Below are 72,089 nucleotides of genomic sequence, written 5' to 3' on the forward strand. Positions count from 1 at the left end.
GAAGGGGGTGGAGGCAGTTGAGTAGGTATAGTGCCAGGGCTATGATTGGTCATTTAGAACATGTGACCCGATAGGACATTGTTGGTGGTATCCCAGGTCGACACAGCCCAAGAAATGCAAAGAAAATGTAATTTGATGAACCTGTTGTGAGCTGCAGTCCCCAAGTTAAGTGTAGAGTCTCCAAGATCTGCGCTAGTAGCTACTACAAGATATTGCTGTTTCCTTAGTCTCCTTGAGAGATCCAAGTAGGAAAAGAATCTCTTTTAATTATAACAGAATATCAAGGCCTTCTTTGCTATGCTGTCAACATAGTTTTTCCTGAAGGGATATTTTCAGTAAGCAGATGCCTATCAGTGAGTAAAAGTGTGTGTGTGTGTGAGTGTGTATGTGTATCACAAGCCCACATTTGCTGTTGCAGGAGTGGCTCGAAAAGGAAATAAACCAGGGCTCAGTGAATACACTGACCCCACAAAACTTAAAAACAAAAATCACAGAGCCTGATTATGGAAACTAGAAAGAGTATCTCAACTCTCTAGTGAAGATTCACATGCCGTGACTCCCTGGGTTTTGAGAATTCAGCATTAGAATGGTGTGTATTCCCTTCTCCTCCCTGCCCAGATCTCTTCATTTTCCTCTGCCTCCGCATGCACTTTCCCTTCCTCTCCTCGAGTTTCAGAAAAGGTGCCCCTGGGCTGTGCAAGGAGGTGTGCTCTCCAGCTCGGTTTTCGCACCCCCATCAAGGCCTGACCCTGTGCTTTTACTGTTTCCTTTCACCTGTATTTTCAACCTCTCTCTCTCTCTTTTTTAATATGTTTTTATTGATTTCAGAGAGAGAAAGGGAGAGGGAGAGAGAGATAGAAACATCAATGATGAGAGAGTCATTGATCGGCTGCCTCCTGCACACCCCCGACTGGGAATCAAGCCTGAAACCCAGGCTTGTGCCCTGACCCGGATTCGAACCCCTATCTCCTGGATCACAGATTGATGCTCAATCTCTCTTGATTTTCTGACCTTGACATTATAACTTGTATACATGCTTAAGCATCTCATAAATATATATTTTAAAATTTCCTGTGTTATTTTTTACCTACTTACCTTCTCTTCACCACTAAATTCATCCCAAAATCATGTGCTTATCTCTATGCCATTCACTTTTTATTTATTTATTTTAATCCTCACCTGAAAATTTGTTTTTATTGATTTTTAGAGAGAGAGGAAGGGAAGGAGAGAGAAACATCGATCAGTTGCACCCCAACTGGGGATCGAACCCATGACCTAGGTATGTGCCCTGACCGGAAATCGAACCTGTCACCTTTTGGTGTACGGGATGTTCCAACCAACTGAGACACCCGGCCAGGGCTGTCATTCACGTTTTAAAAATTTAGTTTACATTTTTAACAAAATGTAAATTTGATAAAAATTTCAGTTTAAAGAGTTAGCTAGTTCTCTAAGGCTTTGCCATTCTTGCAACCCAGGGGTAATAGACTTTTATTTTGCCTTTGTATTCTTCGTATCTCTGCGTAACATACTACTGCTTGGTTTTCCCGTTGAGGCAATATCTACCAACCACGTCTTTGAAAGAGGAGGATTTCTCTCTTACTAACAGCGTTCTTCACACATCTACTTCCGAGAACTCCCTTCCTGTTATAGTTATATATTAATTGTGGTGTGACATGACACCAAACAGTTTCATCATCATTCACAGGTGACTCATATGATTATATTTTCTTTCCTGCACACCTTTTTGTATTTCCTGGAGTGAAAAAAATTTTCTTTTCCTCATTGGCTTAGTTTTTTCAATGTACTTGTTTAACCCCTCCTCAGGTGTCTAAATCTGCCCTCATTGTGTTCAAATGCACCAGGGATTCTCTCAGTTTCACCTTTTGCAGGCTTCTTTCCTGGAGCCTCTAAACAGTTCCAGTTCGGGCTGGTTGCTATCCACACCTGGCACACAGCTGTCCTGGGATCTCTCTTCATCACTCAGGATTTCCTCTGCCTCACCCTTGAGGTGGATTTCCTGTTTCTGCACCCTCATTTTGGTAGAATACTCTCAGTAATTTCCGGAGGAAGAGTGCATGGGGGATGTGGATAAATATTTTGTGTTCTTGGATGTCTAAAAATGTGTGCAGTCTATCATCACACTTAATTGGTAGTGTAGCTGTATTTTGAGTCTAGAATTCTGAGTCGGAAATCACATACCCTTAGAATTTTAAAGCCATTCTGCTGTTGTTCCTGTGCTGTTAAGCAATGCAAAGCCATTCTAATTCCTGATCTTTTGTAGGTGACCTAATTTTGCTTATATTTTCATTTTATTTTGTATTTCTCTCTAGTCGCTTTCTAGGAACATATATTTGTTCACAGTGTTCTGAAATTCCCCAAGGTGAGTCTCGATATGGATATATTTTTATCTGTTGTATTTTTGGGGGCACTCTATGGATGCTTTCAATGTAGGGAATATTCTTCAATTTGTTATTTGATAATTTCCTTTCCTCTATTTTCTCTATTCATTTTTTCTGAAACTTCTATTATTTGAATGTTGGACTTCTTTGATCAACCCTCCAATTTTCTTTTCTTTATTATCTATTTCTTTATATTTGATCTGCGTTATAGATTTCCTGAATATCTCTAGTCCCTTTTCTAAGTTTTTCATTTCTGCAAACATTTTTATTTTTACAAGAGCTCTTTCTTATCTTTTTATTTTTCCCTTTATTTACATATTCTGTTCATATTTAATAAAGTTTGTCTCTCCGACTATATAAATGGTAGTTTTTTGACATTTTCACCTCTTTGCATGGTTGATTATTTGCTGCTTTTTTGGTTTTCTGTCTTTCATGTTAGAGGATTTCTTTAGTTGTCTGGGAGCCTTGACTATAACTCGTGTGTAAGGTGGTAGTATTACAAAGCTGAAGGGAGGTTCTGAAAGGGCTGAGTACGTTCTACATTATGGACAGTGGACTTGATGGTGGAGAACAGGTTGGGCAGTTTCTCTGGGGAACCCCTGATGTCAGTATTTTATAGTTTTTTCCCTTAGGCTGGTCAGAGTCTCTGGAGAAGACTCTTTTACTGTCCTGCCTGGAAGGTATAACCCTGCCCCCCAGTCTTCCAGAGGCAGAGTTAGGGAAGAGGGCTGAAGGTTGCAATACTGGTGTGAAATCTCCCTTTACCCTCTTGAATTCAGCATGGCGCACCTCCAGTGACTGTATTGGTGTCTTCTAGAGCAAGAACTTTTTATTTCCACTCTGCAGACTAAATTTCCAGTATTCCATAAAGCAATGAGGCCTCTTGGCTGGAGATTGGAGCCCATCTTGGAGTCTGCCTGCTTTTCTATAGGAACAATCCTTTTCTTTGTAAACCTGCCTTCACTCAAACTTCCAGCTGCATCAGAATCTGAGGCCACTACTTCCAGAATATTTGAGTGGAGGATGTGGGGTGTGAATTGGTTGGCTCCTTAGCTTTCCTCACTGTTGGTTTAGGATTCCTTTTTCTTGACTTTGTTAAATCCACTCATCCACCAACTTCCAAAATTTTTCTGTTATCTCCTTGACTATTTGCTTTGTCTTTCCTGGTTTTAATGGCTTTAAAAATCTCTTTACAGTTATCTTGGTGGATTCAGAAGAGAGCCAGGGTCAACGAATCTTTCCAATCTGCTACCTTTATCCAGGTCTCTACTCAGTTTTCAAGCGACTTTTCCAACCACACTTCCACGTTACTGAAACTGCAAGGGAACTGATGCATCTGGCCTCAGCAGGACTGGTCTTATCTGGGGCATTTGAAATTAACCATTTCTATTGTCCTTAAAACCATCCCCCTCTCTAGGATTTGCAACTCTCTTATTCTTGAAACCCTACCCTTCTTCCTTCCTGTTCCCTTCATGGGCTCTTCTTTTTCGTCCACATTTTTATTGCTGTTTTGCCTCAACTTTCTGTCTTCTGTCTTTACTATTTTGACCTTTCTACCTATCCAGGGTCACTTCGTTCTGTTTCATGGTTTTAACTACTTCCTTGCTATGAGAAATTCATGAATTTCTATCACTGTTTAGAGTTTTCTCTTGAGCTCTAGTCCTTGGTATCCAATTTTCTTCTAGATGTTTTGACCTCAACTTCAACATGCCCATAACTAAGCTCACCTTTCCTCCAAATCTGTTTCTTCTTACTTTTTTTCTACCTCAGTGAACGATATCACACCTCCCAGTAAACTTAAAATAATAACTTTGTTACAAATCACATTAAAATAAGTAATATTAAAATCACTGGACTATGGCAGCTCTATATCTGAGTTCTGTCTACTTTCCTCACATTGTGTGTGTGTGTGGTTGTGTGTGTGCGTGTGCACGTGTGTATAAGAGCTCCCTATTCCTGTAGTTTTTTAATGATTACCCCAGTCTCTAATCCATCCTTTATATTACCATCAGAAAAGTAACAACATAGTCCTTTCTAAAAAGCAAAATAGGTCATGACTTTCCCCAGCTTTAAACTCTGTCAGTTATGTGTTTACCATAGATAAATGTAAACATTTTAGTCGGGACTAAGAGGCTCTTTGTGATCTGATATTTTCTTAGCAATACAGGTCTTGGTGCATTGGCTCATTTGTTTCTCTTTCTTTTTGGGAAGCCCATATCCCAACCTGTAGATGCACTTTGTCATCTTTCAAAATTCAGCTCATTTGTCTCCTTACCCAAAGTAAAATTAAATGTTCTACCCTTTGTGAAATGTATAGTATAGAGATTGGAGTATGGGCTCTGGAGTTAAACTTAGGTCTATATTTTGGCTTTACCACTTATGACCTGTGAGGTCTTAGATATCTTTCTTTGATTCCTCTGTGCCTCGGTTTCCTCATCTCTAAAACGGGGTTAGAATTGTACCTACCACATAGGACTATGAGTTTTAAAGAAAAGTCATGTAAAGGCATTTAGAACAATTCCAGGCATATAAACATTTACTGAAGGTTACTTATTGTTTCTGTCCCCATTGTGTTCGAAATAAACCTTTATTAGAATCCCTTTGGCACTTTTTGTACTCATTTGCTTGTGCAAATTTCTCTCCCTGTGATATTTTGAGCTTTTTGATGACAGGGACTATGTATGATTCACTTCTGGGTCCCCAGAGAATAGCATTCTGTCTAACATACCAGAAAATATTTCAGTATACATTTGTGGCTGAATGAATATGGGAATAAGAGTGGAAAGCATATGCGTCATTTGTACTGTAGGGAAAAATTTGTGCTTCAATGGGAAACTCTGCTTTGGATAAAGCATTCCATTCTGGGTTATCCAATTCTGATTTTATGAAGGTGCTGAGCCTTTTACTGCCTTTGAGCTCTTTTCTAATTCTGTAAATTGTAGATAATTGATGACAATAAATAGTAATTTTTGTTTTTGAAATGCAAATAAATTAACATTGTGGAGATTCTGTTGATTCCTTTCCCTCACTATGAAAGTAGCTAATGTTGCCTCCATTTGCACATTTGTTTCAATAATTTTGACCTACAAATTGTCATTGGGTCTTCTTTAAAGCTCTTGTAACTTTCTATCAACTCCTTCATTAATGACGAGTTAAATAAAATCTTTAACGCATGTTCATTTGATATCTATATGAGCATGATGACTTTATATCTTTTTGAAAAATTCTTTAATTGTGACCAAAACTTGTCTAATGATGATCTTGTATATTTAAAAATATTTCATGAGATGGTCTGAATAAGACACACTTCAGAGATGACCTGAAACCATCCTTCCTTTGGGATATCAAGATTATCATTCAAGATTATTAAAATGCATTAGTCATTCAGGGCCAACTTTGAAGCCTTTTGTCTAATGGGAGGCCTGACTTGAGGATCTCTGTGCTGCTAAAACTTGCACAACTCTTCTAACAACTCATCTCCTCCTCCCATGAGGCGGAGAACAAAGACAATTTTTTTAAAGTATGTAGAGAATCATATGGGGCCCTTATGGGGCTCTGGGCATATGGAATCAGAGATGTGGGAATAGTCTTGAGGATTATAGAAAGAAAGATTTGGCAGAATAATAAAGGAAGGAAAATTACACCTTGAACACCCTTTCAATCTTTATCAAATTATAACTATTATAAAGATCATTTAACCATAAAAGAGTCCACCTTAATTGGATCCACTAACTTCTGGAAAATGACAAAACAGAAATTATGAAAAAGTTACTAAAGGAAAGCAGGTCAGGTTAGGATTGGCCAAACAGAAAACTCTGACTTTGACTAACTGAAGAAAAGAACCAGTCTGAGTTAGTGGCATACCTTTTTTATGGCAAACTTTGACAAGAAATGGAAGTTTACAAAGGTCAAGTGTTACAGAGTAAGATCTTAGCTTGCTTTAATGAGAAAATTGAAGTCATTTGTAATCAACACATTAATTGTATGCAAATGTATGTGGTTAAATCTGCTCAGAAACAACAATTTTCCTTAATTAAATTAAGCCTTCTGCCTCCTTACATTTTGATTACATTATTCATTTGCTTCACAGAACAAATGTAAAATCTTTAATTATCAGCATATGAATTAGTGAGGTTTTGTCATAATACAGAAACGCAGATGAAGGACTAATCAAGGAAAGGGGAGTAAAAGGATGCTGAACTTCTCACGAGACTTTCTCTGTGTTTTGTAACAGTTTCTATTTCCCTCTTGTTTAAAGATGTAACTATTGATGCTTGTTATTTGAATGTCTGCTAGGTTTAAAAGATTGTTCAGCGATCAGTAGGCTTATATAGGTTGGGCTACCAATGTGTAAGGTCAACAGCCATAGCAATAGCAAGAATGATCACTTGTTAAGAATTTACAAAGGGCCGGTCCTGTGCTAAGCACTTTATATGTAAACTCTCACAAGAACACTCTTCTTGCAAATGAAATATAACACCTTTTCTCTCCCTTACACTCTTATGGCTGGCTTTTTATTTTTCATGTCAACTAAAACATCTCCCAAGAAGTACCTTCAAAGAAGGTTCTTACCATTACTGACATTCTTGACATCTGCCCCCTCCCTCTGTGGCCCTCGTGATTTGTAAGTACAAGCTGACATGCTGCAGTGTTTGCTTTGTGTTTATATCCTGCTAGACTGTAAACTCTGCTAGGGTGCTCACTGTACTTGATCTATTGACTATCATATACCCAGAATCTAGCACTTTATAGGCACCGAAAAATATTTGTTGAGTATACAAAAGAACAAAGTTCTCTAAACCAGAAAAAAGCAGATTCTTGCTGTCAGACTCAGGACTCTGTGAAGACAAAGCCCATGCTTTTGCCAAGAGCACTTGGCTGGCGCCTCCCCCTCTGCGGAGAGCTCATCATCTCTCTTTTTGCCCTTTTACCTCACAGTCTCTCTGATGGAGCCTCTTGTCTTCCCTACAAGCTGAGCTGCTTTGTACGTTACTGTTTCTGGAAAAAAGTTGTGAAACTTTCGTTCTTGAAAACATTGTTATTCTGATGTCAATGGACAGTGTTTCCAGCCTGCTGTCTGTTAGCATAATTGGAACCTGCCCTCCTCTTGGGAGGGCCGGGTTGTGCAAGGTGACTTTGTGATGGGCAATGCTAACATGAAAGCACTCAGAGGATGTCAAATAGTTAGGAAAGTTGGAGAAGGATTTTAGTTAAGAGATAAAAGAGATAAAAGGAAGGATGCTGACAAGTCAGAATGCAGTTTTTGGTTTTGCTACTTTCACATTAGGTTAAAATATTGCCGCAGGTTTAATAAAAGGAAGCATTGGGTTTTGTGCCAAAACAACCAGAAAGTCTAAAAAAAATCTCTAATTATGGTTATGATGAGAAAAAGTTGATGAGTTGGGGAACAGTTGTTTCATTGAGAAAATATATTGTTTTTCAAAATCATATCCTCTCTTCTCTCTAGAAAATCCTTACAAAAAAAAAGTAATCACAACATTTATTTACTCCTCCATTCATTCAATATTTGCTAGGTACAGTTTATGGTATGAGAGACATAAGTTGAAGAAATATAGACTTTGTTTAAGTGCATGCTATTGGAGGGAAAATATGAATAACTGCAATAGAAAATGCTTAAATTGAGTTATGGAACAAACAGTGTTATAAGAGATGAAGAGAAGAAAAAAATCTATTTAAAAAATATTTCATGTGTTGGCAACGATGTGGAGCAAAAGGAACCCTCGTGCACTGTTGGTGGGATTGCAGACTGGTGCCTCCACTGTGGAAAATAGTAAGGAGTTACCTCAAAAAATTTAAACATGGAACTGCCTTATGACCCAGCGATTTCACTTCTGGGAATATATCCAAAGAAAACCAAAACACTAATTAGAAAGAATATATGCACCCCTATGTTCATTGCGGTATTATTTACAATAGCCAAGATTTGGAAGCAGCCCAAGTGCCCATCAGTAGATGAGTGGATAAAAAAGCTATGGTACATTTACACAATGTACTCGGCTGCAAAAAAAAGGAAATCTTACCTTTTGTGACAGGATGGATGGACCTGGAGGGTATAATGCTAAGTGAAATAAGCCAGTCAGAGAAAGACAAGTGCCATATGATTTCCCTGATATGTGGAATCTAATGAACAAAATAAACTAACAGACAAAATAGAAACAGACTCATAAATACAGAGAACAGACTGACGCTGTCAGAGGAGAGAAGTGTTGAGGGCTGGGTGAAAAAGGTGAAGGGATTAAGCAAAAACAAAACAAAACACCTCACAGGCACAGACAACATTATGGTGATTGTCAGAGGGAAGTGGGGATGGAGGGAGGAAGAAGAGGGTTAACGGGATAAATGGTGATGGAAGGAGAAGTGGCTTGGGGTGGTGAACACACAATATAACATACAGATGATGTATTATAGAATCGTATACCTGAAACCTATAACATTTTGTTAACCAATGTCACCCCAATAGATTTAATAATTTTTTATTTTTTTAAAAAAAGAGCCAGAAATTCAAAGGCAAAAAGTGAAGGGAAATTCAACCAGGCAAGTAGTTTTGTAAAAATTACTTTTTAAAAACAATAAACCATTTCTGTGCTCAATTATTCTAAATAAATAAACAAAGAAACAATATCTCATAGGAGAGGTATCATTTGAGTTAAGAATCAAACATCTGATTGTATCAACGATGTTACTGCTGTGGGGAGAACAGCTGAGATATGGACAGAAGGAATAAGAGAACAGCTGGTAAAACCAGGAAAAAGGCAAAAACTCCGTATTGGTTGCCATGATGGCACTAGTTGGGAAATCTTAGGAATGAAGGTTAGAAAGGGACTTTAGGAGACTGGTGTTGAAGGGCCTTGAATGCTCTGCTAAGGAGTTTATATTTTGTTTAGGAAACAGGAATAATTGATTAAATCATTGGCCATTGATGATTAACTCAATCTGTAGCCCCGGTTTCCTCCCAGAGGTCTAGGGGTGGAGCTGAAAGTTGCAGTCAAGCCTCCGTTTTTCTGGCAACCAGCCACCACCCAGAAGCCGTTTAGGGCCCCTGCCCCCACCACCCGTCATCACGTTAGCATACAGAAGACACTCGTTAACCCTCTGGAAACTATAAGGGTTTTAGGAACTGTCTGCCAGAAACTGGGGACAAAGACCAAATGTATATTTCTTACTGTGCCACAGGTACATTCTCTGTGACTCCAACTCTATGGAATTTTGAAAAAGACGAAACTATATGGAGACAATATAAAGATGAGTGGCTGCCAAGAGTTGGAGGGGGAGAAGGAGAGAGGGATGAGCTGGTGGAGCTCGGGAGATCTCAGGCAATGAAACTCTTCTGTACGGTGCCGGGATGGTGGGTAACGTGTCATTATACATTTGTCAATACCCACAGAAAGTACAACACTAAGAGTGAACTCTAATGTAAACTATGGTCTTTAGGTATTAATATTAACACATCAGTTGTAACAAATGTACCATAGTAAAGCAAGATGCTAATACCAGGGGAACGTGTGGCAGGGTCAGGGCCGGGGGTATATGGGAACTGTACTTTCTGCTCAGTTTTTCTATAAACCTACAACTGCTCTAAAAACGAAGTCCATTAAAAATTTAACTTTCTGAATAGCTAATACATTTGTATCACTCAAAGATCAAAAGGAAATAAAAAAATATAGCATAAGAAGTATTGCTGCCACCCTGTCCCCGTCCATTCTTTAACCTTTAATTTCCCTGTTTACTTATGTTTTTGCAATTATGTGTACATTTTTGTAAGCTGCCTAAGATCCTTTCTGGAGCATGGCATGATAAAGCTATTAAAATTTCCACCATAGGTTTTCCTTATTTCCCCATCTAATACTTTTAATATTTGGGTGGGTTTATTAATGCAATAAGGCAAGCATTTTAAAAGCGAGAGTCAAAGGGATGAGTTGCTAGGGAAACATTTATTTTTTGATTGGTGGGGGCAACTGGGCTTTCAAGGGTCTCCTGACTCAGTGGTCAGCAAGTGAGGTTGTGAGATGAGAACAGTGGGCAGTTTCAGTTGCCTCATGGTCAGCAGATAGAATCAGGGAATGTATAATGTTTCTTATTAATATCTGTTGTGTAAGGTACAATTCTTAGTTACTGAAGCATTTGATTGAGATTTACCTAAGAGCCTATAGGAAGTTATTATCCAAGAAACCCTTAAGGATTCTAATATCATAATTTTGTGACAGACTATCTAGATCCTTCTGGAATTTGGTGTCTGACCCAGCTTGATGTGACTAGGCCATTTTGCAATTTAAACTCTGACTCTGTCTCCCTGATGAACTGCATTCCCTGCATTGTCCATTTCACCGCAAAACTTGTCTTACTAGTTTATTTTGCAGACTCCAAGGGAAACGGAGGCATTGGTCCCTGCCTTCCTAACTCTCTTCCCTTGCTGACCACGTCTTATGACTGCAACTGTTGGCTGTATCCCCTGACTCTATCTGCAGATGAAGTCACCTGAAACTACCGCTTTTCTCATCTCATCACCTCATTTGCCGACCACTAAGTCAGAAGACCCTTGAAAGTCCACTCGCCCCCCCAATGAAAAACTAAATGCTGTAAGTTTCCCTAGCAACTCATCCCTTTGACCCTCGCTTTTGAAACACTTGCCTTATTCTTCCCATCTGAGAGCATGTCCTGGGTTCATGCGGAAGGCTATGTTCTTTGATTTGCAGATCAGATCAGAATAAAATTATCTTTAATTCCTCAGAAGAGTTCTGCAGAACTTCCATTCACACCCTACATTTCTTTTTTTTCTTTTTTTCTGTTTTAAATTACAACGTTCTAAACTATAATCTGCATTTATAGTTTCCTACAGGTTTTCATAGAATCAATGAAGAGTTTAATTCTAGATGATATAACCTCATAATCCTAACTGTACATATGGTCAGAAATCCTCCCATTTAACTAATATGAGATCAAATTTTCAGATCCTTCTGAAATGTCCAGTAGAACTAAATAAGCCTAAGCTATCTCAGCTGCCATAAGCTGAGTGCTTCCCTTTCCAGCAATACTTAAAATAATTGTCTAAAGTAAATTATTTCACTTTCGTATTTCTCATTTCTTCTTCGACACTTTCCATTTGGACTCTGTTCTCACCATATGACTAAGACGGGTCTCTCATTGACAGCAGTAATCTCCCTACTGCCAAAACCAGTGCTGACTGAGAGTTCTCATCTCACTCGACCTCTCAACAGCACTTGGTAGCTGCCCCACTCTCTCCTTAAGACACATTTTTTTTCTTGATTCCTGGACACTACTTTGCTAGTTTTCCTCTTACTTCACTTTTAATAGCTTTTTAGTCCTATATACTTACTGCATTGTTAAACCTTAAATATTGATGTGCTGCAGGAATTGGGTCAGGGTTCTGATGTTAACTATCCGTGCCTTCTCTTTAGGTAATCTTATCCAGTACTTTGGCTTTAAATATCTTCTATGTAGCAAGGGTGCCCAGATTTATATCTCCATCTCTGACTTTCCCCTTGAATTCCAGATTCATATACTTAACTGTTCACCTAACATCTCCACTTGGGTATCTAATAGGTAATCTCAAATCTAAGATGTTCAAACAGAACTTCTCCTTCCCTGGTCTCCTGCACCTTGGTAGCATCACTATTGCCCAAGTTTTTCCTGCTGCAGGCTGGGTGGCCTCCATGTTCCTCTATTTCTCTCACCTGTAATGTTGATTTCATTTCTAAAGCTATCTTTAATCCAGTCACTTTTCTTCTTCTACACGACTCTCACCTTAGGCCAGCTAGTGTCATCTGCCTAAATGACTGCATCATGCCACTTTAATTGCTTAAAACCTGTTGTATTAGTTTGTTAGGGTTGTCACTAAAGTACCACAGACTAGGTGACTTAAACAACAGAAATTAGTCTTAAAATCTGGAGGTTAGAAGTTTGAGATCAAGTTGTCAGCAGGCCTCTAACTGGCTTGTAGGTGGCTGTCTGCTTTCTATGTCTTTGTATGGTCTTTCCTCTGTGTGTCTGTGTCCTAGTTTCCTCTTCTTAGGAGGACATTAATCTTACTGGATTAGGATGCACATCAATGACCTCATTTTACCTCTTTAAAGACCCTATGTCCAAATATAGACACATTTTATTTATTTATCTATTATTTAATTATGGTAAGGACACAACATGAATTCTATTCTCTTAACAAATTTCAAGTGTACAATAATACATTATTATTGAATATAGGTAGAATATTGTAAAACAGATCTCTAGAGCTTATTTATCTTACTTAACTGAAACTCTGTACTTGTTGATAAGTAGCTCCCTATTTCCTCCCCTCTCCAGATCCTGGCAACCAACCTGGTCTTTGATTTTATGAATTTGACTGTTTTTGATACCTCAGCTAAGTTGAATAACGCAGTACTTGTCTTTCTGTGTCTACCTTATTTCATTTAGCATAACGTCCTCAAAGTTTATCCAGATGGTGACATATTGCACAATTTCCTTTTTAAAGACAGAATAGTATTTCATTTTATATATATATACTACAATTTCTTTCTTTATTCATCTGCTGATCAAAATGTAGGTGGTTTCTACATCCCAGCTATTATGAATAATGCTTCAATGAACATGGGAGTGTAGGTATCTTAATGAGATACTAATTTCAATTGTTTTAGATATATATATACGCAGAAGTGGGGTTGTTGGATAATACGGTAGTTATATTTTTAACTTTTTGAAGAACCCTACTATGGTTTTCCATAGTGGCTGCACCATGTGCATTCATACTGACAATGTACAAGGGTTCTAATTTCTCCGCATTCTCATCAACACTTTTAAAAATAATAGCTATCCTGACATGTATAAGGTGATATCTTTTTGTGGTTTTGATTTGCATTTACCTTATGATTAGTGACAATAAGCATTTTTTTTCATATGTCTGTTGGCCATTTGCATGTCTTCCTTGGAAAAATGTTTAGTCAAGTCCTTTTTAAATTGGGTATTGGTTTTTTGTTGAGTTGTATGAATTCCTTATATGTTTTGAATATTAATTCCTTATCAGCTGTATGGTTTACAAATATTTTTTCTCACTCTGTAGATTATCTTTTTACTCTGTTGACTGTTTTCTTTGCTGTGCAGGAGGTTTTTAGTTTGATATAAACTCACTACTTTTGTTTGTTTTTGTTGCCTGTGCTTTTGGGGTAACATCCATGAAATAATTGCCAAGACAATGTCATAAAGCTTTTTCTCTGTTTTCTTCTAGGGGTTTTACAGTTTCAAGCATTGCATTTACATTTTTACTCAGTTTTGAGTTGATTTTTGCGTATAGTGTAAGATAAGGGTCCAATTTCATTCTTTTACATGTGGATATCTAGTTTTTCAAATACCGTTTGTTGAAGAGACAATCCTTTCCTCATTCTGTATTGTTGGTACCCATGTTGAAGATCAATTGACCATGTATGTATGACTTTATTTCTGGGCTCTCTATTCTGTTTCATCAGTCTATCTGTCCGTCTTTATGCCAGTACCATACTGTTTTGATTTCTGTGGCTTCAAAATATATTTTGAAATCAGCAAGTGTGATGCTTCTAGTTTTGTTCTTCTTTGTCAGGACTGATTTGGCTGTTCATGGTTTTGTGTGGTTCCATATAAATTGGAGAACTGTCTTTTCTATTTCTGTAAAAAATGTCTTTGGAACTTTTACTGAGATTGTGTTGAATATGTAGATCTCCTTACTTAGTATGAACATTTAAACAAGATTAAGTTTTCCAATTCATAAACAAGAGATGTTTTTCTATTTATTTGGTGTCTTGTTTAATTTCTTACATCAATGTTTTATAGTTTTCAGTATATAAATCTTTCACCTCTTTAGTTAACTTTATTCCTAAGTATTTATTCTTTTTGATGCTGTTGTTAATGTGATTGCTATTCTAGGTGTCTTTTCCCCCAGGTAGTTCATTGTTAGTGTATGGAAATGCAACTGATTTTTGTATATTGATTTCATATCCTGCAATTTTACTGAATTTGTGTATCAGTTCTAACAGTTTTTTTAATGAAGACTTTTTATCATTGCAAGTCTTGTGAGGTTTATTTATTTTTTCAGTGTATTAATTTTTAACAATGGATATCACTTGAGAGCTTACTTTGCATGAGGCACTATGCTAAACACTTATATGCCCTATTTGATAGAAACAACATGCAGAATGGTTGAAGATATGTAGTTTGGAGCTAGACTGCCTGAGTTCACATTCAGGCTTTATCACATACTTTGAGACCTTGGGAAAGTTATTTAAGTAAGTTTTTCTGTGCCTCAATTTTCCCCCCACTAGTGGCCATTTATTTTTATTTCAAACAATCTCAAAACTACAGAAAAGTTACAGGAAGGATATAAATAATCAGCATATATCCTTGTTTGGAGCCCCCATTTATGTTCATTAATTTGGCCAGTAACATCTTTTAGATCAAGTTTCTGGTGTAGGATCATGCATTTCACCAAGTTGCTGTGTCTCTCTCTAGCTCTTTGAGTATGGAATGATTCCTAGTCTTTCCTTAACATTCATGACCTTGATGTTTTAAATGATTTAGGCCAGTTATTTTGTAGAATGCACTCAATTTAGGTTTGTTAAGTGTTTCCGTATGGTTTGACCCAGGTGCTGGACTTAGTTTAAGTGTTACCTTCTCAGAGTTTCATTTAATGTGAAATAGTTCCCTCAGTTACTTTGTAGACAGGATCCTACCTTTTTTCCCCCTTTCTTTTTTCTTCTTGCATATTTGTTTGTGTATCTGCTTGTGTGCTGTCTCAAGTTGGTGGACTATAAGGTCCATAAAATCAGCTTGGACTTTATTTTTCTTCTGCAGTGCTATATTCTAGCACATGTGGTGATTATAATCTGCCAGTCACTGGGGTAGGCAGTAGCAATATAATGGTGAACACAAGCAGGATGCTTTTTGTTATTATTTATAAAATGTATTAGATGATGTATTCAGATAACTTGCTATTTATTCATTCATTCATTCAATAAATATTTATTGAACGCCTACTCTATTCTGAGCTCTGGGGATTTAGCAGTGAACAACACAGAAAACGTTCCTGATCTCTGAAGTTTACATTCCAGAAAGGAGGCAGATAATAAAACAAATAAATCAATATATAATACAATGAGTGGAGATGATGAACCATGTAGCTCTACAGATGAAGAGAATTCTAAGAGAGGGAAGAGGAAATGGGAAGACCCTGAGTTGGGAATACATTTGGCAGCTCCAAGGACCAACAAGGAGTCCACTGTGGCTGGAGCAGCTCCAATGAGGGAGAAAGTGGGAGGAAATGAGGCCAGTGAGGCAGCCAAGGGCCCATCTCGTGTGGCTTTGGATTTCATTCTAATTGTGATGGGAATCCATTAGAGGGTTCAAAGCCTGGGAGTGACATAATCTTTTACTGCACAGAGAATTGCTTTGTGAACTAGTTCCTTCTCAGAAAGCTCCTTAGTGGATTGTCTGAGAATCAGTGATTCTCGAGAAACTTGACATTTCTGGCTGATATTTCTTATACATTGAGCCCTGAACTGGTAGCTGGAAATCCTGGAATGTGTTCCCAGATTTTCACATTCCTTTTTGAGGGGCCTTGGCTAGGCCGTTTTTTTCTGGCTTAACAATACCTCTTCCTACTCATGTATTCAAGAAAGTATGAAGAGTGAAGAGAAAAGAGCAGAGCACTTACGGGAATTCTCTGGCTCTCTGAAACCTCAAGTATGAACATGGTATAAATAAATTAGTATGCATAAAGGGTCTGGGCCTTTTCCAAAATAATAAGAAAAAATCAGTAAGTTCTCCTTTGGAATTTTTTCTGAAGGTTTAATGATTAGTGTAGGCAAAATTAGAGGTCAGCGTGACTGCGTAAAGCAAAACAACCCCTCGGCTTTGTTTTACCCACAGGCACTTCAGTGACCCCAGAAGTAGCTTATTTAAAACATTTTTGATTTCCTCACACTGCTGGCCTATGGATGAAGCATTTTCAGAATCAATCAGGGTGTTAATAAGTAAGAGAATTACTGGGAAGTTCAGAGAAGGACAGTTTTGTGGCTGAGTGTCAATGAAGAAAGGAACTAGAAGAGAATTCTAGGAGAAGTGGTGTATTCTATGCCCAGTTTTTGAAACGACTGCATGTGGATATGGTATTTTTAAAGACAATTACTTTTATTTGCTATGGATTGAGATTGGGCGGGTCTGTTCATATGGGATGACAGTGAAGAAAATGTAGCCAGGCCCTCTTGTTTCCAGAACTATGGTTGAGGTGTTAAGCCACAGGTTTCCTGGAATATTTCGGTTTCTTTTGCCTTCTTACATTAAAAGAGAATCAGGTCTTCCAAGTACTCAAGGAAATCTAAATAGTACTCTCAGTGGTTTAAAAAATAATTCAAACCAGAGTCTGACTTATTTTCTCCTTTCCCTGAGCTTATTTGGGGTACATTTTGATGCTTCTTACAAAGGTGTGACGAGCAAGTGTGGTATTTCGTGATCAATGGCCTTTCACAGTGACTTCCTGTTATTTTATTTCCCCCTGGCAACTGGCACAGCCATGCAATACATTCCCATGGTGTGAGGACGGAAAAACCTTTCCAATTAGAATTAGTCACCTGTGAGATCCTAATTAACATTAGGAGTAAAATATCTATGTTTATTTCGGACCAGTCATGGGATAAGCCTGCGTTAAATTTATTGTAACACAGTGTTGACTCCTGCAATTTGAGAAGCTGGTGTCTGATAGAGCATTAACATCCCCACCTTATTCTATTTTTCTGTATTTTTAAAAATTTAAAAAAAAATTCTGGGTTGGTGGCCCAGTCACTTCCCTGCCCTTTAATTCCTGTTACCTCAGAGCCCAGCCACTCCTGGCGGCTCCTGTGTACCTTGGGAAGTGACCAAACAAAGGACTGATTCAGAGAGAACTCAAAGAAAAGCAGGTTGGCACTTAAACTTTAAACTTAAAAAGCAAACAACCAGGCAAATACTCGGCACAGAAATGGAGTGTGGATAGCGATCCTCGGCTGGTGATTACAAAGCTCTGTTTTGTATTCTTTTTTCCTCCGGTTAAGTATTGTAGTCTGTGCGTGGAGCACCCCCGATTTAGAGAGAAGGAAAATAAGATGGACCTCCGGGAAATCCACTAGTAACAATTACAGGAATGCACCAAGAGAGCAGTTACGTTTAAGTGAAGCATTTCAGAAATATCTAAAATGCCATTAAAATGTGATCTTGGAAGCAGGCCTGAATTGTAACTGCGGTCTGATAAACAGATGCCCCAGTCCATTGTCATGCCTCCTTGTCTTGCCTGGGGACAGGCTGTGATGGCAGAGGGGACGGGGACTGAACAGAGTTCAGAGAAGGTAACCAGCAAGAGAAAGAATTCGGCCGTGTGTTAGTGATACCCAGGGAGAGGATGCTGCCCCCACTGAGAGTGTCGTTTGGAAGGTTTGGCTTTTGGCCCCCTGAGGTGGTTCTAGACTTAGCCTATCAAATCTTGGCAACGCAGTCACTGACTCCTTTTCTGAATTTATCCCCCAAGAAACCATCTGTGCGTGCTCTGGCTTCTGTGCAGCTTTCTTACAGGGAGAGGCTTTTCCGATCAGCCACTATCTTATGCTAGATGGTTTGATGGGTGCATTGCTCATGATAAACTAAGAAGTTGACATTTTGGCTTCTGTGAGATCACTTAAGGTCAATCAGTCCTAAGAAGCAGATCACTTCAGTAAGGGCTGGCAAAGCTGTTCCAGGGGCTGCCGAGCCAGGGACCCGATCCTGGACGCCGCCCAGAAGCTGGCTTCTTTCTCATCTTGCTGTAACTGCTAAAATATAAAAGGACTACGGGCACTGCAGGGAAGCCTAATAGGAATTCAGGGCATGCTTAATCCATCAAGGTTAGACTCTGCATTTGAAATCATCATGCATTGCCCTCAGTCTTTACTTATAAACTCTGAACAATAGATTTTAGTGATCTAAAGCCTACTTTTTTTCTCATACACATTTTCATATTTTTCCTTATGTGACCTATATGGTAACTTTATGTCCAGGTGCAAATGATGAACATTTTAGAATAAAAATATCTGTAAAAGAGGAAGACCGTTGGAAATCCATTCTTCACGGACATCGTGTGGCTGCTTCACGACCATTCCAAACCACACTTTATTTTTGAGCTGGAATTAATACTACAAGTAGATATTGTTGTTTCAAAATATCCTGTAAAGGAAGGCGAGGGATCATTCTCATACCAGATGCTTCTCTTCCCAGTGGGAATATGCAAAAGGCTTTTATGAGCCAGGTTCCATAAGCACACGGGGTAAGAAGCGTAGACCATGTGTTCAAATGAAAGCATAAGAAGAATGTTGGTCTCGGGAATGCTGGAATTGAACTAGAGGACAAGAGCCAAGGCTCTGCCCCTGTAAAAAGGGTCATAAAACCTGTAAGTGAGCAACCTCATTTTTCCAAAAATAAGAAAAATGGTTTTTCAAAATGAGAAATGCTAAAGAGTACCAGATCTTTCTCTTCACTCTTAATTGTTCAGAATGCATGACCTCATGCACTTACATACCCACCCTTAAGACAGTCATAAGGAAGAGAAACTTCAACATCACTTTTCTTGCTACTGCCACCAGCCTTTGAGAAAATAAATGGAATATTCACAGTGCCATAAAAAACCATGTATAGGTACAGAGTGACAGTAATAATGGGAGAAATACACAAAATAAAAGAGAATATAGTCTTGTCTCTGAAACACATGATTTGTTTTTTCAGTACTTACTCCACTGAAAAATATATTAGGTAACTAGATTTCGGTAACAATTTTCATTGTTATATTTTTGTTTTCGAAATCTAGTTACCCAATATGTGTGTGTGTGTGTGTGTGTGTGTGTGTGTGAATATATATATAAAATCCTCCATGAGGCAAATATTTTTATCTTATTTTTTTAAACTGCTGTATCTCCAGGACCTAGTATAGTACCTTGAATACAGTAGGCATTCAGTACACTCGTTAAATGAATTACTGGGTGTATCTTGTAGAGGGAAACATCACGATGAGAACATGAACCACTCCCTATGCCTGCTTTCTGGTTCAGCCCCAGTGGTAGACCTGATTTGCATGATGACCTAGAGAAAATGCCAGGTTTTGCAAAGGGTATCTGATGGTCCTATTCACGCCCTTTTCTCTGCTCTGAGCACAAGGAGTTTCTCTGTCTCTTTTCTCTGTCAGGGTCCCCATACTGCAGCCAAAACTCGGCACAGTGAGCCTGCCTCTTGGAGAGTTTTCAGGATTAATCAGACTTGAACCCTCATCCTGCTTCACCCTTTGCCTCCACTATGAGTGACGGTAATTGACATGATAGAAGCATTAGGAAAATTTTAACTAAATTTATTGAAACTCTCCTTCTACTCTTTCCTTCAGTTGTTACTTCTTGTGATATCCCAGTCTCCACTGCCTCTCCTTCCTGGCCTGGTCTTTCCTTGGGTCTAAGATTTATTACTGACACTCTCCAGTCCCTCCCTACCCACAACCTCCTACCGTTAAATGCCTGATAAGACAATTTCTCAAGATAAGTTGATAACTGACCCACAATCTTAGAATGTAACACAAGAAGCAGTTGGTGCAAGAATAGTGATCTAATCATCTTGAGACCTCATTTCTAGAAAGAGCTCTGATAATAATCAGTGTGGTAAACTTGGTCTGCTCAATCTCTCTGAGTTTCTTTTCTCAAGTATAAAATGTGAGGTTTTGTCTAGGTTAGTGTTTCTATAAGGAAGTGTGGTAACACTGGTTCAAGAACTTGTATTTCAAAAATATGTTCTGGGATCACATTTGTTTGGAAATTGCTATGTCCTTTATTACCTTCTTGAATATTATAGCAAGTTAAGGCTCTGACAAGTCCTGAATTAAGAAACTATTTTTCTTTACCTGATGATTTACTCTTTATGAGGCTTGGGTAACATGTTGGTAGTTCCCTAGAACTCTATGAAGGAATCTTTATTGAACTTTCTGGGAATCTTGGTTGCAATTACACATTCCTTTATCTCCAATGTTAGCTGCTGTGGGTATAGAGATAAGTAGGTCAGGATCTTGGTCTTTTAGGCATAAAAGATCAAATAGGGCAGAGAGAAAAATCAATGTTATAAGGGATGGCAATTTTAGACTAAATGTTTTTTTCAAATTATAATGGGCATGAGTATTGAGAAGTAAGTAGGGCTGCCCAGAGTCGGGGCAGTGGTGAGGAAAGGGAAGGTTTCATAGGTGAAGCTCCACTTGAGTTGAGCACTGAGGGGTGTTTACAATAATTCATCAGGTAGAGAAAGTGTGAAAGGCTATTCCAGGCAGAAGGAATGCCATGGCATAGAGGCATAAAATACCAAGCTATATTCTAGTCCTGTGAAACAATTTTATGATTCTGGAGCAAGGAGTGGAGGCTGCCTGGGGAGAAAGGAGCAGGAGGAAGTCCTGGGAGATGGGTAGGAGTCTTCCTGCCATGTACTTTCAGTGTCATTCTAAGGAGTCTGAAATTTATCCAGTAGGTAACAGGAAAGCACCCTTAGTTGGGCTTCTAATCAGGGAAATTACATGATCAATAAGTATTTTACAAAGAGAATTATGGAAAGAAAAAGAGAAAAGTCTAGAGTATGGAGAGAACATTCTGGAGTGCTAGGGCTAATAGGAGGGGGAAGAAACTGTCAGGGAAACTAATTATGATACTATTGAAATGGTTCACATAGAGATGATAAAAGGTTAAATAAAAGAATGAGATGGAGGAAACAGATTTGAAGGAAATTTAGAAGCTTCACAGATTGTGTGAAGTGATAGGATATGAGACAAGAAAGTAAAAGGAATGCAGAATGACTCTATGATATTTAGTTTGGACAAATGTGTCTTATCAGACTTACTGAGATAGGAATTTAGAGGAGTGAACTGTTTCATATAGATTTTGAATTGGACTAGGGAGTCTATTACATAGAGCACTTTTCCTGTAAAAACACATCCATTGATTTAAACTAACAACTATATATTTTTTAAAGGAGATACAGCATGTACAAAAAAAAAATCTATTCCAAACTGAAATTTGGTAGGGACTCCATACATGCTTGTCAACAAAACAGTATTTTAATCTATAAGTTTCTTTGGATAAGTAAAAAAATCCACTTGGTTTTTCATTCAGTCAAAAATTCTCTCTGTTTTGAGCCATGGATAATCCTATATATACTGATATCTCAGTAGAAATTCCAAAATGATTTCCATTCTCTAGGAGGGAACAGCACACAAAACACCAATAATTTTAGTGATTTAAATATTAAGCAATAATTTTTTGAATTACTTCTAGATTTGGTCTTAACACTAAATATTATTGCTAATACATTAAAAATATATTCTGTTTAGAGTTAAGCAGTGGGATTGTTTCAAAAGCATCTTTGTATATCAGTAAAAATTAGAAAAATGTTCTTTTAACTATTCAATTTTTTTAGAAGTTCATGCTTGCGTATTGTATAGAACAGAACAAAGATTTTAAAGAATTATTTTTTCCAAAACCCTTTTGAAGTACAGGGTTCTTTTATTTCGGCGAGGGGGGGCTTCTTTTTAGAGGCAGGATGTGGAGACTAGCATGACCCAAATTGTTTACACAAAGGCAGTCCACACTTCCCTAATTAGGTCAGAGAATTTTGCCTTTACCTGCAACAGCTGCCTTCTATTAGTACTAGAAACAAACTGTACAATCTATGGTCATTGAACTATAGCCACCTTCTCGTTCTGAATTTTTTGTCCAAGAGACCAGGAATCCAGAAACTGAGTTGGTGGTGAGGAGCTTTGCTGGACATAACTTATCAGAGGAAGGGAAGTACAGTGTCCACCTTAAAAACAACCTGGACTATCGAAATGGCTACACATTATAAAAGAACGCAATTAGGGTAGTCAGAGAGTGACTCCTGAGAATTTTTCCCCCTGTTACATCCTAAAGAAGTAAAGATATAAACAGAATGTTTTTATGATAGGCAAGGCAGCCTCTCCCTCCTGCACTGCATTTAAGGAAGTGCCATGAAATTGTTTTGAAATAGATTTAAAAGCTTTGGGAGGCAGGTACATGTAATGGTTGTTACCACCATTCTGGGGTCAAGGATAGAAGGTTTCTACGCCTAAACCTTCAGATTGGGCAGATTTCGAAATGCATTGTATTGCATCTGAAAGAAAAATTGCATTTTTGAGAAAATGCAATGCAAAAATGAACTGAGACACAATATCCCTTTATGTCAGAGCAAAGCAACCTTTCTTCTGTATTAGCCGAAACAGAGGGCAGGCAAGTCCGGTTGTGGTTTCTGAAATCTAACAACCCAGTATCGCTGTGCCATTCTCTCCCGGGTTCAGTGCCACTCCCTTAATTTGATATCTGTTTACTTTAGAGGAGGCAGTTTTTTTGAAAAAGAATCATAAATATCCTGGCCCGGTGCCCCAGAGCCATGACAAGCAAAAGAACATACTCGCCTAGAGAAGATAGCCCTTGAGATATTTAAATGTGTGGGTTAATTTTTTATCCACTTTAATAACTAGATTATTCCCCCCCCCCCCCCCCCCTGCTTTCTATTTCTGCCCTGAAGCCGCGCGGGCACAGAATCTCTGCAGGCAAATTACTCCGGAGCACATTGCCGGGCAATCCTGTACCGACCAGCTAAATTCACAGCATCTGACTCCTGATCCGTTTCCGACATGGCAGGTGTGAATAGCTGTATAAAATATTCCATGTTTATCTTCAACTTTGTGTTCTGGGTAAGTGTTTTTCTTTTAATTATCAATTTTATGCAGCAAAGGGGATCTTGATATAAATATCGTGAACAAGAACAGACTCTGCGCTAGAGAAACAGGAGGAGGGAGAAAATGTATTTTCCATTTACTTGTTTGGATTTGTTTGTTCTTTCTTTGGCTGTTTCAGTAATTGGAAAGGAGCCAATAACCCGAAAAAGTGCACCTCAGGATCTGTGAGGATAAACATTTTCTAAATGTTTTGATAATGTTGCAAAACAATCACAGAGGGGAAAAAATACCCCTTAATTAAAGGACAGTTATTCTTAGTTGTATAGCAGGCAGGCCTCCCTTAGTTTTAGGACCCTGTGGGAAAATTCTGATCTGCTTGCATCCGGATGGAGCCCAAGCCCCTGAATCCTGACCTTCACATCTGGGGTTGAAACAGGTGGATGGTGGGGTGTCAGAAGATAAAGACCTGAGATGAGGATTATTTTCAGAGACCCACAGAAGAAACAGTGGGTCATAAAGAACTTGAGAGGGAAACAATATAAGTATTGAATCGTGAAAGGTTAAACTAAGCTGCTAGGTTTGTATCAGCAATTTCAAGTTAGGATTTTGATGTGTCATCACCCCACCTTTTAATCAACAGGTTTTGTATTTTAGTAAGTTCTTGTGTTTCCCTTAAAAGTCTGTTGACATAAGACGTACCACATAAGTTGATAAGTGGAATCTAACATTGGAAAATGGAAAAATAAGATATGGAAAGGCAATAAGGTAAATAAGGCAGTAAGGGCAGGCAGGGATGTTGGAAAACTGACATTATTCTTTTTAGTATATATGGTGCAATTTTAAAAGAAAAAATCATTTTGTATACTGATTTAAAAACTAGCTTATGCAGTATAAGCAGAAGAGAGTCGTAGTTTTGTTTTTTGCCTGGTTACCTCTAGGAAATAGGCAGCTGGTCTCTAAATGCTGGTAAATTTCTGTTCTATTAAAATAATGATATACTTAATTAAACAATAACTGTAAGAATACAGCCTTACCGTATAGAATGACTTTCTGTTCAATGTCCAGTAACTCTGAGTACAGGTGATATGTAGGTGAAGTAAGTGAGCATATAAATAGATAAGATAAAATGAAGAAGGTTTGCTCTTTGTACTTTCTCTTTTCTCTAGGAAAATGGGCGGCCTTTGTAAACAGTAAATAAAGCTCATGAATATGCCAGTTTTTTAAGTTAGTCTTGATAAATTTCTTCCCTTGAATATTTAAAATTGGTTAAACATTGGGAGTAGAATATAAACAAAGAAATGCCTGTGTACTTTTTGGTTGGTTTTGTTTTTAGCTTTTTATTATGGAGAACTTTAAACATTCACAAAATAGGACAGGATAATCAATGCCATCATCCAGCCCCAATGGCCATGAAGCCGTGGTCAATCTTTCCCTGTTCATAGTCTCATCCAACTTCCCCGCCCTGTATTCTTTTGAAGCAAATCTCAGATATACTATTTCATCTGTAAATATTATAGTACATATCTCAAAAAGATAATTCTTTTTAAAAATGTAACCACAGTGTTGTCATTATCACACTAAAAACTTACTGAGAATTTCGTAATTGATTATCAAATATCCATCCAGGGTTCAAATTTCCCATTGCCTCATAAATGTCCCTGCTTGAATTAAAATCCAAATGAGGCCCATACATTGTGCCCATACATTGTTATATCTTTCATGTCAATGTTCATCTTTAGATTATCCCTCCATTCTTATCTCTTATTTTCTCCCTTGAAATTCATGTGCTGGTGTGTGTTGTCTTGTCACGGTTTTCACAGTCTGGATTTTGCTATCTTCACACCCACGGTGTATGTAGTTTAACATGTTCTCCATCCTCTGTATTTTCACTGATTTAGCAGTCACATCCGGCAGCTTGAAAAAGTTCAAGTTATTACTTTTGGCAGATACAACTACTTTATAAGTGATACTGTGTGCTTTCATCAGGAGGCACATAAAGTCTGACCATGTCACTTTTGATGATGTTAGTAGCCGCTGATGCTCAAGAACCTAAATCCTTAGTTCCGTAAGCATTTCAAATTAGCGATATTACATTTCTAGTACTTTTCCATTATTTATTAACCATAATACTTTCTGTGAAAAGAAATGTATCAGACTCATTGGTTAGCAGTGGTAGCCAGTTTTTATCTTAAAGGGCAGCACAAATGTTTCTTACTCTTTACCTAACAGATTTCAAAATAATGAATTAATTTTTTGGTATCATACAACAGTGATAAGCAAGTATTTCTTTAAGTATCCTATGAAATAATAAATTTAAATAGTTTTTTAAAAAATATATCTTTATTGACTTGAGAGAGAGAAAGAGAGAGAGAGAAAGAGGTAGAAACATCAATGATGAGAGTCATTGATCGGCTGCCTCCTGCACGCCCCCTGCTGGAGATCGAGCCCACAACCCCGGCATGCACTCTGACCAGGAATCCAACTGCAGTCTCCTGGATCCCAGATCGATGCTCAACCACTGAGCCACGCCCGGCTGGGCTGAAATAATACATTTAAATGTCATCAGAGCCCTCATCCTTATTGATATGCAATTTATTCCATCTTTGGCCAATGGGAGCATAGTGAGTTGGCTCCTGAGCTCTTTTGAACTGACTCTAAGAACTAATAACTTCTTCACTATGAGGTATGACAAGATTTTTCAGGCTCACTTCCCTATTTCCTGCCCCAGCCTGGATGCAGCTGTTTCTCCAACAAGCCTTGCTACCCATTTTTTTAAAAACTGTAACCATTGTCTTTTTATGATAAAGAATATATAATGGCTCATTTAAACAAACCAAAATATGAATATGCCAATAAATACATAGTTCTTATTTTAATAACATGTCCCAAAGTACCCAAACCAGTAGCAATTCTCACTATGAAATTATAAAACAGTTGAAATATATCTCCGTTATAAAAATACAGCATACAAAGTGAATACATCAGAGGTCAGTGTTTCATTAAATAGGCAACCAGGAATTTGGGATAAATCTGAATTTTAAACCACTATGATAAAGACAGTCTAAGAAAGGAGCCTGTTATAGGTTCAGGATGATATATTTAAGATCAGAGTTCAAAGTGAGTTATAGACTTCTGTACCATGCTGTTCCTTGGCATTACTGTTGCTTTCCTGGGGAGCTCTGATTATTTTATAGTTACCATTATTTCTCCAATTTTCTGATAATGAAGACAAAGTCTGATACTGTAGATTTCAATTAGATATTTCTAACTCCCTTGGGACAAAGGCCTTGTTCTTACCATCAGCATAGTGGTAGGATCTACAATTTCTATATACGCATCTTGAAATGGAGTCTTTGGGTGAGAGCAATAGTTACAAAGATCAATAAGAACTTTTCAGCCAACAGGCAACACCTTTTTATTCAAAATCTAGACAGCAGGAGCAGTCTTTGAGGTTAAGGAGCCATTCCTATTTCTACTCTTCCTTTTACCCATAACCCAGAGTTCTCAGTTGGAATTTTATAGTCCTTCATAGGAAATTAGCAATTTGTCACATTTCTAATGTTTACTTACGCAAAATTTTAACGGTCCCACTGATGTGGTTTTCATGTAGATATACAGGGCCTTATGTTTTTAAATGCGTTCTTTCTGGTGTAACTTGCGAAACTAAGCCTTTGCAAAGTAGGGCCAGATGTTGAAATATCTGTAAGATATGCATATGGCCATTTAATTTAAACATACCAGTTTCTTTTGTGAGAGAACTTGAGATATGCCACATAAATATGCAGTGATTTCCATTTGTTAGAATTAGTAATTGAAGAAAAACACGTGAAAGTGAGTATCACTTCTAACCACTCATGTTAGAGGCTGATGTGAGTTAGAGTGACTTGGAGATGCTGTAGATAACAGGTAAATTATAGGTACAAAGCCTATTTCTCTGAGTCTTGTGACAAAACAGATGAACTGCCCACATTTTGTTATGTCCCTCTCAGATAAGTCAGGCTTGGGGGTGCTGTAGATGCTCGAGGTGTCTTAGGAGTCTGGAAAAGCAAGAAACGCAGGGCCTTGGGCCAGTGGGTACAGTGGAGCCATTGCCAGTGGCGGGGAGCCACGGAGAGGCCCCTCTTTATGAAGGAAAGGAAAATGAGGGAACATTACCAACAGCAAACGAGGTGAGGAGAGAAGGAGGAGCCAACATGGAAAGCCAAATGTATCAGCAAGTGAAAGAAGCCCATGCATGAGGCAGTCTGAAGAGAGCAGAAGGAAGCCAGAATTTGGAAAGTGTCCAGAAACCAGCGTTTTGATGTTCATCACTGTATTTTATGTGGTGCCTGGGTCTCTAGATTAGATGTTCTGAGAGCAATTAAAAGAGTTGATGCAGAGCAGACATACCTAGCAGATAGGCTACATTAAAAAATAAGGCACAATTATATTTCATTCTGTCAGCTGATGAAATCCCTCAAGATAAAGATTTGACCATGGCAGAAATGTGTGAACTTTGTAAATACAGCTGTCGCCTGCCACTATGCAATCAGAGTGGAGCTATAACAATGACAAAAGGCATCGGAGCCCAGTGATTGAGAGCTCAGGCTAACCTCAGCTCCTGTGTCACTAGCTGTGTGACCTTGGGGAAGCTAGTCAACTTGTCTGTGCTTTACTGTTCCTTCATCTGTAAAACTCTGGGGATAGTAGTGGTGTCTACCTCATGGGGTTGTTGTGAAGATTAAGTGATTTAATTCCTATAAAGAACTCAGAAAAATGCTAAATAAATGTTTAAGGAACAGACACTTCAGCCAACGTTGTAAAGGCATTTTTATGAGACAAAAATATAAAATCACTGCGCATAGTGATGAATAAATTCCAATGTTGGATTTTCAAACAGAAAGGAAAATAAGATGTCAAGGATTATGATAAGGCAGCAGTTCTTCTAGCATAAATTAAGGGAATGGAAAGAAAGTGTACTTTGTAAACAGACAGACTCAAATCCTGAATTCACTCCATATTGCTCTGTGGCCTGGAGCATGCTCCCTGACTTTTCTATGCCCCAGTTTCTGAACTTGTAAAATGAGGGTGATCATTTTACCTGGCAGGATTAATTATGAAGATTCACTGAGCTACTTTATGAAAGCCTGTAACCAAGGATTGACATTCACTAATAGTTCAGTTAATGCTATCTTCCCCAAGTCCAACCATCATACTGCTTTTTAATTTAAAAGTATTGGAATCTGGTGTGATAGCGTTTTATACATGATGGGCTTTTAAAACTTAAGTGTAATTTTAGCCCTACTCTGACCCTCCTCTGGCCTCATGGGGCAAGAGATCTGGACGGCCAGCAGAATATGCTCGCCCTAAACCCGGCCTCCATCTTGAGCACCTGGGACCATAATTTCCCTGCGCAAATGGCCCCAAACCTGTTTCTAAGGTCTGCACAAACCCTGCTCCAGAAGGGTCAAGAGGGAGCTATTTGCTAGGGATGAGAACAGGTTGTAAATAGGCCTGGCTTGCAGGCTGAGGGATCCTTACCCATTCTGATATGCCCCTCGGAGTTCAAGACAGAACCTGAAGGGAGGGAGGGGGCCCAGGCTGGCTGTCCCCATGCCACCCCCTTCTGGCAGCAAACTCAGAGAATTCTAAATCAAACCTGCCTTTCCGGTCATTAAGTGGGTACCTTTGTCAAGGTAGGAAGAGAGAATACATTTTGTTTATGTTTATCTCCTTTAGTTATAACTTCTCAATATAGAGACCTTATGGTCTGTTATTTGTATTCTTGCCCCAGGCCCTGCAAATGTGTATACAGGTCTGCAGGTGTTACTTTATGGCAGTTGTACTTTGAAACAAAGTGATAAAAACATTCCTGAGTGTGCATAATTTTATCATTCAGAAACAGGATGGTAATCAAATGCTGAACATTTATCTCTCTTTACATAGTTTGAAGTTATGTGAATTTCAGTGATTTTTAGACTTCAGTGCAGGAAAGATAGCCTGAAGCAAAACGTGATTGATTTCTTTCCCTTACATTTAGAGATATTTAAGATTAGAATTTGCAGCAGTTGTGCTGGGTGCTTGGATTACTTCATAGGTTTAGAAGATGCACATGAATGCAACCACAGGGACACATCGCTGCGCACTTAACATGCATTGATACAATAAATATCATTCATTTTGGGAAGATAGAAAAACCATAATAGCAGAGCCTTCTAAGAATTGAAGGGTTTAATTTACTCCACTGGTTTAGAGCATCAGAAGATCAGATATAGTGTGAGGGCCGGGGGTCATCTCTGTAAATCAGAGCGGCACTAGGCCATGCCTGCAGAAAAAAATGCACAGCAACCTCCCCTCCAACAGGAGAGCTGAGAATTAACATGACCCCCGTTGTTAGAGAGTGAGGCAAATTAATAAGAAGTCAGAGTAGGTTCATTAAAGCATGAATAAGAGAAAAATCGGCATAAGTCCCAATAAAAAACACCACTGAACCAGTGAAAGGGAAAGTCACCCTGAAGCCTCAGAGGATAGGCACACACCCCTGAAAGAAACACTCCAGCATCCTGAAAAAATATCAGGAAATTGGTACCCACAATGCAATGCCGGAAATACCCCCCCATGAAGTGGTGACTGGAGGTCATAAGAGAAGATAAAGTTTACTGGAAAACCATAGGATGAGATGAGAAGAGAAATGGAAAAAATTAACAAGTACTGCAAAAACCCCAGAAACACAATGATAGAATTAAAATCCACTCTAGAAATCACATGACGTGGAGGCAGTGATATGGAATCCCAAATTGGGAAGCTCTGCCAGAGGAAAATAAAAAAGAGACAAATGATATGAAAGGAGATGGTAGATCGAGAGAACAGAAAACAGAGCAATGATCAAACTAATATAAAAATTCTCATGAGCAACGATCTCACAGGTTGTATCATCTTACTACAATGCAGTTAAACTAGACTTTTGAGTAAATGTTTAATGAAAGAGGAAACTTGGCAATTAACACCAGTGGTACTGAGCCAAAATGTTAGGGCTGTACTCATGATCTCTTGTGTTCTGGGGTTATCGTAAAAACAAATCTCATAGTTACCAAAATTGTCCATTTGGCTATTTTCTTATTCATTTGTAACCTCTTAGGAGCAGCACAGGAAAGTTTCCCTTAAGTTTATCTTCAAGTGTCTGTTTTGGACCAATAATGATATAGCTCCATAGTACACCCTTCCTCCTAGCATAGCACTATGCACTTTCTTCCTTTTTTCTTTTTTTAATTCTCACCCAAGGATATGTTTTATTGATTTAGAGAGAGAGGAAGAGAGAAAGAAACATCGATGTGAGAGTGAAACATCAATTGGTTGCCTCCTGTGCTCTCCTGGACCGAGGTACATGCCCTGACCCGGAATCAAATCTGGGACCTTTTGGGGAATGGGACGACTCTCCAACTAACCGAGCCACCCAGCCAGGCCTTCTTCCATTTTTTACATTCTTAAAAAACACTTTGATAAACACCCAAATCAAAAGATACAGTTGAGAGAGAGGGAGTAGGAATGGTTGGAGGACACATTATCTGAGAAGAAGATGAATCTGCTTGTTCTATATCATTTGTTTCTGTCCTGGGTGGTGCTTCCCATTTTCTTCCTGCTCTTAGTCTGCTTGGGCTGCCATGACAAAACAGCATAGAGTTGGTATGTTAAACAACAGGCATTTTTTTCTGGGCTGGAAGTCTAAGATCAAGGTGCCAGCTAATTTGGGTTCCAGTGAGGCCTCTCTTCCCGACTTGCAAATGGCTACCTTCTTTTGTGTCCTCACATGGCCTCTCCTCCCTGTGTGTGTACAGAGAAAAAGAAAGATTTCTCTCTCTTCCTCTTGTTATAAGGTCTCCAATCATACGGTTTTATGATCTCATTTAAATTTAATTACCTCCTAAAAGCTCTACCTCAACATATGAGTCACATTGTGAATTAGGGCTTTAACATCCCAATTTAGGGGGAATATAATTTAGTCCATAGCATGCCCATAAGTAAGCATCAATTTACCTCACTTCTTAGTATGCTGGCTCAGACCAACAGCATCCTAACTCAATAAAAAAAAAGATGTCCTGCCCTGGCCCGTGTGGCTCAGTTGGTTGAGCATTGTCCCGTGTACCCAAAGGGTGCCAGTTCGATTCCTGGTCAGAGCACATACCCAGGTTGCCTGCAGGAGGCAGCCGATTGATGTTTCTCTCTCACATCAATGATTTTCTCTCTCTCTCTCCCTCACCCTTCTTCTCTCTCTAAAAAAAATCAATAAAACATATTTTGAAAATTAAAAAAGAAAAAGATGTCTCAGGACAAGAGCTGAGTGACAACCACAATGACTCACTGGGGGCAGCGGTGGGGGTGGAAGTAGACCTAGTGGGTTCTGCAGTGTCCACTGTGGGCCCCACATATCAACCCATTTCCTTTTACAACCTTATCAAGAGAAAGAAAGACAGAGTTAGACATGTTTTTCTTAATTTATACTACCAGTTATTTAAAACAGTAGAAAATGATTGGGGAACTAACCCATAAGTACAAACTGGAATAGAGCTCCAAGAACTATTATGACCAATCTGAAAACAATTGGGATAAAATAGGTTAGTATCAATCATGACACTAGAATGATTGTTCTTGACAGAAAATAAATTTACTTTTAAAGTTGTTTAACAAATTTATGAATGATTTCATGTTACTAAGACTCTGATTTTTACATATGAATTCCTTCAATAAGCTGAGGATGATATATTTTAAATATTTGTTTCTTTTTGTGTTTATGATGAAGTTTCAAGAAGGGATGGAAATGATAGTTTGGCCAACTTCAAAATCCCTAAGAATATTCATCTAACTGTGAAGATTGAAGTTGGCCAAACTATTCTTGACTTCTGAAGTAATTGAATACTCTTTCTTTTTAAAGACTGTAATTTGTTAGAGCAGTTATAGGTTCACAGCAAAATTAAGAGGAAGCTACAGAGATTTTCCATATACCCCTGGTCCCCACACATGCATAGATTCCCCCATTATTGATAACAGTGGCCAGAGTGGTACATTTATTACAATTGATGGACGAACATTGACACATCCTAATTGCCCAAAGACCATAGTTTAAGTTAGGAGTCACTCTTGATGCCGTATATTCTATGGGTTTGGACAAGTGTATAATGACATGTATCCACCATTATATTGTCATACGGAGCATTGTTTCACTGTCCTAAAATCTGTGCTCTGCCCATTCATTTTGTCCCTCCCCTAGCAATACCTGATCTTTTTTACTGACTCCATAGTTTTGCCTTTTCCAGGATGTCATATAGTTGAAATCATCCTGTATGTAGCATTTTCAGATCGGCTTCTTTCACTTAGTCATATGCATTTAAGTTTCCTTTCTATTCCTTCATGGCTTGATAGCTCATTTCTTTTTAGCCCTGAATAATACTCCGTTGTCTGGATCTACCTACGGAAGGACATCTTGGTGGCTTCCAAGTTTTAACAGTTATGAATAATGCTTCTATAAATATTCTTGGGCAGGTTTTTGTGTGGACATAAGTTTTCAACTCCTTTGGGTAAATACCAAAGAGCATTATTCCTGGATCATATGGTAAGAGTATATTTAGTTTGTGAGAAACAGCCAAATTGTCTTCCAAGGTAGCTGTGCCATTTTGCATCCCACCAGCAATGAATGAGAGTTCCTGTAGCTCCACATCCCTATCAGCATTTGGGGTTATCAGGGTTCCAGATTTTGGCTGTTCTAATAGGTGTGTAGTGGTATCTCATGGTTGTTTTGACACCCCTCTTTTAAATATTAATGTTACAGATAACTTTTAGTGGTTGAGAAGACTAAAAGTTATTATTTGAGGGGGAAATATGGTTGATTTAATAAAACTCCTGAATAATTTGATGTCTAAATACACTGAAAAAATGAACTAAAAAGGTCACATAGAAACAAACAAATGTAAGGGTTTAAACAATATTACACTCTTAGTTGCTAAGCATTCTTAAAGTTTTCTTAATAGTTTCATCAGTAAATATCAGATAAAGATGATAATAATAATATCTATTTAAATAATTAAAACTATTATTTAAATAGATATTACTTAAATATCTATTTAATACTATTTCCAGTTAAAGCTAAAAGCCAGAGCAACTATTAAGATAATCAATGTAAATATTCCTGTGAAAGAAGAAAAAGAAAATATCAATGAACAAATAACAAAAAATCCAGCTGCTATAAAATTACTGAAAATCCCAGAGTCTCATTATCATTTGACATAAATTCTTACAGACTTATTTATTAACAAAGAACTGCTAAAATGAGTATTTTCTCTTCATCTGCAAATGGAATCGGAATTAGTCGAAACAGGGAGAGGAAATAAAGAGAGTTTTCAGGCTGTTTTAGTTTTTAGAGCTGTTTTATCAATGGTTTGTATTTTATAGTGTGTGTATGTGTGCCTGTAAGATAATTCAATTGTGCAGTTTATTTGGTGATTTGATAAAAAGCTTTGGTTTCTCATTGCATTCCTTATTTTGTAGGCGTAGAAGCATGTAGTAGAGGCAGGATTGGATCAGAAGTGGTGCTGGATTTTCTCGATGTGACTGTGATCTGTCAAGAGTTCTAGTTTCTTTATCTGAAATGAAGAGTTTGAACATGGATGATTTTTGAGATCTTTTAGGGAACACAGATTCTCTGGTTATTCAGCTACTCATGGCACTCCCTATACTTTACCAAAGCCCTTCGCTCTACTTCCATGACTAACTAATGAGCAGCCACTAAAAATGAAACTGCTGTTTTGAGATCCCAGACCCAGGGCTCAACGGTGCGTGAAAGCAATGATGCTGCAAGGTCACCGGGCTTGGGGGACTCAGGCAGTTCTGTGTCAGAGCGCTGTAAGGCCAGAATAGTCTAGAAAGTCCTCCAAGGCCTGCTGTGTTTGGTATGTAACCATGTTTGTTCTCAATATATCTAATAATAGATCTTTGATTTTTTTTTTTTTTTTAGGCCACAACATATATATCTTTAAAAAAACCCACCAACCTAAAAGACAAGGGTTTTCCTTACACGAAAGTAAAATGTGTTTCACATTTCATGTGTTGGCCTTGGTCCAAATTAAATAATCTGGTAAAGTCATTAAAGGAATTTAAGACTTTAAGTACTGTTCCTCATTGTTGCTCTTCTCTGGGTAAGCTTTACTACCTAAAAGCTTATTTTAAAAGAGTTTATTTGGGTACAAAAGTGCCATGAATTCTTGTTGCTTAACTGCAAATTTTGTCAGATGTTCTACTTCTCCGTCTACCCCAACTTCTTGCTTCTTGATCTTGAAGGAATGTTTGGTAATTGGTCAGCTACTCTCATGTTTTTTGGTCTAAGACAGTTTCTCAGAGACAAACCCAGAGCCTAATAAGGATATTTTGTCTTTAAACTGTTGTGACTTATCTTTTGTATGTTAAAATCCAGCAAAACTACTGAGTTAGAACTGAAGCATGGAAAATCCTCTGTCCCCTCCCTGGTGGTAGGGATGACTTCTCGTCCTAGACTCGAGAATGGACTGGGGATGGGAAACAGATTATTCTTATCAAACTTACCAATTACAGTGGACATTTTAACAGTTATCCGCATAGGGATATGCCTCATTTATGTCTTTTAGGGTGTAATGGTATAATTAATGATAGACAATTGTAACCAGATGGCGAGGGGTATGCAGGATTAGAGTTGCAGTTTATCTTCATTGTGCTCTAATACATGTTTTTCTTTGCCTGCAGCTGAGTGGTATCCTGATCTTGGCATTGGCAATTTGGATACGAGTAAACAAACATGAGCAAGAGGTAAATAAATAAATACAAGCTTCTCCAATACCAAACTAGATTATTTTTCCTAAATGATGAAAAGAATGACAGTAAGTATTTCCGTAGCATTTTCCTTAACTGCCTCCTATAATTATTTGCATTGGTAAGTGATTTTAAAATTTAATTCAATTTAATTAATCAAAAGTACTTACGATGTGACTGACTGTGTTAGGCACGGGTCAATTTTTCTGGAGAAAGGAGATGTTATTCTAAAAATAGGAAGATTGGGATGAACGTGGAGGTGGGAAGGGGCCCCGGTGGGAGCTGGCCGCTTCTGTTATTTGCTTCAGGTCAGCCTGAAGTGTAGCTGGGGGACATGGACCATCTTTCCACCTCACCAAGAACAATTTTTGTAGCGTAAGGTATTGACAGTAATTTGGCTTAGCCCGAGGTGGGGTGGTGGGCCGAAAGGAAAGGAGGTAAGAAGTTCTCGCGGAGAAGATTTTGAATCTGTTTTAAAGGCAGCGGTGTAAAAGATGGTTGCCAATTACCGGTGGCAGTGGCAGTGAGGGTAACTCCTTGTAACGGGAAGGGGCTGGCCCGCTGCTGTGGCTCAGCAGGTGCTGGGGGTGCCCAGCGCTTCGTGCAGGTCGGATCTGCAGGGCCTCCTTCCCCACCGCACACTGTGCCCTGACCTGTGGCAAAGCTCCCACCAGGGTTTCCGCAGGTCTGGAGGACGTTTCGTTCACACATTTAGTTCTGGCTTCAGTCTCTGGGTTCCACAGGTGCTGTTTCTGTTCCACACCGCAGTGTGGCAAGTGGGGAAGGTGCGGGAGCGGGATGGCTGTGTTATTAGTTCCCGCAGCACCGGGCCGGCACCATTTCCCGGTTCCCTGCTTCCATCCTCTCCCTCCTTCTCAGGGCCCGCTCCGCCCTTCGAATTACTATTCTGCCTGCACCCGGGGCAGTTTTCTTGTTCTTTGTTTTCTCTGGGCTCCTGCCACTGCTCAGGGTCACCTTATCTACTGCTGGGGCCTTTCCTTTCCAAAGCTCTTTACCAAAAAGTTTTCTCTCTAAGAGCAGTGCTGACTCTCATTTGATAATTATTAAGTCATTAATAAGCTGGCAATTAAGGTAATGCATTTTAAATGAATTAATTTATTCTTATTGTTTAATTTTTCAATTCTAGTTGACATTCAATATTATATTAGTTTCAGGTGTATAGCATAGTGGGTAGACATTTATATAAATTATGAAGTGATCCCAAAGTAAGTCTAGGATCCACCTGACGCCATACATAGTTATTAGAATACTATTGACTATATTCTTTATTAATTCATTATACCGTGGTACAGCTAAATGCCTTTGGACATAGCCTAGTTGAAAAAAAGATTAAAAGGAAATTAACACTTGTTCTGAATGGGTGGCTTTTCTAGACTCCCTCCCTCCCTCCCTCCCTCCCTCCCTCCCTCCCTCCCTCCCTCCCTCCCTCCCTCCCTCCCTCCCTCCCTCCCTCTCTCCCTCCCTCCCTCTTTTCTTCTCTCTTTTACTTATTTTTCTTTTCTTTTAAAATTATGCTGTCTACCATTAGAGAACCCAGAGAATCACAGTAGAAATTAACTGCTTCCTCATTCTGTGTCTCACTGTGTTGAAGAAACTGAGTGAGGGACAGGTGTGGCAACTAGTTGGTAACATCCTAGTCTATCAGGATTTCATTTATTGTATTAGGTTGATAAATGTAACTGTCACTTCCTAATGGCCTTGGGCTTTGAGCTTTGAGCCCGTTAGTGGTATCTGAAGACGTACAGAATCTCTGTTGTCTAGAAACTGATGTCTGACTATGGGACTCAAGTTAACACAGAGATTAATAGCCATTTATTTAGAGGATACTTTGGCCTTTTAAAGATGTGTGTACAGCCTGTATTTTATTATTTATTATTTCTGGTTGATATGGGAACATTTTCTTTTCCCCCAGTGCTTCTGGTAAACAAATTTGGTGTTTAGTCTATCAAGAAATTACACAGATTGAATGTATCAAAGGGGAGCTGTTGTCCTGGAGAGGGTGTTACTCCACATCTGGGGATAAGAATAAGTTAACAGAACTAGACAGCATCTTTAGTTCCATTTTGCCTCTTAGGCTCTTTCAGCCTCTAACCCTGAACAAAAGTCGGTACCTGCCAGGACAACATTAACCAGCTTCACTTATGTGAAATTTTAGCTTGATTTATATTTATCCAAAGTCAGTGACAAAGAATCCAGACTATGCAAAGAACTGAATTTTACTAGTGGAAAACAGTGGTTGCAACTTTAGAAGGAGAAACCTGAGCATAAACACGGAAAAGAAGGGTGTCAGGGAGGCCTAGGTGAACATCTTCTAGCACATCTCTTTGTGCTGAAGTGTCTCCTAAGGATGTTTGGTTCTCCTTCAGGGTAAACTCAGCATCGTGGGGCAAAGCATATGGGCAGCCATTCATGTCCCAGGAGATCTCTTAGAATCCAAGAGGACCCTGAGCTGCCTTCTTCCAGTTCAGCCATTCCTCTTTCTTTACAAGTTCTCCCCTAGGCCTAAGACACACTCAGACACTGTTCATCCGAGACAGCTTTAGATACTCTGCTATCCTTCTCCTGGAGCAAACACTTGAACTCAATTTCCACTTCTTTTATGAGTAAGAAAAGTCACTTGTTGGTCTGAACTTAGAACAGAGACCCTCAGAAAACCAACACCGTGCTTTCTGACCAGTCTTTGGCTGTGGGTCACCTGCCCAGATCAGACAGAAGAGCTTCATTAATCTGCTTAATAAGTGCTGGCCACATTATCCAGGTCTCACTTGCAGATGTTTCCCTGTCTGGGTATCTAAGCAAAGTTCAGATAACTCAGTGAGGCTTCAGCCCTCTCAGATGCCTTAGGGTTTGCCTGCACTGGTCACAGCATTCTAGTGAAGCAGTATTTGATGGTGAGTGGGTAGAGCGCGTTTCCTAATGCTGTGGGGTGTTTTTGTTTTTGTCATTTTCTATTTTGACCCAGATGCCATGCCTATTTATTAACAAAATGGATTTCTTAGCTCCAATCTTAACGAGCAAACACACCACACTCAAACACAAAACATGAAAACAAACAAAAAATCTTTAGGGCATATGTAAATGGAAAGGTTTCTAAATATGTCAATTGAAACATTATCTGTAAGTGCAGACTCTTAGAGACAAAGGAGGCCCTAGATATCAGAGAGGCTGACCCACTTCTCTTTATAAATGGGAAACCGTCCCCAGCACAGTTAGTTTGACTCGTCCAGTGTTAGAAAGAAACTTAGTTACATATTAGGACCCAGTAGAATACAGATCTTTGTTCTAAGGCTTTGACCACTTCAGCACATTCCTTCCTACTTACTGTTTGTCGAATAAAGGTTCCCTCTAGGCTATGAATTGGTTGAAAAAGTCATTTACATGTCTGTAGTGTCTTTTGTATTTCTTCTTAAGGGAGCTGACCCACATGAAGTGTAGAAGATTCTAGGAGGAAGAGTTTCTGATTTAGTCTAAGAACTAATGCTCTACCCGAAACAAACCGGTAGATAGAGGTTATACAAGAAAGACGGGCTGCATGTGGCCCTCAAGCATAACACAGGCGCAGGGTTTCACTGTTTAATCATGATACACCTTTGGATATATTTGGAGGACAAGTGGTAGATTGAGGCTAGGTGTTAGGAAGGTGATGAAGAATATGTGTGAGGGGAAGAAGAATCGAATTACGCAGTTTGGACAGTCCCCACTGCATAGGGCCCTAAGTTTCCCCCCTCAATATCCTGTTGCTTAACAGTCAGGCAAAATGAGTCGCTGGAAGACTCCATGGGCTATGTATCTTCTGGGAACAAGGAGATAGAATTGGTATGGAATATCCGGTGCTAGATTTTTTTTCTTATTTTGAATTTTTTGTTTGTTTTGGCAAATGTATAGACCTGTGAAATTACTATTATAATCAATACGTAAAGCATTTTATTGACCCATAAAAGCTCCTTCATCCCTTTGCACAGTTCCTCTTTTCCTCCTAGCCAGCTCAAAGTCACGCCCTGCTCTGATCTCTATCACCACAGCTTAGGTTTACCCATTCTTGATGGTCATCTAAATGGAATCAGACAGTAATAACTCTTTTGAATATGGCTTATTTAGCTCAACATGTTTTTGAGATTCATTCATATTGTTGGGTCTATCAGTGGTTTCAGGAACTTGGGCTTTATAATTAATTTAATTGTCATAGAAACACATGCATGACAATGCTACTTTTATGCATAAAACACAAAATATGCAAAGAGCACATCATAGGTGCAAGTACATGTCCTAAATTTAAAATAATTGGTGTATCTAAAGCGTATTACGTTGCTTCCATCCTATATCCAATATATCCTCTTAGAAAAGTATAAAGTTGGAAACATTATCCAGACAAGTAACACCTTAATAGAATGGAAGCTCCTTGAGGGCAGATATTTTTGCTGGCTTAGATCATGGAAGTATCTCAAGGTCCTAGAACAGGGCCCAGCACATAGTAGGTACCCAGTGGATTTTTGTTGAATAAAAAACACCAAGGAAAGGGATTTTCTGATTTCTCTTTTTCCTTTCCAGCTTCTCAGCAATGAGGACTCTGACATGAATCCTTTCACTGGTGTGAATATCTTGATTGCTGTGGGTGCTGCTATCATGCTCATGGGTTTCCTGGGGTGCTGTGGTGCCATAAAAGAAAGCCGCTGCATGCTTCTGTTGGTGAGTTCCCCAGCCGTCCCCGTCATCTGCCAAAATGACTTGCCAAGACTGATGAAACTCTAACTTCTGTCTAGAAGGTTTGATTGTGGAAGCTAATGTGTTTAGCTTAGATTAGAGGGTACCTCGAGAGAAGATGAATTTTCGCCTCCAATCATTCGTTATTACTGAGTACCTGCTACATGCCAGATACTGTGCTAAATGCTGCAGAGGCATGAAGACAATTAGAACCCATTAGGGAAGACGGACAAATAAATGATTAGCTACAGTGGGAGTGGCCTAAGAAGAAAGGGGCAAGAATATAGGAGCCAGAAGCAGAAGTGAATAAGGTATTTATTTGTACGGGTGAGGCTGTGATGGGCTTTCCAGGGGAAAAACCTGGACTCCTTGAGGAACAATAAGGCCTTGGGTGTGGCTGGCCTGTCTGGGGAACTGTAGGGCCTTGGGTATGGCTAGAGTGGCAGAGGCTATGTTTGGTAAATGATGGGAGATAGGTCTGAGTATGGACTATGGCCAAATCATATTTGATGCTAAGAAAATTGTAAGGGAGTGAGAGAATCATATCTGTCACTTAGAAAACTTCAAGGAGGGTGGTTTGTGTTGGGATAACCCACAGACTTTTAAAATATATAGTAGAAAATAATAAATGGATATAGAAAAAACATTAGGAAAATCATCAAGCATTTATTAGCTATAAATCTGACATAAGACTTCATCAGAGTTCACCTAAACTTGTTTCTCTCATATAATAAGTATTGTGTTAGTCCCTAAAAAAGTATTTATTAAGTGTTTATTTATAATGAGGGAAGGGAAGGACAGAGTTTTAACAGAATTCTATTAGCATCCCTAGTGGTTGCTTTCAGATTAATAAAGCCTCATTTGCAATTGAGGACTTAATTACTTGAAGAGCTTGCTTTAAAAATCAATTAGTTTGGGGGCTGCGTTCTCCAAAATTCCGATTCAATAGATCTGAGGCAGGTTTCGGGCATCTACATTTATAACAAGACCCGGGTGATGCTGATAGTGGTAGACACGTTTTGCAGTCAGTTCTGAGGTTTGCTTTGAAGTTTGTGTTTGAGGAAAAAAGAGGAGAAAGAGAATATTCAGATAATGTCATCTAAGTTTTTAAACTTTTCCCCATTCAACATCATTACTGATGCCTACAATTCTATGAATAAATTCTCTTTTTAACCACTTTTCTATGGTCAGACTTTGTAGCAAATATTTCTGAGTAGTTAATGGTCCCAAAATTTGCTTCTTGAGGCAAAGGGTAGTGTAAATACAGAGCATGATCACTACTTCAGATTATAACATGACCCAGACTGTGGAACGAAGCGCCTTGCTCAGATGTCCCAAGATGTTACTGAGTGCACCGGGGATAATGCATATTTCTCTTTCTCTTTTTCAGTTTTTCATAGGCTTGCTTTTGATCCTGCTCATGCAAGTGGCAGCAGGTATTGTAGGAGCTAGTTTCAAATCCGAGGTGTGTACACATATGATATTTGATAATTTTGGAAAAGTCTGAAAAATAGAAATACTACCTTCCGGCATGAATAACTTAACAATGTTTTTTAATTTTCAGTCTGATCGCCTTCTGAATGAAACTCTCTCTAAAAATGTACAACTTTTGAAAGAAACAGATGGTAAAGCAAAGTCATTCCAGGAAGCCCTGAATAAATATCAGAAAGAGGTAATTAGAAGTCCTAGGTCATTTGGGGAGTTAGACACAGTTCTTCTTGTTTACTTACTTTTTAACAGGCAGGTTCCTTAAAGGCTGAAAAATGTCTCCGTTTTGCAGATTTTGATTAGTTATTCTGTCACAACAAGAAAAATCCAAGAATGTTTCTAATTTTTTTCCAGCATTTTCCAAAGTTCTAAAGAAGTTTAGAAGGACAGAGATTAAGAAGATATGTTTATGACAGATTAAGCTTCGGTGGGCCAAATCAATCCTTGCTTTCATATTTATAGTGTGCTTGGAAAGTGTCTTTCTCCCCCCCTCACACCATGACCACTCCCTCTCTCATAACAACAATGATAGCTGTCGTTTATTACTACTTACCAGGTACCAGGCTTCACGGATGGTAGCTCATTTAATTCTCACAACAGCCCTGTGAGGTGGAAAATATAATTATCCTCATTAGCACTGTTTGACTGATGAGGAGATTAAGGCTTAGAGAGGTCTGACAGCTACCAAGTGATGGGGTTGAAATTTGAATCAAGGTCTTACCAGTTAATTCTCTTGAGTCAGAACACTAACCCTTCCCCCCATTTGTTAGTTCATTTATTTAGGCCGCTTTGCTATCTTTAGGGTAAAGTCAAGACTTGGCCAGGCATGGAAGGGATTCTCCTATCTGGCTCCTACCTAATGGTTTAAATTTCTGAAACATGGCCCCGTAAGGAAAACACTCCAGTGCAGCCAGGCCTGCTCACGCAGGATGCCCGAAGCAATTCTGCCTTTCTCCCTGGGCACTGTCCCCGGCTTTGGAATGTACTTACTACTTTTCTCTTTCTTTCCAAATATTACAGGTACTGTAAGGCTTGACTAAATATTACTCCGTGAAACTCCTTCCAGCCACATGTTTTTTATTGATAATCCCCATCAGATTAACTACATGTAACATTCATTTCATAAGTCATAGAAAATCTTGGGATCTTAGAGGAGAGCTGGATTTTATAGAACATTTAACCTGACTTCTCATTGACTGAAGTATTTTATATCTGTTCATACACCCTCTAGTTAAATATTGAAGAGCTGAAAGTTTACCAGTTTTTGCCCATCCCACTTATATCCAAGTCTGATAATTAGTGTGTCCTTTCTTAATTGGAAACAAAATCTGCCTCCCTGGAATTTGCATCATTTACTCCCAGTTCTTTCTTCTGGAGTTTCAGAGGAAAAAGAAAATCTACTGATGGGCCTGTATGCTGCAATTTTTTCTTTGAAAATGGCTATCATGTGACTTCTAAAGCTTTGCTTTTCAAGTTCAAACATCCTTTCTTGAGCTATTTATCAGATGACTTTTTTCTAGAGCATTACTTAGTTCCCATTTGGATAGACTCTAGCTTGTAAAAATTCTGCCTTAAGCATCATTTCCAAGAGCCAAACCTGATATGCGTTAGTCTCTGTTTAACTTTCTCTGTGTTGTGCTTTCCTAACGTCCCCGTAGCTGCATCCCTTGGCCCTCTCCCCTCGGGATCATTCCCACCCTGAAATCCAGATTAAGAAAGGAAGAATTTAGGCAACTCTGTTCCTCCGCTGGGTGGGACTGAGCATCCTTGACTCTCCCTGATAGTTGACCTGGAACCAAATGTACTACAGGTAACCACTGGGTCTCTGAGCTGGATCCTGAGTCACACTTGCTGCACATGGCCCCGGCATACAAGGTCTCAGTGTCAGCTGTGGGGTTCTAAATGTTCTCCTTGTTGTAGTGCAATTCTGAATTGCTTTCATTCTTATACACTAGTCCTACATCTGAAGTTCTTTGTGTTCATAGGACCATAGTTCTTTTTTATTGTGCATTCTGAGTTTTTCTTTTCTTTTTTTTCTGTTACCCACCAGGGCAGCCTCCCTCCCTCCCTCCCTCCCTCCCTCCCTCCCTCCCTCCCTCCCTCCCTCCCTCCCTCCCTCCCTCCCTCCCTCCCTCCCTTCCTTCCTTCCTTCCTTCCTTCCTTCCTTCCTTCCTTCCTTCCTTCCTTCCTTCCTCTTCTCTCTCTCTCTCTCTCTCTCTCTTTCTTTTTCTTTCTTTCACTAATGCTTTGTAAAAAAACAAAACAAACTACCTCAAACTCTGTCTGGGTGACCTGGGGCTCCACTACATTCTAGATACCAAGTAGCTTTTTCTTTGGATTTCAGGGAATTCCCACACAAATTCCCTGCTAACATGCTAATGGAATGTGCCCCTTGGATTCTTGTGAAAACTGTTAGTCTAGAGGTGATTGTCTCATTCCCTGCGCAGTGCCTTGGTCACCCAGCTGTTATAACTCCTTCAACAAGTTTTGACCAGCTTCTTCCCAACTGCTTTTACATCTGATCTGGGACTAGATATCATGCCAAGTTTAGCCTTTCTACCCTGTGTTCTATAAGTGCGTCTCTGCACCGCCCTAAGAAATCCTGAGGTATATTGTGTTCCAAATGTGGACTGATCTGTGAATGCATACAGTAGGATTTATATTCTTTTTGGTCTGAAGTATCTGTATCAGTGAATACTATTCAAGATTATTTAATCAGAAAGAGTGAGCAATTAAAGATGTCTACTGTGCCAACAGGAAAGGAGATTATTTCAAGACTGCCTTCTTTGCTAATATTGATTGATCTTTAAACCACCTGAAATCTCCAGCTCTGTCAAATAAGTGCTTGCTGAATCATATATAGGGTGGGGCAAAACTAGGTTTAAAGTCTGCTTCAGTTAAACTCGCTAGTTTGAGTCCATTGTTTGAACTATCTCTGGAACTCGATTCTGTTCTCCCGTGTATTAATCATCACTCCCACCTCTGTATCAGCTGCAGGGTAGAAAAGATACTTTCCATATCTTTCTCTAAATAATTGATATCTATGCTGAATAGATCCTGTGCAATGAGAACATAATGGAAATAACAGCAACTGGAAAACAAAAACAACAATAACAGCTGACACATCCTGAGTGCTCTCTGCAAGCCAGTCACGGGGTGAAGGATTTCGTATCTTCGCAGGGGTTTTCTCATTTTTACCTCTACAACAAATCTACAAATTGATATTATTTTTAGCAACTATTATTATCTGTATTTTACAGATGAAGAAACTGTGGCTCAGAGAGGTTTAAGTAACGTGGGTAATGTGGTCACCCAGCCAGTAAGTGAACGTTCTGTCAGTGTCCTGGCATCACAGTGCATCTGAGCCTGGAAAACCGGCCAGTTTTTTTCTGCCTTTCTGAATGAAGGGCTTTCTCCTATTCTAATAGAGCAAGTAAGACAAGATGAGGGATAATTACTTCTCTCTTTCATCTAATAATATGTGCCTGTACTCTGAGTTATTGGGCTTATCGCTTCCCTGTTTTTCTTCCCCAGACATGACCACAAGTCCCCCTAGTGTTTCGCCGTGTTTTGGTTTATTCTGGGCCTTCGCCTTTCAGACACTGTTCTAGGAGTTTTATCTCTCTTTTGTACCCTTTTCCTCTTGTGCAGATGTCCATGCAAAATTTAATCTCATGGGAGGCCCAGTGAGCATCTTTGGCTTTTGAGAGGCCTCTCACCCTTTTCCTCCTAGCCTCCAAAAGTGATCAAAGATCATGAGATGGAAATGTCATTTTTAAAACCTCTCATCTCTTTTGAGCAAAAGTTCTTTAAAGAGATCTGGACTCTCTCTCTGAAAGCTTCTTTCCTAAAATCTAGGCTAAGTAGAACCGATTCTGCTCCTCTTGTGTCATTAAAAATGAGAAGGTAAGTTTTTCATCTTCTCTCCAAGTTCCTCAGATTTTTGCTTTTGAAACTTATTTTTCCTTCTTTCATATTAAGACCAAAATGGAATATTTCTTTATTTTTGCTTCTACATTTAGAAGGGTGGGTGAAAATACAAAATATTTTATTATAAGAAACATCTTAATAATGGTTTTAAGAGAATATGATTCGGTGTATTGACAATGTTTTTTATCTTCTTTTGTGCCGGCTTTTCATATCCATTTCTCATCAAACAGCTTAAATGCTGTGGTTTGATCCATGGACCTTCTGACTGGGGAGATAACTTTCAACAGTATTATCAGTCATGTGAATGTCCAGATAATTCAGAATCTCCTTGTATGACGTATGAAGGAAAAAATGTTTACAAAACGGTAAGAACAAATCAAACTTGGCATAGTAAGTGGTTCTGTTCATTTTTTTCACAGTGGAAGTCTTCACAAAAATTTAATTTGCAGAGATTATAATGGGAATCATGATATAAAAGTCCTAGGAATTTCCCAAATAAAAAAGAAATCCTTATTTAAAGATAAAAGCCAATATAAAAAGATGAAAGTACTTCATTTCTTCTATGAGTCTGGTATCATTTAAACTCAGCTCTAAAAGATCAAAGGAATATTCTTCCACAAGGGGAGGCAAAGCACAAACTCACAGATAAAGTTTATTTTGCCGTCTCTTTGGTGACTTTAATCATTATTCCCCTCCATGTTTGTTTTTCTATTTTTAACGTAAGTTCTAGAAATCTGTATTTTAATTTTAAAAGTAAAGCTTTCTTTTCTAGTCAATGATTCCTTTCCTCAAGCAATTGTGTAGGCCTACAGAAAGGACCTGGCCTTTAGGGGGTTCAGCTCTGCCTGTGAAGTTGACTTACTAATCTGTTTAATTAGTGCTCCGATTTAAAAGTTGCCTCAGACGTTTAAAGTCAGTTGGAAAAACTGGGTTTATATTTTAAGTGCTGTAGATGTCGTATTTCTTTATGTCACTTGTGGATGTCAACATGTGCATGTCGTATTTCTTATTGCTTAATTCATCAACTATTTATTGACCATTTCCTATGTGCCAGACCTCCTCCCAGCCACTGGAGATCAATTCCTGATCAGGGCACAGTGTCTGCGCTCGTGGAGCCAACGCTCAGATAAGGAAGAGAGAAAGCTAATGAGGCAACTTCAGTTTAATGAACTATTGATATTTCTTGGATAGGAACAGGCTCAGGTGGGGCCCCATCTAACTCAGTTTTCAGGGTTCAAGCTATGACTTTCTAGAAGACACATTATCTGTCTGTTACCACAGGGTTTTGTATAATTTGTTCCTTCTGCCTGAAAGGAATGTGTACAAAAATGAGAATTAATATTAATGATGTTAATGTTTCATTTATTTGATGTTATAACTTCAGTGCCCACCGTGTGTCAGACAGACCCTCACCAGACTCAGACACTCTTCTGGGTCCTCTGGAGATTATAGCCTAGTAGGGAGAGAGACTATAACAGTTATTATAATTCAATAAATTAATTTCTGTAATACCTTAAGATATTTTCAATCTAGCATTGGCTTAGTAATGGCTAGTGAGGTTAATTATATATTAGGACATAGAAAGTGTCTCAGGAGAAACATCTCTCCTGCTGGCTATCACATCCCTTGTACTGACCTTATCACAATCAAGAAGAGTGTTCGGAAAGGGAATTGCTGCTACTAGTATTTAAAGTAACACGTGGGGAAGAAGTTATTTATCAGACTACAGAGTAATATCAGAAACAAAAATTTATTCTTACTTTTTGTATTCCTCCCTACCTAACGTTAGTGACGCAATATCCACAAGGAAGAGGGAAATGAGTATGGTGTAAGCAGATGTAGTTTCCGCTTAGGGTAACGAGGAACATAGTAAATTTAATTGCAGATTGCTGTGTCCTGTTAAAGATTCCACACAAAGATGTTTTTCCTCCGGATACATTTTGAAAAGCCCTAGCATTATCCTCAAAAATAATAGACATTCCCTCCACATTCACACATAATTCAGCTGAATACAGGCTGATAGCTGCACCAGTTTCCCAAAAGGATGGTCATAAATTCATAAAATGCTTCCATCTGCCTTGTGTCGTTTGCAAGAAGTCTGGAAAAAGAAGAAATCTGAAATGGCCATAATTTGCCCCCCCCCCCCCTTTGCCAAGATAAGCTGGTTTTCTAGAGGGGAAGGCGGAGAAAACTCAAGCATAACAAATATGACTCAGTAGATCATTAATCTCATAGTTAACCCTAAATACTGTAATCATTTCTTCTAATGTTTACCACTTAGGATCAGATGAAAATGAAGAAACCCATTCAAGAATTAAGGGAAAAAGCCTATGGAGAACTTACATTTTATTTAACAAATAGCAGTATTTTGTTAGCCCTTTGCACATATAAGATTATCATGGGGATGATATATTTTCTGGCAATACAGATAATAGAACTATTACATTGTGTAGTATGTTTCATTTTAAAAATTATTCATATAATTTATGATTTGGGGGATTTTTAGGTTGGTTGGAAATGTTTTAAGCTTGGAATTATATGCTGGTTTGAGTAAATTTAAAAAGGAATGTAGTAGAGAGGAAACTTCCCTAATTCTCTTTTATATCTAAATTAAGGACATAATAGTGGACATATGATTTTTTAAGGTAAAAATAAACCTGATAAGTATTAGAAAGGGAATTTTGAAAAACCTTTTTTAAACATGAGAATTTTCACTGTAGTTAGCTGAAACCCCAACCAGGGAGCTCTGCTGCAGATTACTAACCTAAATATACACACAGTCAATGTGATAACAGCTCTAAAATTGTAAGTGGAGATAAAGTTATTATTTATAACTAGAAATCCCTAGATTCAGCAATGACATAGTGGAAGCAAAATTTTTCTCCTCAAGTGCTTTCTAGTATATGAACAAACCACAACCATTACAACCTTTCAGAGAGAAGAGGAGCTTAAAGTAGAGGGAATAATCCAGTTCCTTTTTGTTGAGTGTGTTTCTTGGTAACAATGTTAAAAATCAACCTAATGAAAAAAAATCTTAATTCAGATAAGGTAGTCAAAATGTGATTAAAGGTAACTTTTTATGTTTTGCTTTTTTAACAGTCATGCTTTACTCTTATAAAAGACTTAGTTAAAAAACATATTGCCATAATCATTGGAGTAGCGTTTGGACTGACACTTGTTGAGGTACAGTATAATCTTTTATTATTGACTCTTTATTTATTCCCTAACTTATCTATTCATTCTTCTAACACATATTTATGGTGAGCCAAGTAAAAACCAGGTGCTTCAGAAAGGCACTGGGTACCAAGTACCAAGGGCCAGCATCTCCCTCTGTCAACCTTGGGTCTGGGCAGGGGATTACAATCGTATGACAGGGCTAAGCCTATTATTTCTGAATGATTTCTGAATTAATTTCCACGTAGTTCTTAGTCCCAGATATCTTTTTCCCATTGAAAAACTTATACAAGAGTTGAAGTTAGAAGAAAGTGCTCCAGACAAATCCAAAACAGAACCTTTACAGTTTCTTATTTCTCCTGCTGATTTTGAAACAGAAAATAAAAACTGAACTCAAGAGTATGGGGAGCTGTTTTCCTGCAATTCCATTCTAGAGAAATCTAACAAGTTCTAAAAACTCAAAACAGTTGCCTTTGATTTTCTCACTGTGAGGACTATGGCCCCACTCGAAGTTTTTAAGGAAGCTCTTCTCAGGGTTTATGTGTTTACTCTTATCAACTTGATTATTGATGTTGAAAGAAAAATCCTGTGTAGGATTTTTATCTTGGCCTTCTTGGCATTTTTTTTTAAATAGAAGAATAGGAAGGATACTTTTTACACAGCCTAAAAATCTTTGCCAGAAAGATGAAATAAAACTATTTAGAGAAGCATTTTTGGAATCATCCTAGCTCTTGGTTAATTTAGATATCAAGTGAATCAAATTCACTCGCATCCTGTTCAGGGCATGGGCAAGAGTCCTAACTATGTGCGGGATGTCTCTGTGGCTAATGCCTCTGAGGTCTGGTGAGCTCAGCGGAGTGGCCGCTGCTTCACTCTCATGGAGAGCTGTGCAACGTCTTCCTTGGGATTTCTGGTAGCTTTTCCCCTCTTACTTGTGGCACATTACTGCCAGGAAGGAATTTTAGCTGGGATTGAAGCAATTTAGTGTTCTAAGTGGTCATTTCGGTTACTGGCGAATTTCCCTTCCAACTATTAGAAAAAGGGTGGGGACAATTAGCAGTAAATTGGGATATTGAGTATACTTCCTGGTAGCCCAGAATAGGTCTAAATATGACCTATTCTCTGCTGGAAACATGACTGTCTTTCTTTACATCTGATATATGATCAAAGTTGAATGGTGCTGTGTATTAAGTCTAGTTCTCTCAGTTCTGCCTTTTGTGAAATGTTCTTTATTTCTCTGCTTTGTATTCTGGATTAATGCTAATTTAGAAATATGAGATAGTGACCATAGAAGTGAGTGAGGAATCACATGCACATATACTCACACATTTATAAACACAAGTCACACACCATCCAGCCATGTTGCTAGAGTAGACTTTGAATGATTGAAAGAGCAGGCTTTAAATGAAGTATTCAATGCAAGTGTCAATATAGGTGTCAAATTCCATGTTAGACTCAAATTGACTATGACTGGCTACAACTCACAGTTGCTTTTAAGAAGCTTCTCAAAAGGAAAGCCAGAGAAAATAAGGGCATAATCAACAGGGGAGATTGATATCTCTCATATCATGGTCAAAGGCATTACCAAGAATCTAAATATACCTAATGGCAAGTCAGACTGCAAGAGGAGTAACACAGTCTATGAAACTGACTGAAATATCCATGTGTTTGTTACATATTTGTATATCTTATTGGTTACTCTAAAATATGATTAGGGAAATACTTTAATAAAAACCCTTTTTATAAGTATGGCATTTATATATGTTACTATCATAAAATATAACATTTTTTTAGTTATGCCAGTCAGTGTGATTTCTAGACTGTATGTAGATATGGTAGTTGTTTTAAAGAACTGTAGCTTTGAAAATTGTCTCCTGATATTCAATCTATAAAAATGTATCCAAAATATGTACATTAGTCTGTTCTATAGTCATTAATCTTAGTTGCCTAACACTTGGGCTCATTTCTAAGGCTTAATACTTAGGCCTCGTTTTCCAAGGTCAAATTTAAGAAAACACAAAGACTCATAGAGAAAAAAATCTCTCTAATAAATATTTTTAAGAATGAAACGGGAAAATATCTCCATGCAGAAAATATATTCAAGCTATCTCCATTAAAAAATCATATAAAAAAAATTACCCTCTGACATTTAGACCTTTGGCATTAGTCTGTTTAGGCATAGGCTCTGACGGAGTGGGCCAATAGTTATTTTCAAGGCTGTTAAGGCCACATACCTGAGGTATTCTCTTAGATAGGATGTCATGAAACTATATAAAATGCTTTATTTTGTAAGAAAATTTTATGTTTAGACAGTCTTAGAATTCTCTTTATTCCAAGTTAAATAATCAGACTCTCCCATCTCTCCTTGTTTGGTTACAGCAACTTACAGGGCACAAAAAATGATCAGCACTTTCTCTTGTCATTTCAACTAAGGAAAAGCACTGACACTAATAGTCATCACTTTGTAGGATAAAAGTTATCCTGACAGAAGGTCCCAAGAATAGCAAAGATAAAGAGAGAAAAATGATAATTCTACATTTTTTAGCCTTCTCCAGAATATGGGAACTGATGCACATCCTAGCAAGTTTATCCTGAGTCTTTGCATACATTACCACACAATGGGTCTTTTTCCAATTACTTGCTATCTTTATGAACAATGATATATTTTCTTCCAGAGGCTGTGAGATGCAAGAAAGTGGGATATTAGCTGTCTAGTCTGCTGCTAAATGGCAGGCTTCTATTCCAAGGATGTGACAGTGAAAGATGATAGTTACCTTACCCCAGCATTTTGCCCATGTATTCTTTCCTGATACCTGTCTCCTAGACTTGAGGCTTGGGACCCAGGCAAAAAGACTAAATTTCAAGGCTTTTTGAAGTCATTGTAAAAGAATGCCTTTGAGAACGCTCTGAATGAAAGTCATTTTTGCAGAGAGTTGGTGTCTACCTTTTGTTTGTTTGTTTAAGAAGACATACATTGGGCAGAGGTCCTCATTTGAAATGCATTTTCAGGAAGGAATTCTTAAGCAGGCCGGCTCAGTGCAGGAGGAGCCCTTGGATGACTCAGCATAGGGGCTAGCTCTCCCTCCTCCTGCTTCCCCTCGAAGCCCCCCCCCCCCCCCCCCCCCCCCCCCGGGCGGGAAGGGAGACTTTTGATTGGTGGTACACGCTGGTCTTTCTGTCATTTCTACATCAAAGCCACAGCGTGCGAGTCACCGGCTGCAAGGACAGTTAGGGCAAGTTTTGAGGTACTTCATTCTTGGGAGAGCCACTTAATGAGCCGGAAACTGGGGCCCAGATTTTCAGCCGTGTGTTTTCACTTCAAAGGACATTTCTGAATTAAGCTATTCTCCGTAGATTTAGAAGTTTTTAAAGGAAAATGTTACATTTTTTTCCATTCCTCTTGGCAATGCCCTAACTGTGGCAAGAGAAATTCTAGACTGCTTGATTTTTATGCGGATGATCGAAACCAGATGATCGCAGCCTTGGATGGAAGCAGGTACCTGGAGTGCCCAGGGACCCGCGCTCCCCTGAGCTTGGGCACATGCCCCACGGAAGGGTGTGCGCTCCAAGGGCCCAGCAACCAGACAGGACAGGTTGGAGGAGAAGACGCTGGTTAAAGCACAGACTACACAGAGAACTTTCTCAGTGCTTTTTTGTCCCATGGGAGTCTCTGGTTTCCCACGAAGAGAGATGACTTAGATAAATAAGATTAAAACTGTCAATAGCCAGAATCTTTTAATACGTAATTGTTCTTTCTGTCTGTTTATAATGTCTCCAGCATTTCCCCTTAAATTCCATGTTAATTCTATTGTTTTATTTTCTAGATATTTGGTTTGGTATTTTCTATGATCCTGTTCTGCCAGATCGGGAAAAGATGAATCTGTGGATATGTCGAGCTACCATCAGTCAAACTCCTTTAAAATCTCGCTTTGGCTTTGTAACTTTAAATATATAAGTGCTGAATATGTTAGGAGCAGCTGTCTTATTAAAATTTCTCATTTAGCTAGACTATAGATATCTTCCAGACATATTGGGCATATTTAGGATTTTAGTGACACTAGGAAAATAATATGAATGTGCATTTTTACTCAAAATAAAAGTAAGGTTCTTTACGTTGGTGCTTTTTGGTGTCTGATCATTGTGTTCAGGTGGCACTGTGCTTAAAACATTCATCTGGAGCCACCCAGTGGGATAATCTTCATCTGAGTGACAGGTAGTCAAGGCAGTGCATCTAGGCTCTTCAGAAGCAACACTGTTTTGTGTGCTGTCTCAGCCTTTAGTGATAAGATTAAATTGAGTCACAAGTTGAAAGATTGAGAGAGTGACCCAGCTCTTTCTTATTTATGCCAATGTCTCCTGATGGTGTCTCTCTTTTCTCTCTGTCTGTTATGGGCACAAGAAGATGTGAGAAGTGTCTTTCCAGCCACTGAATCTCTGGTTCCTCTCTGGACCTTTGTCTGGAACATAGTTACAACTGCTTCCATCTTTCTAGGTCTCACAGACACTTTTACATTTTACCTTTTATTGAGGTACAGTGCACATGCCATAAAGTGAACAAATCATAAGTATACACCTGTGTAAGCACTATCCAGATCAGGATACAGGACATTCCGGCACATCGGAGTGCCCCTCCGTGCCACCTGCTAGTGGTGTGCCCCAGCTGGCTTACGCGGACTTTCGCAGCAGACCGTGTCCACATCTCTTCCCAACCCTGTGCTCAGTGATACCACATTGGCAGCCTGAGATCCACCATGGTGGGAGTGCTTACACCATGGAAACTGGAAAATGCTATAAAGTTAGGGATTTTGTTTTTTTTTGAGAGCTGGTTGTTAAACAGTTACTAGTATGTCACAGCCCTTTTCAGCAAACACCTCCCCAAAGACAGCCACTCGTCTGAATTCTGTGACCACAGATTCACTTGCCTATTCTTGAACTTTCTATAAGTGGAATAGTAAAATAAGCACTCTCGCTTCTTTCTCTCCACCATTCTGTCAGTGAGATCCATCTGTATTGCTGCATGCAACCGGAGCTAGTTCCCATTGTTACGTAGGAGTTCACTGTGTAGGAACATACATCACAATGTCTTTATCCACCCTCTTGTTGATGGGCATTGCGTTTGCTTCCAGTTTCGCATTATTGTGAATAAAGCTGCTGTCAACATTCTCCTATGTCTTTAAGCATGTATATATACTCATTTCCAGGTAGATACACAGAAGTGGAATTGCTTTGTGTTCCTATGTTTAGACTTAATAGACTCTGTCAAGAAATTTTCTAAAGTGGTTGTATTCAAACTAGAAAAGTATAATAGAACTCAATCTCTTCTTCTGGGGGCAGAAAGAGGAAGAAAGGCAGTCATTGTCAGGTAGATCTGAGTGGAAAACCTGGGGGAGCCCTGGCTGGGTCAGACAACCTGATTCTGTGGTCCCCTACTGATGACAGAGGAAACTATCCTCTGAGCACATGTCATCTCCCACAAACTATACCAGAAACTGTACTTTTATTATCTGATTTCCTCTCCCCACATCCTTATAAGGTAGATACTATCTATTAGTAGCCTCATTTTGCTGGTGAGAAAGTAGAGAATTAGAGCTCTAAACCCAGAGCCAAACCATTAATAATTGGGGAAACTAGGATTCAGACCTTGACAATAATCTCCCAAATCCTGGCTGAGGATCATGTTTTATTTGTCTTTCCCATGTTTATTAATAAATTGTCATATTTTATCATAATTACCTGTTCATGTGTTATTTCTTATTTGTCATTATGTCCCCAGTACTTACTGGAGCTTTTGACACCTAATAGGCTTTTGATAAATTGTAGCTAAAAATAATACTTAGGTTTATTGAGAGATTATTATATGCCTAAAAAAATATTCTAAGCACTTTGCATAGGGTAGCTCATTTAATCCAGAATGACCCTCTTAGGTTAGTACTATTATTAGACCCAATTTACAGATGAGGAATCCAGAGCCCAATGAGGTTAACTAACTTTTCTTAGGTCATGCAGCTAGTTAAGTGGAGGAGTTGAGATTCAGTCTAAGTGACTCAAAATCTGTGCTCTTTATATCACATCATCTTGCCCTACCTTACAGTGTTATTTGGAGAAATAGATAAGGAAATGAATAAAGAAGTGCCTTTGCCTAGTGTCAGGCACACATTAGGATATTTTATGGTAAATATTTTATGGCATCAATGACATAAAGAACTATATCCGTCAGGGTAGGCAGGAAAACAAAACTCTAGCTATTTAAATAATGGAAATATAATACAAGGAATTGCTCTGTTAGTTTGGGCTACAATAACAAAACACTAGTCTAGGTGGCTTAAACAACAGAAATAAATTTTCTCACAGTCCTGGAGGCTGGAAGTTCAAGATCAGGATGCCGCAAGTTCCGTTCCCGGTGAGAGCTCTCTTCCTAGCTTACAGATGGATCACTTTCTTGTGTATCCTCACATGGCAAGGAGAGAACGAATGAGCCCTCTGGTGTCTTACAGAAACACTAATCCCATTAGATCAGGGTTTCACTCTTAAGATGTCATTTAACCTTAATTACTCCCTGACTCCAAATACAACTACCCAGGGGGTTAGGGCCCAAGCATGAATTTAGGGAGGGTGGGGGAAATTCAGCCCAGAGCAATTGCTTCCATAGAGGATGGAAGAAGAAGCCAAATGGGATAGTAAGGTAAACTAGAAATTAGCAACAGTAAGAAGTTGCTCCCACTCTTAGGCCTGGAAAAACAGACATAATGTCACCACAGCCCAAGATCTGGTGGAAGATGGAACCCATGGCAAGGACCAGAGAGGGAAGATTGTCCAGGAGGAGTAGGAGCCATGGGGCTGACTCAATGGCTACCATCAGAACAGAGAAAGAAGTGCCCTGGTTCAGTCCCTCCTGCCCCCTCCAGTCTTGCGCCAGCACCTCCCATTGGCTGAAAGCACCTAGAAACCAGGACACAAGGAAGCCCGGGCAATGTAGTTTCCTCTGATGCAAAGCTCAGCTCGGCATGCAAGGACTGGGCTGAGCAGACTGGGCCAACTGTCTTAGCAATCGGAGATTTGGAGAGCAAGCACACGGGTGCTGAGCTTTTTGATTAAAGGGCATGAAATTATAGAAAGTATAACAGATTTAATATTCTTATGACAAATGGTACAAAGTTTCCTGGGTTCTTTCTATTTTGACAAAAATTCAAAGCATTTTAGGGATAGAACATTTTAGGGTTATTGTTCTTAACTGGGAGACATTTGCCTCTCGGGATATTTAGCAATGTCTGGAGATATTTTTGTCACAACTGGTGTGGAAGGGGAATGTTACTGGCCTTTAGTGGGTAGAGGCCAGGGATGCTGCTAAACATTCGATAATACACAGGAACATGCCCCCATAACAAAGAATTATATGGTCCCAAATGCCCATAGTGCTGTGCTTTCGAAACCCTGCTTTAGAGAATCACATCTGAATAACAGTGCATCCTCTTGCCAGGGGAAAGTAAGGCGCCTGTTATCCTGGGGAGTGAACTGGATAGGAGTCAGGAGTCATTTTAGCCCGGGCTCCGAACTTGATGGCTTTGTAATCTTCGCAAGTCACTTAAGTTTCATCAATTCCAAATGAGAAATTTCATCTAGAAGATATCTATTTGCTTGTGATAGTTCATTGAAGTTTTAATGTTGACCTTTGTTACCGAAAGTGATTATGAGGGAAGGATATTAAAATCAGATTTAAGAATAAGTCCATATTTTACCTTCATGCTTCCCAGAACAAACCACAATATTAAAAAATATATTCAATTTTATTAAATTACTTAAGAACACAGCCATGGCAAGAACAAAATAAAAAGAAATTGTGATCAAACGATAACTCAATGTAGGTAGAAATGTATCTTCCAATTAAGGAAAATGTAGAAATTATCTTCATTATGTTTAAGGTTGTACAATTGCACTCATTTAGATACATAAAATATATATTAAATTTTGACAAACGCTTTTCAAATCTGTCCATTTCTCTGCTTCCCTGTGGTTAACATCCTATCTGATCTCACAATCCCTCCTGAGCTAATGGTCTATTCAATATCCTTCCTTTCTTTGTTTTCCTTACTGATATATCCCTGATTTTGTTGGGGACAAGGAGCCCAACTAAAGTATTTTATCTCCCACCACTTACTGTAATGAAATGCCTCTTTAACACACCTAGCAAACACACAAGAATACAAGTTATTTGTGAGTCTTCCACAGCAGCAGGCTGCTCTCATTTTTAATTAATCTTTCAATAATGTAGAAGCATCTTTTAAGTGACTAAATTTATGGGACTCCACATAGAGCATGAAAGTAGCATTTTTTCATACTTGATAAAAGAGAGCCTTTCTGATGCCTGTCATTTAAATTGAGCAAGATTCACATAATTTGAACTGTGCACAGGTGAAAAAATGTTACTTCTTCTGTACCCCAGGCTGGAAAGGACACTGAGAGGGCTGTGTCGGGCGCTAATACAGACCATTCCTAAGCACCTCCCTTGGAGAGTTAGTTCTGAACTAGACAAATACAGTGAGCCGCTGGCAAAGCCGGGATATTGTTCCAAATTGACCCGAGGTTTATTTCTGAACTCTGCTTGGTCCTGTCCTTGGACCAGCATTCTGATGTTGAACATTACAAGGTTTGATATAAAATAGAATAAGCTCTCTCACTTTGTTGTTAAGTGCTGTGGTTATCCTTTGCCCTTGTGTTTCTGTAGAAATTTTAGAAGTAAATTGTCAATTTGCACATGCACGTATGTGTGCATGTGTGTGCACACAAACACACATATTCCTACTAGAATTTTTATTGAGATTGCTTTGAATCTAAAGCTTACTTTTTTTTTTTTTTAAGGAAGTTTTCACCAAGAAAGTGACTTTTTTAAATACATGTTTTTATTGATTGATTTATTTTATTTTAGAGAGAGAGGAGGGGAGAGGAGAGAGAGAGAAACATCAATTAGCTGCCTCCTGCCTGCCCCCTACTGGGGATAGAGCCTACAACCTGGACATGCGCCCTGACTGGGGATCGACCTCTTGGTGCACAGGACGACACTCAACCGACTGAGCCACACTGGTTGGGCCACAGCTTACATCTTTAAACATTGAGTCTCCCCATCCATGGTACAGCTATCCATTTATTTAGATTCCCTTTAATTGCTCTTAGTAATGTTTTAGAATTTCTCTGTTAGAAATCTTTCTATTGTTTAGATTAATAAGTAAGTTTAGCAAAGTTGCTGTATTCACACACTCAATGTCATCACACTCAAAATTGTTTTTCTATGTACCAACTAGAAAAAGTACAAATTGGAATTTAAAAAAAAAATCATTTTACAAAGAATCATGAAATGTCAAATATCTAATAATAAATCTAATGAATAATTGCAAGACTTTTAACATAAAATTCCTAAAACATTCTTAAGAGAAATTAATGTATATAGAAATATAGTTTTTCTGTGTTGATATTGAATCCAGTAACTTTGCTAAACTTACTAATTCATTTTAATAATTTACTGTAGATTATATTGTGTATTTTCTATGTATACCACTGTGTCATTGGCTAATAACATAGCTTTATTTCTTCCTTTCCAATATTTATACATTTTTACTTTTTTCTTGATTTATTGCATTGACTAAGACCTTCAGTGCAATGTTGAATGGAAGTGGTATCTTCCATGGGTGTGCAATGTAGACATATAGGTTTTTTTGTTTTGTTTTGTTTTGTTTTTACAGATTCTAGAATTAGGGATGCTAGTTTCATCAGTAACCAAAATTATACTAAAATTCAGCATAAGACTAAGGATGTATGTAAAAAAAAGTCATTTTAAGTAACATTATTGATTAGATGGTTCATAAATATGGAAGAACAAAGAGATTTGGAGGAAGAGCTTGGATGTAATCAAATAAGAACTAGCATCATTGGAGTAGTGACAGGGTCAGCTCCCCAAACATATATTTTTCCCTAAGGAAAATGGTAATGGTCATTGGACTGGAGAGAAACAGATGGCCCTAAATACATTAATATTTTATATTAGCAAAACCCACATTTCTCATTGTGTGAGCACTCAACCACTTGGAAAGCAGTTCGTATAGGAACATCACTTTTGGGATAAAAATAGCTGGGTTTAAATTCCAGCTCCATCATTGTATAACCACAGCCAAGTTGCTTAATTCCTTTGGAGCTCAGTTCCTCACCTGTAAATTGAGAATAATAATTCATACTTACTGGGATCTCTGTAAGGATGAAATGAGATAACATATGTATGTTATTGGTTATATAAAAGTGTACAATAAATGTTAGTTTTCTACCCCCTTTTGGCTTGAATTCTTTATCATGTGTTGCTGTATAATACTTTTGACATACTAAACTATACACTTTTATCTTGTTCTTTCTCTTTTTCCTGTCTCACCACCACCCTTAAACTTCCACAGTGTTCAAGCACATACCAGGGACCGTCGAGGAGGAAGGAATAGAGTGGAAAGCAGAAATAGTTTGCAGCGCTTCTAGCTTTCGCACTTGAGAATTTAAGATTTTAAGGCAGTTGTCTTGAACTCATGGGATCTGGGTTGCATTTGCTTTCAGAGGTGTTTTGTATTGCTTCACAGTGTATAAAATGTTTTAAATAGTTCCTGGCACTTAAAAACTGGGGTACTTAATATAAAAGTCTGGGAGATCTGGCACAGCTGGATCTGGATTTTAACAGGGGGAATTGGCTAGAGCTCTCCAATGCCAGCCCCTTGAATGGGCTGCTGGAGCTCCAGTTTGGCATAACAACCATGGGTCTCTCCATTCATCTGTGTAACCTGTGCAGCTGTTTTATGCATTCAAGTTTGTATGTCCTGCTTGGAGACATTTTATGAATTAGGGGAATAGCCAAATATTTGGGAGAAGCAAGGAAGGGAGATTGGGGCATTGCTGGTCCCTCATCAACTTAGAACATGTATCTCTTAGACCCAAGCTATGGTACATTTATACCATGGAATACTATGCAGCTATGAAAAAGGATTTTTTTAGCTTCCCCTTTGAGATGACATGAATGGACCTGGAGATTATTATGTTAAGCAAAATAAGCCAGTCAGAGAAAAACAAATATCACACGATCTCACTCATATGTGGAATCTAATGAACAAAATAAACTGACAAACAAAATAGGTCCAGAGACATGGAAGCACAGACCAGACGGACAGATCTTAGAGAGGAGAGGCAGGAGGGAGGGCAGGAAGAGATTAACCAAAGAACTTACTCGAGTACATGCATAGCCCATGGACACAGATAACAGGGAGAGGACGGGGGTGGGGTGGGAGCTGGGTGGAGGGGGGCATCTGTAATACTCTCAACAATAAAATAAGTTTAAAATAAATAGATAAATAAAGAATCTTATTCACAGGAAAAAAAAAAGAGTAAGTAGAATTAACATTAGAATTGAAATACTCCTCTCATTTTGGTTTTGATTATGAAGCCTCTTCACACTTCGAAAAAAGCTTAGGGCCATCAAGGACTTCATCTTCAAAGCTCTGAAATTTTGAAACAGATTTTGACACAAACTCCCCCACAAAGTGATAAATCTGCTGCTCAGAAGCTCTTTCCAAGGCTGCTGTCCAGTGCTCATGTTAAGAGTGGAACTGAAAAGACAGGGAAAGGAAAACGGGCCAGGAACCGAGCCGCAGGGAATGACAGACAGTGAATGAAAGGCGGTTTAATCCGGGGGTCAGCAGGTGTTAAACAGCAGCTCCCGGCTCTGCGGGCAAGGTGAGACCCCCAAGAAGCCAGCCTAGTTAATACACCCTGAGCACCAGGGTGGCAAAACCAAGAGCGGCAACTAACCAGGCGACCATGACATTGCACCTGGCTCGCGACAGCTCCAAGAGCAATTTGTGACACTATTTCAAATGATTCCAGTAGAACATGGTGTTCTCTGCAGAAATTGTGATTTTGGAAAACAGGTTAGGGTTCATGGCAAAATTTGAGATGAAAATGGTTAGGAATGAAAGAAACAAGAAATCCTTCGTAAGTTCATAATAACTGGAAGCCACAATAACTGGCAATTGGACATATTTTTTTAATACCATAACAACAACAAAAGGCTTACTATGGAAGACATGCAAGTCAAGCAAGCTAAGCCCAACGAGTACTCTGAAATAAAATGAGTCTCAAGTGTGTCTAATGAACATTAGGATGTGGTGAGGACTTGCTGAACCGAGCAAAGCAGAGCCTCATGGTTCTGGAAGCCGGGCCGAGGGTTGTGAGTCGGGCAGCCAGCCTGGCTCTGTGCGATGCTGGCCTGGCGAAACCCCCAATACCATTTTCATCCTCATTAATGATCCCTCAGTGGTTTAAAATTCTGGACTTTGAAAAGTACTTTCCAAAGATCTAAAGATCTAAAAATCCGTAGATAGAAAGAGCAAGTTTCAGATGGAAGAACCAACTTTCTTTCCTGGGAAGCATCCAGCCACAAAAAGAAACCTAAAAATATCTTGGAAAGAGCGTATATTTGACAAATATAAAACAGAAATTCTATTTTCCTTACTGCCCAGATTGCTCTCATATGTAATTATACTATATCTTTATGGTTAAGTGGTAGCAATGTGTGTCTTGGTTAAAGAATGAGAAACTTGTATTTTTTAGTCAATGGAGGGGAAACAGATGGAACAATGTTGGAATTATGAGAACTCTAAAAAAAAAAATTCTCTGTTCTCGTAGACTTTTCTGAGATTGCCGAATTAAATTGCAATGTTGGATTACCTAATGTTATGAAAAAAAGTTGATAAAATAATTAAAATTTCTTATGGAACTTATCCAAACATCTTAGGAAAATGAAAGACCACATCATGTTTGAGAGGAAGTTGTTGCGGCACCAACATTTATTTAGTAGATAACAGCTATTTGTCAGGCTCAAGACTAGATATTTGACATACTTTATGCCAAGTCAATATCTCTGTACTAATGCCTGGATCCCACCCCTAGAGATTCTGAACTAACTGGCGATTATAATGAGCAGCTGCAGTTGGGAAACAGGCCCTTAGAGGAGTCCAGTGAGAACTAGTATCTGCTCCCAGTACCTTTTTTTCTGTGCTGTTGAATTCCATAAATTTTCTCAGCATGTTCCCTCAGAGCACCTGCATGCCACCTACAATAACAGGATCACCTTGCAACACACCCAGTGTGTTAAATATTTTCCACTCTTGAGCTTGTGTACAAACCTCATAAATTGAACATTTGACCTTCCACGGGTTCTGTCTTGGTCCTAGATTCAGAGGGGAACTTGGAACAGCTGATCAAGTCCTGCCTTTCTAGAGATGTGAACAAACAATCCATAGATATTATCTCCCCAGTGTTTTCTAGCTCATGTGGGACTCAGCAGTCTTGCACTGAGAGCAGTAAAACACTGTTCTGCCTTCTCTTGTCTAGTGTGGCATGATCATGTTTTCTTTAGACTTGAATTTTTGCCTCAGGTGTGCCTAGGGAGTAAGAGGCACTGGCCTGTGTTATAAAGCCTCCACCGTTTCACTTAGAATAGTCTAGCACACACACCTTTCGTGCAATTTGAACTGTAGCTGGTCACCCCAGCCCAGGTCCTCCCAGCCCCGTGCTTGGCCCAAAGACTTGTGTGAAGCTGCCCACGCGCACAGTCCTGCCTCTTGCCTGTGGACAGAACGGCCACACGTGACAATCACCTGCCAAGGCGAAGATGCAGCAGGTAAGGGCCAGTCGCACAGTAGTGAAAATCCTCTGGCACGCTATGGGTACGATTTTTTGAATCACGAAGGGCCTTCCTTACCCACACATTCAAGTACACGGTCCATGAATTCAAGCCCCATGAGGATCCTCTTGACATGTTAATTTGGTAGACAGATTCTACTCCCAGTTTTATTTCTCAGTGTTCAAAGCAGGAACACCAACTGTTGGGTCTGTGATACTCCTCAAGCTACAAAATCCTGCCGTGGAGTGAGTTATTCAAGGGACGTGCTGGCTTCCAAAGGGGGAAGAGAAAGCAGGATTAAGCCACGCAGGCTCAGTTTACTTATCCCCAATTTCCATCAGAGGAATCATTCTGCCTTCCCTGGGGGGGGGGGGCATAAGAAGGGGGGTTTCTTTTGGGAAAAGGGTCTGGAGGGCGTGCTGAGAGACTTAACAAGTTAAATTAACAGAGCTTCCTGAATATGGAAGAAATATCAGATATAGGAAAGAAACACATCTCCAACAATGCTCATTTGAAAGAATATTTTTAAAATTGTATTATTTTAACTTCTACTTGAAGTATAATACGTATTCAGAAAAATGACCTACAAATGTGAGATTTCTAGAATGTGCCCACAGATTCTTTACTACGCCTTCCTCCAAAGGTACCACCCAGTTCTGCTCCCCTTGAGGGCGAGCCTGACTTAGTGCTCTATTGACTAGAAAGTGATGGAAGTGACAGAGTGACTTCTGAAATTAGGTCTAAAAAGCATGGTGGCTTCCTCCAGAGACCCAGTTGTGAGGACACTGAGCAGTCCCACGGGGAGGTCTGTGCGGTGAGACGGAGCTTCCTGCCAACAGCCTGTGAGTGAATCATCCTGGAAGCCCCCAGGTGACCGCGCCCCATCCGACGGCTTGCCTGCAGCCTCGGGAGGGACCCTGAGCCAGAGCTACCCAGCCAAGCCTCTCCTAGCCTACAGGAATTGTAAAATAAGATAATTATTTAAGTTTTCAGTAATTTATTATGCAAAAAAGTAACTAGTACAAAAGTGCACAGATCAAAGACTTTTCAAAAACTGAACACCCTAGTACTTCGATCAAGAAACAGAGCATTTACTTCAAAAGCCTCTTTATGTTTCCTTCCAGTCACTGCCCTCTTCTTTGAATATTAATTGTAACTCTGACTTCTAGCAGCATAGATTTTACCCCCCTTTTTCTAGACTTTATATTAATGAAATATATCAGTATTTACTACTTTTTGTCTGGTTTATTTCACTTAATATTATTTTTATGATATTTAGCCACATTTTTTACTGTAGTTGTAGATGATTAATTTTAATTGTTGTAGTTTTCCCTGTATACACATATAAAATTTAATTTATAAAAAAGTATGCTAATTAATTTTATTTAATGATATTTAACAGCTACATTTTATTTTTACTTTTAAAAAATTTATTTATTTTTATTTAAGAATAGTTGGTATACAATATATTAGTTATATTAGTTTCAGGTGCACAGGGTAGTGATTCAACATTTTTTTATACTTTACAATGTACTCACCCCACTAATTCTAGTAATCATCTGTCACCATATAAACTTACCACAATGTTATTTATTGACTATGTTCCCCTTCACAATTTCACCCATCTCCGCCCTCTCCAACTGCATTTCAAAATCAAGCTTTAACATTTATCAGTGTAGCAGCATATAACCATGACTTTCTTTTCCATCTGGAGAGGGAGATGTTTGTCCTTGACTTGGGATTTAGACAGGCCTGACATTGATGTTTAGTTTGGTCAGTTACTTTTTGTATGTGCCTGTGATCAAGTTAATTAAAGACACACACACACACATATATATGTATATTAATCTACACATAAATAGATATATTTATACAAGTATATGTATTTAACTTACAAAGGGAATAATGAGAAAGATCATATAATTATCTCCAATTATCTCCATAGACACTAAAAATGCTTTGAATAATATTAAATACCCATTCCTGAAAAGAAAAAAACCCCAGAAAATAATAAAATAGAAATCTATAGATATTCCCTTAGTACATCCTTTAGCTCTCAATTCAATCTCTTAATGTAGAAACTCAAGAAAATCAATGCTAAAACATATAATCAATAACAGAATTTGCAAGGAAACAGAATATTAAGTGTTAGCATACAGAAACTAGTAGTCTTCATGATAACAAACAAATTCAGTTAAAAAATACAATGGAATACCACATTTACAATAGAAATAAAAAAAGATAAAATACTTAGAAATAAACTTTATATGAAATATTCAAAATTTACATGAAGAAAACTTGAAAACTCTTGAAAGACACCAAACAGGGCTTGTACAAGTGGAAAGACAACTCTTGTTCTAGGAGGGGAAGTCTCAATATTTAAATATGTCAATTATATCATAATGTATACATTTAGAGTAACTTGAATAAAAATATCAAAAACATTTTCTTCTGGAACTAGACAAATTAAGTTTAAATCCATATGCAAAAATTAATATGCAGGAATAACTAGGAAAATAAAGAGTAATGATAGCTACTATTTCTATCAAATATTAAAGTATATTATAAAGCCTCTATGATTAAAATAATGTGGTATTAGGGCATACATAGAATGGGAATTCCATAAATAGACCCAAGTACATCTGGCAATTTAGTTTATGGTAAAGGTGAGATCTCAAATCACGATGAGGAAATGAATTTTAATAAATAATGTTGAAACAATTGGACAGAATTTGTTAGAAGATAAAATTATATCCTCACTTCACACTATACCATAATAAACTCTTAATAAATCAGATATAAAAAGCATACAAATGGCAAAAGGAAACAAACACTAAGTTCTTTAATATTCAAGAAGTGGAGAAGCTCTTTTAAACTATTTCATAAAATATAGAGGCAATAAAAATTAATAAATTTAATTCCATAAAATAAAGAATTTTTGTATGAAATATACCCATAACGTCTGTATGGCAAATAGTATAAAAAAATCAAACTACTATAAGCAAAATCAAAGGATGAAGAATAGCTGAGAGAAAATACAGGGTGGGACAAAAGTAGGTTTACAGTTTATGGAAAATAATACAATAGTTAATAAATAATAATACAAGAATAAACTTTGTTTCGTGTACTCACAAATGTAAACCTACTTTTGCCACAACCTGTAGTTGTAACTAAGTGTGCTAATTTCCTTCATATATAAAGAGCTGTTTATAATCAAGAGGAAAAAGACAAACACCCATTAGAAACATGGGCAAAAATATTAGGTAGTTTGTAGAAAAAGAAAGGCAAATAACTCCAAAATAAGAGAATTATAAATGAAAACTTCACTGAGATACCATTCCTCACCTCTCAGATTGGCAAACATCCGAAATCTTCATGATGTGTTTTGTTGTCAAGGATATAAGAAACAGAGCTTTTAATATAATGTTAGTAGGATTATGGAATGGTTCAACCTCTATGGAAAGAACTTTGGAAACATCTGACAAAGCTGCATATGCAATTGACCCTTTGCCCCATAATCTCAGTGTCTAGAAATCTACTTTGTAGCTATACCTCCACAAATATGAAACAACTTACACAACCCTTATTCATTGTAGTATTATTGCAACAGCAAAAGATTGTTAATGACCCAAGAATTCACAAGTGAGGGACAAGTTAAATAAACTATGGGACACTCACTGGTACTGTGCAGCTATAAGAAGGGGGCAGAATCTCTCTCTGAGCTGGTATGGACTGATTTCCAGGCTACATTATAAAGGGAAAAATCAATGAATATTACAGTGTGCTACTTTTGTGCTTAAGAAATAAAGAGAAGTAGGAACATATATGTGTGTGTGTTTACTTGTGCAAAACCAAAGAAGGATGAAACAGAAACTAATGAAAATGTTTACTTCTATAGAGCAAGTATGGAAATGGGGTGGAGGGGTAAGAATGAGGCTGAGAGTATTCTGAATATATTCCCTCAAAACTATATTCTTTTGACTTTCTAATGTGGTTTTAAGCTATATAAGTGTTTTACATATGCAAAATTAAATTAAAAAGGAAATAAAAGTAAACTCTAAAATTTAACATAAATAGAAACATAGGACCTAAATGTATATAAAATGGGTAACATAACCAAAGATTTATTTCACTAACTTTGACATAGTACTCTGACTGTACATAGTGTAATATATCTTAAGGACATAAACAACAACAAAATCCAAAGAAATGCCTCACTAAATAAGTTTATTGGTAGTAGTAGTATTTGTATTGCCATTTTGAAACTATTTCATGTATATTATAAAATAAAGCAAATAAATAAATATATTAGCATTACTGTGAACAAAGATTTTTAGTATAAAAGAAAAAACATACAAACACAGAGCAAAAGAAGTTTGAAAATCTGTAATGGTAAATTTGAATTGGCAATATCAATATGCAATGATACTGTAGGGAAACATCGTTCCTAGTTCTACTCACTGCAACAGCTTAGGAGTAACATAAGCAGTGAAACTCCAGGAACAGCGAGCACACTGCACCTCCAGATCTTTGTTTCTAAAAGCCCATCCCATGACTAGGTGAGCAAACCTACTGTTACTAAGAGTAGGGCTGACTGACATTAGGTGACCCTTGATGTGATATAAAATGAAATAAACAAGGTCACCCATGGAGTATGTCTGCCAAAATTCTTTAATCTGAATCTCATCACGTCTTTACACATCACTTCTGGTTTACATGACATTCACGGGGTGGGGGAATGAGATCAATGACACCACGGTGAGGGGGGCAGACAGAACACATGTGGTGTTCAGTGGCCCCATTCTGCTTTACTGACAGTGGTGCTCTTGCATTTGGATCGACAATCAGACTCATGATACTTGATACCTTCGCCCGGCACAAAATTTACGACACGATTCAGGACAGAAAAGCACACAATAAGCACCTTAACAACATAGTGAAGGGCCTGTTACTTCCAGAGCACAGCTCTGTGTTTGGAGCATGTGTGGTCACCAGCGAGGAGGCTAAGCTGGCTCCCGTGAGCCTCAGCACTGGGATACATCCAGAAGTTACATGATCAGCTTCCATTCTCCGGTGTGGACACATCTCTTCAACACTGGTTTTTCATTACTTGATAAACAATTTAGAAAATGAGGTATAGGTGCATAGTTCTCTTCTGAGTCCCCCTTTTTTTCTGGATATGGTATAGATAAACTCCTAACAATTCTCTGAGTCAATATTGAAAGGAAGATTCCATCAAGAATCAAATTCTCATATGTCCTTGAGGCCCAAGTAAAGAGAGAAGCATCTGGTAAACCTTTTCTTGTAGGAAATTTCTACTATATAACTGCCCTAGACATGGTAATAAAGGTTGCAAAGAAAAAAAAAATGGAGAAGGTTAAGATTTAAAAAGACTCAAAAAATAACAACTGAATACTATGCATGGACTCTAAGTCCTAATTTAAATAAAGTAACTATAAAAACCTTTTGGGAATAATTAGGGAAATTTGAATATTAAATATGTTAATATTTAATGATAGATATGTTAGCTGTATTAATATCAAGTGATATTTTGCAACTATTATTAATTTTCATGTAGGAGGAGAGAGTACACATTGATTGTACTATTTCAACTTTTCTGTGAGTTTTGAACATTTTAATAATAACCTTGGAAAATATTTTTTAAAGGATAATACTAGACTATAAGATTGATACAAAGTTGAATGACATATGTTGATAAATGATGTATTTGTTGGATAGTAGATTTCAGGTTTTCTGCTACGTATCAAATCCAATTAAGATTCTTTAGAGACTTATTATTATTTTAAATATATCTTTTATTGATTTCAGAGAGAGGAAAGGAGAGGGAGAGAGAGAGACAGAAACATCAATGATGAGTCATTGATAGCCTGCCTCCTGCACGCCCCCTGCTGGAGATCGAGCCCGCAACCCGGGCATGTGCCCTGACCGGGAATCGAACCACGATCTCCTGGATCCTAAGTCGATGCTTAACCGCTGAGCCACACCCAGCCGTCTAGAGACTTATTTTTTTAATGGGTTATTTGGCATTAATTTATACTGTTGAGTAAAATTAAGCAAGGCAACTAATTATAGTTTTTTTTTCAACATGAGTTTGGCTTTGATTTTCTAGTCTTTTAGTTTTGTTTCAAATTTTATCATTTAAAACACAGACAAGAAAAGAATAAAATAACCTCCTATGACTAAAACACATTATTTGATTATATCTGTCTCTTACCAAAAAGAAAAGATGTAACTCTTACAGACATAGCTGAAGTCTTATTTTCATCTGCCTTCTACAACTTCTCTCCTCCTTCCCTCCCCAGAAGTAACCATTATCTAGAGGTTAATGTTTAAAATTCTGCCATATATTTTTAGGCTTTAAATATATATGTACATAACCATGTCATCTGAGTTTTAAAATATTAGATGAATGGTGTCCACCTGCCTGCATCATTTTGTAGTTGACTTACAAAAGTTCAACATTGCAAAGCTGAGACTTGTTCAAGGAGAGTTAATTTAGTCTACTATAAGATATTGCATTGAATGACCCCAGTTTACTCACCTACTGAGAGGCAGCTCATTTGTTCTGCTGCTTTGGAATTACTAACAGGCTGCGCTCAACGTCCATGTGCACATTCACTCTCCTTGCACCCATGCACGGAGTCTCCCTAAGGAACACACCTGGGAATGGGACAGCCGGGCCCCCGGGAATGCACATCTCCAAGCTGACAAATTGTTTTCCAAAATAATTGTTTTGTTAATTGCACCACCACCAATATTGATGGCGTGTTTTGGCTGTTAGGTGATTCTTTCCCTGGGAATTTTATTGTCATTTGCCTGAACTCTTTGTGGCCTCACATGCAGTTGAGTTTCTCCAAGGTAATTCGTGTTTCCTTCTGTTCATTTCCTGGAGATGCCACCAACCTGAGTGGTTTGAGGTTTCTCAGACTATATGAGCAGCATGAATTTAGATCATAAAGCACTGTGAATGCTGACTTGTTACAAATCCTCAGGGGATGTTTTCAGTTTTTACCTTCAATCAATGGAAAGTTTCACATTGGTAAACCGCGTAGCAGGTTTACTTTCTTTCCATTTTGACACGGAGGGAAGCCAGCTTTATGTGCAGGTTTTCTGTTAGATTTTTCACTTTAGTTAGACCCAAGGCTTGTCTTCTATCGTTTCCCCCATGCAATCAGCATAGTAAATGCTTAGGATCTCCAGGATTTAGCCAGATTTCCCAGGAGAGAAGCTTGCTCTGGTACACATGGCATCACAGGATTCTAGCATTCCATCATTTTGGGCATCTGTGTGCATTTTTTTTTTTTTTTTTTTTGCCAGCTTAGCAAAGCATTTAAAAAGACTTTTAACAGTTATATATAATTTTAGAAATTTAATACTTTAATTCAAAGTATCTAGTCTGTAATTTGCCTAAACAGAAATTGCAGTTAGTTTTTTAATCCATCTGTAATTTACTTTTGTGTTTAGAAATAGAGATATGCTTATTCACCTACCAAATGTGTAGATAATTGTACCAGCATCATTAAACCATACTTTCTCTACTAAATTGTAATCCTACCTCTCTATCACATGCTGAGTTAGTATATATATATATATATGGAGAGAGACAGAGAAAGAGAAAGAGAGAGAGAGAGAGAATGTTCCTAAGCTTTCTTCTCCATTCATTTACTTTTCTTATCTATCCTGTTAGAGTATCATTTTCATTTAATTTCTGTGTGTTTGCAATTATAAGAATAGTAAAATATGAATCATCCCTTTTAAAATTCTTTCATTGAAATTGTTTTGTCTCTTTTGGGGTTTCAGTTCTTCTGCATGATTTATAGGATGAACTTGACAATTACAATATAAGAAAATTGTTGGGATTTTGATTGGCCTTGTGTTCAATATGTAGATTATTTTGGAAAACCTAGCCATCTTTATGTTATTAAATCTTCCCATATCTCTCTCTGTATATATTAATCTGTTTTATGTCTCTCAATAAAATTCACCAACAAGACATAATGATTCAAAATGTGTCTGTACCATAACAGCAGTGCTAAACATAGCAGACTTTTAAAAAGAATTAGACAAACCCCCAATCAGAATTGCATAATTTAACAAATATTTCTCAGTATTTAACAGAAGCAACAAAAAAATTTACAGGAAACTCAAATAACAATATTACTGACCTTGCTTTAATTGACATTTATAGAACATCACACCCAACAACTTCAGAATACACACACATGGAACATTTGCTAAAATAGAACATATGTGTGATACATAGTAAATATTAATAAATTTTAAAGATTAAAATCATACTGTAAGTTCTCCCACCACAATAAAATTCAACTAGAAATCAATAACAAAAGTCTTAGAAAATTCCCAAATGTAATTAAGCAACATATTCTAAATGACTCATGATGTTTAAAAAATCAACATAAAATTAGAAAGTGTTTCAGACTAAATGAAAATAAAAACATGACATATAAAATTATTGGGGTGCAGCCAAAACAATGTTTTGAGGGTTCCTCAATTTTCAAGAAGCTATTAAAAGAGAGCAAATTAAACTAAAAAATTGGAAAGAAAGAAATAATAAGGATAATAGATAAAATTAACAAAATAAAAAAACAAATGTTTAATAAATAAAATCAGCAAAGTGAACAGCTGATTCTTTGGTAAGATTAAAAAAATTGATAAACATTTCACAGTATTGATCAACATAAAAGAGATTAAAACATCTCTAATATAAAGAATGAAAAAGAAGACGTGATTACTGATTCATATAGACTTGAAAAGAATAGTAAGAGAAATGATGGACAACTTTATGCTGATAATTTTGACAATTTAAAAGGAAAAATTCTTTAGGAATCACAAGTAATCAAAACAAAACAAAACAAAATAGAACTAATAAACTACTACAGCTAATTAATAAATTTACAATATCAATAAAAATATTTTTCTATACATTACAAACAAATGGAAAATGAAAAAGTACATTTTTTATAACAGTATCAAAAACACCAAGTGATTGGAATTAAATCTAATGAAAAATGAATAAAAACAGTGGTAAAAGCTACAAAACTGTTTTGTGAGAAATTAAATTGTAATTAAATAGGATATATCATGTGTGTGAATGCATTCCTTTCTTTATCATAAAAAAAATCAACATTGTAAAATGCTCCTTCTTTCCAGATTGATCTAAAGATTCAAAGCAATCTAAAAAAAAAAGTCAACCTTTTTAAAAATGGAAATTGGTGGGCTGATTCTAAAATCCTGGTGGCAATGCAATATCTAGAAGAGCCCAAACATGCTTGGAAAAAAAACAAAAAACAAAGCTGTATGACTTACACTTCTAGATATTAAGATTTACTATAATAACACAGTAATTCAGACAGTATGGTACTGGCACAAGAATAGACAAATAGACCCATGACACAGAATGGAGGCCAAGCACATACCCATTTATATGAAGTCACCTGATTTACGGTGACATTCCAACCCCGTGCAGTGAGTGAACAGATGGTACATCAGTCAAGGTTCTGTCAGGAGCTGGAAGCCACACCAGTAATTTGAACAAAGAGAATTTAATATAAAGTATTGTTCACAGAGTAAAATGTTATTAACTACTAAAAGGGCAAGCAAAGAATCTAAGTGTAACAACTGCAGAAAGCAGCTACCACCCCCTGGCTGAAGGATCAAAGAGAAAAGCTTGGAGAGTTAGAGAAAGGGCTTGAGGGGCTCACTCTCAGTCTCAAGAGGGGTGGTGCTCAGCTGGTGCTCGTGCTCACGAGCTTTGGAGCAGGAGGTCTGTGGGAGCAGCCCCTGGCCTCTGAAGAGGGGGCATTGTTGCTGCAGAAGACAAAACATTCTTCTGCCACTACAGGGACAAAATATTGTTGGGTGCCAATCACAGAAAACAGCAGCCACAGAGGCCCTCAGGAAAACAACAATAATAATAACAAATAACAACCAACCTAGAAACAAACAGGAAGAAACAAGTCCCTTCTGTCTGCTCCTTTTGAAGCCTCTCTATCGACTCCTACTGGTAGAATCCAATAGCAAGCTAGCCAGCAAAGCAGAAATGTGGTTTGCA

General features: G+C 38.2%; 1 protein-coding gene across 1 annotated transcript; it reads left to right on the top strand.

Moving 5' to 3' along the window:
• Window positions 1–22,813: 22,813 nt before the first annotated feature.
• On the top strand, window positions 22,814–54,021 carry TSPAN8 (tetraspanin 8). The gene is made up of 8 exons (XM_081129839.1): window positions 22,814–23,184; window positions 34,915–34,977; window positions 39,550–39,687; window positions 41,093–41,167; window positions 41,267–41,374; window positions 45,351–45,485; window positions 48,220–48,303; window positions 52,119–54,021. Exons 1-8 carry the CDS (start codon window positions 23,125–23,127, stop codon window positions 52,170–52,172), a joined length of 717 nt encoding a protein of 238 aa, XP_080985965.1. The 5' UTR covers window positions 22,814–23,124; the 3' UTR covers window positions 52,173–54,021.
• Window positions 54,022–72,089: the final 18,068 nt, after the last annotated feature.

Source organism: Miniopterus schreibersii (assembly GCF_964146895.1).
Source record: "Miniopterus schreibersii genome assembly, chromosome: 2".
Taxonomy (NCBI): domain Eukaryota; kingdom Metazoa; phylum Chordata; class Mammalia; order Chiroptera; family Miniopteridae; genus Miniopterus; species Miniopterus schreibersii.

Excerpts from the sequence above, each read along its gene's own strand:
- TSPAN8 (XM_081129839.1), top strand. The coding sequence starts at position 23,125 with ATGGCAGGTGTGAATAGCTGTATAAAATATTCCATGTTTATCTTCAAC. Across the intron at positions 41,168-41,266 it reads GAGCTAGTTTCAAATCCGAG|TCTGATCGCCTTCTGAATGA; the intron begins GTGTGTACACAT and ends TTTAATTTTCAG. Across the intron at positions 45,486-48,219 it reads GAAAAAATGTTTACAAAACG|TCATGCTTTACTCTTATAAA; the intron begins GTAAGAACAAAT and ends CTTTTTTAACAG.